Here is a 72,089-nt window from a genome sequence, read left to right on the forward strand (position 1 = left end):
GATCTGTGCCTCGACACAATCCTGTCTCTGAGCTCTGCAGGCAGTTCCTTCGACCTCATGGCTTGTTTTTCCTCTGATATGCATTGTCAGCTCTGAGACCTTATATAGACAGGTGTGTGCCTTTCCAAATCATGTCCAATCAATTGAATTTACCACAAGTGGACTCCATTCAAGGTGTAGAAACATCTCAAAGATGATCAAGAGAAATGGGAGGCACCTGAGCTAAATTTCAAGTGTCATAGCAAAGGGTCTGAATACATATGTCAATGTGATATTTCAGTTTTTTCTTTTTAATAAATTTGCAAAACTTTCTAAAATCCTGTTTTCCCTTTGTCATTATGGGGTATTGAGTGCAGATTGATGAGGGAAAAAATGAATTTAAACGATCTCAGCATAAGGTTGCAACATAACAAAATGTGAAAAAAGTGAAGGGGTCTGAATACTTTCTGAATGCACTGTATATATATATGTGTGTGTGTATATATATATATATATATATTGTTATGGAAGTTGCCTCTGGATAACTCCAGAGGATGGCGTGTCTTTGAGAGACCACAGATTCAGTCTGTAACACTCAACTCTGGGTGGATCTTCGCACCCAAGGTCGGTTTAATGTGCCGTCGAGTCGAACGAGGCAGAGGGAACCATGCCGGTGACTATGCGGCGGTTAATGGATTGGCTCAGCGAACGAACACCACAAGCTGCATTATGTGGGCTACCATTACAATTACAACCTCGGTCCAGTCTCCCTGAGAATGCTATTTCAGACAAACCACAAGCAGGATACATCGGGACACATGCAACAATTGAATGAATTTTTTTACAGAAGCGAGTGACAAATGACTGGAGGAATTATGAGGAGAAATAAAATCGAGAAAATGCTGGGAGAAATTCAAATGCCAAAACAGTGGAAAAATTCAGGTTCAAAAAGTGGCAGGAAAACTCAGGTACATAACAACAACAACAACATGCATTTTAAGGCCATTTTCCCTGCTAGAGCGGGGGTTAGCCTTGCGGTCCCCATGAAAATCTTCTCTATTTTGCCCTATTTTCTGCATCTCTCCTTGTTAACCCCCTTGCCCGCATTTCTTCTTCCACCATCTTTAGCCAAGTCTTTCTCAGTCTTCCCCATCTTCTACTTCCTTCTACATTCATTTCCATCACTCTTCTCAACCAGTCACTTTCATCCTTCCTCAACACATGACCAAACCATCTCAACCTGTTCCTCTTCACAGCATCAATTACAGGCTCTATTCCCATCATCTTTCGCAATTCATCATTTGTCTTCCTCTCTCTCAACGATACTCCACACATCCATCGAACCATTCGCATTTCCACCCTTTCCAACCTTCAGGTACATATTCAGGTACATAAATGGCAGGAAAAAATAATCAAATACAAAAATGGTGGGAAACAATTAAGGCATTAGCATTTCAGGCAATTTAAGCAACATATACATTTACATTTACATAAAAACACATATACATTTTCCATTACCACCACTACATGAACATACATACCTGCCTTGGAGCACTTAAACAATCACTTAACACAAAATGCGCTACTGGATCCAATACACCTGAAGAATGACACAGAGAGGTTGGGTTAGGGGTAGAGAATGTCAGTGATGAAATTAGGGTAAGAATGGGGACTTTTGCCGTGCCCGTGGCACACCTTCAGCAACTCCGGGTTGAGGCCACTGGCCCACTCGCTGCTCAGCAGTTTGAGTTCAGTCCGAAACCGCTAATGGGATTGTGACCAAACTTGGCACAAATGATACTTGGTATGTTGCAACTCAAGGTGGTTGGCAGCATTAAAAAAGATCGGGATCTAAGGGGGTCTCCCAGGGGTCAAAGTGGATCCAGGTTTGATTCCCCAAAATAGGAATTTGCTTTTTCCTCAGAAACTACACACGCAATTCCAATGAAACGTGATCACAACCTTCATCACCTGTGATGTACCCATGTTTGTTCATGGCATTAAAAATATCTGTCCCTATGGGGGTGGCATGAGGGGGTGGGTGTGTTGCCCCCCCCCCCAAAATATGTATTTTTGTTTAAAGTTTTGTGATTACGTTACTATTATATCATTCTACATGCTGCCCTGTCTTCTAGCAGCCATTGAAATTGGTTTAAAACACCATGATACTGTTTAAAATACCTTTAGTAGTTGTAGTATACTGCTTTATTCCACCAGGTGAGCACCCAGGGGTATTGCCCCTATTTTTTTTATAAAGTAGTTTCTTGAATACATTTAATTGCTTTCCTTAATTATTATAAATATCTCGGCTCTATGACAAATATCTCGTTTAGCAGGAGCTAAACGCAAAGGGCAGCAGGTTAGGGTTATGGCAGCAGGTTAGGGTTAGAGTTAGGGCTGCAGGTTAGGGTTAGAGTTAGGGCTGCAGGTTAGGGTTAGAGTTAGGGCTGCAGGTTAGGGTTATGGCAGCAGGTTAGGGTTATGGCAGCAGGTTAGGGTTAGAGTTCGGGCAGCAGCTACAAAAGGTTAGGGTTAGAGTTACAGTCAGGCCCTAACCGGGTGACACAGGATCAAAGGGGAACAAGGGAACATTGCACCTGATTGGATGAATGGCAGAAGTGAAGGTGGTGGGGGCGTGCCCGGCGTGGGCTCAACTGGGGGTACAGGAGGGATCAGAGAGGGTGGGTATGGGAGAAAGCATGAGGTGATAATGGGCAGCATTCTTGAAGGACTTTGGAGAGTGGCACGAGACAACAGATTTGATAAGCTTTCACATCAGTTCATGGTATTTTAAAGAGGGATTTTGGAAGGTGGGTTTGTATCGAGTACAAACGAGGTACATCTGTATCAAGGTTGGACCTATTTGTCAAAGGTTTTAGAACCTACTCCCCTATAAAATAAAAATGTCACTTCATGTACATCATTTTCAACAAGTTTGATAACCTTTGTGGACAAATTCCTGAATATTGCGCAAGCTAGATCTTTCCACCCCAGGAGGTGTTCACAGTGGATACCTGACATCCATTCCGACATCCATTGGAGGTTTGGTGCTGCCATTCTGCCAAAGTAGTATCATGGCAAGGATTGCAATCGGTGGTTTGCCTTTGCCTCAGCAGCGATTTGGCCAGAGCAGGAATTTGTAATTTGTTCACGATGCCGGCGATAACTCACCACCTCTTTCACGAAAGACACCGTGGAATCTTTTAACGTCCAACAACTAATGCTACAAGACAGGACACCTGGCTTAACGTCCATCTGGTGCATGGCGCACTATGTGATGCAACCACCCACCTGCCTGCAAAGCACCAATATCTGACTGTTTATCGGCTTTTTGGGAATGTTTGGAGCTCAAAGGTAATTGTGCACTTCGGATCTGTACCATCCTTTCGGAATTTAGTCAGAATACCCGCACACACTATCCTCCTCTTTGCAGCGGATGTAGTGGGATCAAAAAAATCCTCACCTATAAATGCTGGCAGGTCAGCCATATTAATCCATCCGCATCCGATAGATGATGTGTTCCGAGATGCAGCACCCCCCTCAAGCATTGCGCTCCAGTCCACTGTCTCAGCTTGATTTGACTCGAGGAACAAATCCAGAATGAGACAGCTCATAGGTGAGCATAGTACCAGGTGAGCTATCCACAGTCAACCCTCCTCGCAGCATCCTGCAGGGTCTACGTGACTCAGCTCTGCTTAACCTCAGACAACCAACTGGAATGGGCACAATATTCCAGGTCACAAAGCAAACATTCCCACATTCACTACATTTTCACTCCTAAAACGTTAAAATACACTTGGACACCAAATTTCAGATAAAATGGAATATTGTTTGTCTGAAAGACTTGAGTGATATTTATCGAGACAGCCATTGGCAGGTATATGTAAAGCAAACAGGGTTTAAGGATGCATTCGAAGAGGGATAAATTAAAAATAAAACAGGTGGTTTTAATAGGAAATAATTGAGGCTCCATCTAGATTTTTCTTTTTTCCTTTTTTGTATATAAATTGGTCTGGTGTTCATGTGGTGCATGTGTGTTGGACCAAAAGGCCTCCTGCGTTTAAATTCCTTGTGTGTCGGAAGATATGTCAAAGTACAGGTGAGGGGTAAAATGATCTGGTAGATGCAATCTACACACATTGTGATAGACAAGATATAAGTTATACATAGTAATAAAAACATAGGGGCAATTCACCTGGTTCTCACCTGGTAGAATAAACAGTATACTGCACTGACTAATGGTATTTTAAACCAATTTCAATGGTTGCTGGAAGACAGGGCAGCATGTAGAATCGTACATAATCATAAGACTTTAAACAAACAAACAAAAGAATACCTATTTTGGGGGCAACCCCCTAACCCCCCACCCCGTATACCTTCTCAGACCCCGATTTTTCCAATGCCTTGAATAAACATTGGTACATGAAGGATGATGAAGGATGTGGTTAAGTTTCATCAATATTGTGTATGTAGGTTCTGAGAAAAAAGCAAATATCTATTTTGTGGGGCAAGCCCCCCCCCCCCCCAAAGACCACCTTGGACCCCAATTTATTTAAATGCCAGGAACAAACTTTGGCACATCATGGGTGGTGAAGGTTGTGGTTGTTTCATCAGAATTGCATGTGTAGTTTCTGAGAAGAAAGTAAATACCTATTTTGGGGGGCAACCCCACCCCCCCCGTAGATCCCCAGAGGAGCAGATTTTTTTTTTTAGTGCCGTTAACAAACGTTGGTACATCACGGGTGGTGAAGGCTGTGGTGAAGTTTCATCGAAATAGCATGTGTAATTTCAGAGGAAAAAGCAAAATTCCTATTTTGGGGGGTCAAACCTGGATCCACTTTGACCCCTGGCAAACCCCCTTAGACCCCGATTTTTTTTTAATGCCGTGAAGAAACTTTAGTGACAACACAACAAATATCATTTGTGCCAAATTTGGTCGCAATCCCATCAGCGGTTTCGGAGAAGTTTCAAGTAGTCAGGTTCATTATGTTCAGATTTATAATTTCGTTCTTTTTTTGTGGAGATTAGCAAACCTATACATTTTTGGAAAGCTTATAGCACCAGGAATCCGAAAAACCATGTTTCCATTTGCGCAAATTTTTCTTTGGCGGCCATATTGGATTTTCAAAATGGCCACCATCGGAAACCTATTTTTCGCGATATCTCAACATCCGAACCACCTAGAGTGCTGATTCCAACACCTATACCCACATTTTTGGGGATGAGGAATCACATGAAGCCATCTAAAATAATCTACACCTACCCTGGGATACCAGGTGGCAGCCTACAGCGGATTTTCAAGATGGCCACTTTCAGGAAACATGTTTTTTTTCTGAATATGTATACCACATTGAGTGATGTTTCGCCTCAGTACAGTCATAGTCATAAATGGGATCATTTCAACATGTTCAGTTCATGTACATGGAAAGTCATTATATCAGACCTAATAGTTCATTTAAAATAAACCTCATGAAGCTCACAATTACTTACCTGTTGTCGTTTTATATATTTGCAGGTCTTGAGAGAAGATGAGTGAAGTTACGACTCAGCCCACACAGTGGCAGCACTGCATAATTTGTCAAACCGCTTCAGCAAAATATGGAACGCTTGTCCAGCAGCCCAAACCGGACTCGTTTGAACACTTGCTACAAACCCTTAATGATAGAGCAGCCTACCATGATGGAAAATATGTTAAAATTCACAGTCGCTTAAAGGATGAAACAAGTGAAAGTCTGCAATTCAATAATGCAGTTTGGCATCGTATCTGTTATTCAAATGCAACCAACAAAGAGAAGGTACAACGTGCCAAAGACCGCCATCAATATCACATTTCAGCCGGCTCCTACACAGAGAAAAAACGTGGACAAAAGCGAAAAAGCACAGAACTGGACGAACCATCAACTTCCACCACCAGTCCGTTTACACGTTCTGCAACAGCTCCATTCATTAAGGAACATTGCTTTTTCTGCCAGGAAGATAACGAGCAAAAATTGTACACATTGAGAACAGAAAACGGTGGGAAAGCATTACACGATGCTGTGGAGCTGTCTGGAAATCTCACCCTGCAAACTAGGTTAAACACATCCATCTCACCCACTGATGCACATGCAATCGATGTTCAATACCACAAGTCATGTTGGACAACAAATGTATTCCATGTGTTACGTACCAAGGATAACAAGGGAACAACAGAGAGAGGTCATCCGTTTCAAACATCATGTTTGATTGAGTTGATTAGCCTTGTCGACTGTCAAACTCAGAATAAACAATACTTATCCATGGCACATATTGAAACAACATACATCAACTTGCTTGGTGGCACAGATGCATTGGCGCACCACTTCCCTGCATATAGTAGACACTGGCTCAAGGAGAGAATTCTTCTAGAACTACCACACGTAACGTCTGTTAGGCAAAAGGACAGGAGAAAACCTTCTGTTCTTTACTCCCCAGATGCATGCGAATCCGATATGGTTCAGTCTGCCATGATAGAAAGTGAAGTAGACGATCTGAATATTATCTATAAAGCAGCAAAGGCATTGCGCAGAATTATCAAGAACTTCCACCAACAGGAAAACTCATCCGATGCTATACAGGTCACTAGCAGCACAGATGATGTTCCAGCAGCACTCCACGCAATGATCAGATGGGTTATGGTGGGGCCAACAGAAACACTAGAAACTGAAAAACGAACCACTCACGTTAACAGAGAAGTACTCACTGTTAGTCAGATGCTATTGGGTGGATTCAAATCTGACAAGCAAGTGAACTTTAGGCCCAAAACTGATTCTGCGACCTTCCGATCAACCAAATCACAAGAAACTCCACAGTCTCTAGGATTAGCCTTGGCAGTTCACCATGACACAAGAAACAAGAAACTCCTGGAAAGTCTCTGCTCTCAAGGTTACTGTGTCTCGTACAGTCGTGTTATGCACCTCGAAACAGCCCTAGCAAATGCCATTGTGGAAAACACCCTGAAGTTCCAAGGACTTTATGTTCCTCCATTTTTGAAGAAGGGAACTTTTGTGTTTTTTGCAGCTGATAACACAGACTTTGCTGAAGACAGCGTGGATGGCAAAGGGACAACCCATGGAACAATCATTGCTGTTTATCAAAAACGTGACACTCAAGGAGAAACATTGGCGCCACAACTGAGCATAGCTGACACTACCAGTTTGTCAGTGACCCCGTACCAGGTTCCTATGCTTCATTGTGACAAGCCGGTGCCGAAAACCATAAAGAGAACAGACACATTCCACATCAGCAAGGATGGTATATCACCAGCGTATCACCTTACACATCTAGGATGGTTGGTTGCTTCTATGATCACCAGAATGCAGAAATCAAACAGCACATATATACCTGGTTGGGCAGGATACCACTCATTGCTGTCGGGTAGTCACAGTTTGACACAAGTCGGAGTCTTACCCCTTCTACCTGAAGTAGCACACGAGTGGTCGACTCTTCTGACCGTCATCTCTCAGACAACTCAGCTAAAGAACTTAGTTGTTGGTACAAGCCACCCTACAGTCATTTCCTGGGATATGGCCCTCTATGAAAAGGTGATAAGGCTGCTGGATGCAAGGCCAGACCTGAAAGGTACCGTTGTACCTCGGCTTGGCGAGCTGCATGTGGTCATGGCTGCTTTGAGAGCCCTGGGTACTTCCATTGAGAACTCAGGTATTGATGACGCGTGGATAGAGGCCGACCTCTACGGACCTTCAACAACAAGGCAGATCCTGAGATGTTCGCATTACAAACGCACTCTCCGTGCTCATATTTATTCATATATAGCACTTTATGAAATGGCGCTGGACCTGTTCTTCAAAGATTATCCACAGTTGAAAGCCGTTTGCTCAGATATGTCAGAAGAAATAGACGAGGCATGTTCAGAAAAGGACAAGTTCACCAAAGCCACAAGTGTGAAAGAAGCCAACACAAAACTGTTGAATGTCATCACTACAGCTGATGTTGTGAACATATTCAAGACTTGGGAAACAGAACAATCCAAAAAAGCCATGTTCAAGTCCTTGATGAATTACCTGCATCGAGTGGAGACAATTCTGTTCTTTGTGGAAGCTTCTCGGGACGCAGATCTCAAACTCCACCTCGAATCTGGTGAGGCACTCAGCAAGCTATTTTTCTCCATGGATCGTATCAAATACAAACGTCTTTGGCCGCGATACATAGCAGATATGTATGACCTGAGGAAGACGCATCCGGCCACATACAGGGAACTCGAGAATGGAAATATCTCAGTAACGAAATCTAGCATCCCCTTTGTATCAATCGGTGCAGACCACGCTTGTGAACAGGAAAACAGAGCAATGAAGGTTCATTCTGGACTTCCAGGCATCTCCAATAATGCCAATGCAAGGCAGAGATTCTTTATGGCCTCTCCAGAATTGTCACGGCTGACCAGAGAATTCAAAGATCAGTTCGACACCAAAACAGACAAAGTGACAGAACACCACGAACTTAGTCCGAGGGCAGTGAATCTGAACAATACAGCGGTTGAAAAGATCAAGGCTGCTATCATGAGTCATGGCAATCCATTTACCACAGAAGGAAATAGCATATACAACTTGATCACACATGCCTATGTCCCAGAGGAGCACACGTCACAAATCCTGAATATCGACAACATTGGTCAACACTTGTACGAAGAGTATGTTGACGAAAGAATCAACGGAACAGTCAGCTTATTTGCACCCGTGAAAAAAGAAAACAACACGATGTACTTGTCTGGTGTGAAGAAGACCAAGATCATGCTCAGGGACAAGTCAGTCGACTTGAAGGAAACAAAAGACTTGTATGGAAGGCTGATGATATTGACAAAATCAAGCCGTGATGTTGACCAGAAAGACGCAATAGGCAACTACGAATTCACCCTTACACCTCGCGCCTTGTTCGCACCAAACGGTGACCTGCTTCCTTGCCTTGACAAGTCAAAGTTAATCCATCTCCTTGTGAAACATGGAGACTTAGCTCCGGGTGACTTAGCTCCGACCTCAAGTCCTCAAGCTCAAGTCCATAACTCTGCAGCTATGAAAATAGCAGTAGTCGACGCCATGGTTCTTGTACAGAAATTGTCGACAAAACCAGCTGCAACAGTAACCGTTGAAGATCTCAGTGTCAGCTTTAATACCAGATTGATGTCACTGACAAGACATTTTGACGAAGTTATCCTCGTGTTTGATACTTACAAGGCCGATTCGTTGAAGCAAAGCACAAGACAAAAAAGACGAGGGGGGCACAATCCAGTCCAGTACCAAGTGAAGGACAATACCAAGATCCAACACATCACCATGAAGCGGTTCTTGTCACACGCTCAGACAAAGTCAGATTTGGCAGAATATCTGGCTGAGAAAACGTTGGAGTACAACAGAGATGCCTCCAAGCTGATAATTATATGTGCAGCAGGAAAGGCCAAGAGTAACAAAGGCGTGCATTTTGAAGACAATAATCATGAGGAGGCAGACACTCTGATGATTCACCAAGCAGTGCTGGCAACTCGCCGCAATCCCAACGCAGAACAGCTTACCTTCTTCTCTCCTGATACGGATGTCCTGGTCTTGGTCATAGCTAACTATGATGTTCTGCTCAAAAACACTGCTGTCTCCCTTGTGTCGGGCCTTGTGCAAGTACAACCAATCTGGAACAATCTTGGCGTCGAAAAGGCCAAGGCATTGCCAGCATTCCACACATTCACAGGAGCAGACAATACTGGACGGTTTTCGCGAATAGGCAAAACAACATGGTTTGAAGCTTTCGTCAGAGCCGATAGTGACGTGATACAGGCCATGAGAATGCTCGGCGATGCTGCAGATGTGACCGCAGATCAGATGTCCAACTTGGCAAGATTTGTATGTGCAGTGTACGTACCAAAGGGAATATGTATCAACAGCATTCCGGAGTTGCGCTGGTACCTCTTCTGTAAACACATGACTGAAAGTCACAAGTTACCTCCAACGCTAGGGGCTCTAAATCAGCATGTTGATCGTGTACATCTTCAGGCAAGGGTATGGGCTCAGGCTACTATCGCACATCAAGTGTTCCTGGATCCACAGCAACATGGCTACTTCAAGGACAACGATGGGGAATTGAAACCACTAATGACAGATGTACCACCAGCACCGAAAGCAATACTTGAGATGGTCAGATGTCAGTGCAAAGGAGACTGCTCATCGAGACGGTGTTCGTGCCGTGCCAATGACTTGGCATGCACAGACTTGTGTTTGTGCAGCTCCGAATGTGAAAACGACGATGACTGTCAACCTGTTCTCTGCTCTGACGACAGTGATGAGGACATTTGAAAACCTATGAGGACAAAATGTTGATGAATGTTGACAAAGATAAAATTTCATCTATGGGAAATATTCTATGTTCAAATAAAAGTAATTATTACATGTATAATTATGGATTGTATAGCCTCATCTCTATATACTTACCTCTTGAATACATAAATCACCTGTTTAGGATATATGAGGGATGTGGTTTCATAATTATGATCCGTGTGCCACAATGTAGCGAAACATCACTCAATGTGGTATACATATTCAGAAAAAAACATGTTTCCTGAAAGTGGCCATCTTGAAAATCCGCTGTAGGCTGCCACCTGGTATCCCAGGGTAGGTGTAGATTATTTTAGATGGCTTCATGTGATTCCTCATCCCCAAAAATGTGGGTATAGGTGTTGGAATCAGCACTCTAGGTGGTTCGGATGTTGAGATATCGCGAAAAATAGGTTTCCGATGGTGGCCATTTTGAAAATCCAATATGGCCGCCAAAGAAAAATTTGCGCAAATGGAAACATGGTTTTTCGGATTCCTGGTGCTATCAGCTTTCCAAAAATGTATAGTTTTGCTAATCTCCACAAAAAAAGAACGAAATTACATAACAAACCTGACTAAAGTGTTGATGGACGGACTGATTGACTGACTGACGACGCACCATCGCATAAGCTCCCCTAAACTTCTTTCCAGGTAAGCTAATAATGAAATGAAAACTAATAATGAAAACTAGAAAACATCTGAAAATGCAAAGCCTGTCCGCCTCTGCTTCGAATTCAAACTTCTTCTTCTACCATATGTGAAACATGACAAAAGCAGCCCAAAAAAAAATACATATAATTGCTTGTTTTCTTGTGACGTCATCGGAGCACGCGCGCAGGGCACCCTGGGACACCTCGGCCATTTTGATACCCTCTCGAACAACGTCGTCAGCGGATTCACATTAAATAGTTTTTGTTCACGACCAGTCATGCCAATTTGCGGCGTATTTCGTTGTTCAAACAGGCCAGGCGTTAGGCCAGGAGTTAAGTTTTACAAAACGCCCAAACTTCTACTGAATCAGGGTGAGGAAACAAGAAATTTAAGTGAAGAGAGGCGGCGTTTGTGGAAGGCTGCCATCAATCGCAGTGACATCCAAACAGAATCACAGTGGGATCGCACACCTGTCTGCTCCGAGCATTTTGTTCACAGTAAGTAAGAACATGTTTCATGGAATGCGAAACCTGGAACATAAAAGTATTGAATTTGAAACTGTCCAATAAACTTTCTAAAGTTATGTACTCTTATCAGTTATCAACTCGGTCAAAATGAATCTCGATTTTATCATGTGAAGAACGTGCTATGTATTCATTGCTTACATGATAAATATAGGTGATGACTTATGGCCATACGCACAAAGCACACATGGCGGCACTCACTTCGCACTGTGCGTCACATGTCTACAAAGTATGCACACATGCATGCACAGCTTAAAACTGCAGTGGTTTTTGAACAAATGGAGGGCACTTAATCAATCAGGTCCATAACATTAACACAAGCAGCTTTAAAAAATACATGTTTGTTTAATATATTAATACCTTGGATCGAATCAAGTGGGCGTCATTCAGTTCTTTGTGTAGGATTTGTCGCACTCATCCATCTTGCTACAACCTGTATGCCTCGAGGGATTTATACTTCTTCAACTCATCTTTGGTATAGGCCGATTTGCTGAACAACAGGTAGTTGATCACGTCGATGTGGGTCACCTGAGGCCACTTGCTCACATTCTTCTCAAATTGATCATTTGATAGACCATAAGGGTCACACCCAATGACAGAAATCTTCTCTTTGTAACGAACAAGAACGTCCGGGGGGAGCGTCTCTCGGTAGCCAAGGTTGGCACTCGCACTGCTAGCCATACTCAAGCCTGGATCTACCGTATCCTTACGTACACTCCAAGTCTGTTCTACAGGTAGTTGGTTGCAGGTTGACCCACTGCCCAGGTGTTCACCAGTTCACTGGTCCACGGCAAACTTAAACCGAATGTTCTGTGTTTGTTGGGCAACGATACGTAATATAAACTAGATGGCACCACACTCCACATGAACGTGACAAAACAAACAAAATTACTTTATAAAACAGACTTTTTGCGATCCGCATTCACCATAAACCAACGCAACAAATCAATATCAGCGCACACGGACAGATTAGCTTGGGTATCAAAATGGCCGCCACGCAATGCGAGATGGGTAACTGTGACGTCAGTGAAAACAAAGGATTGACGATTTTAGGTGACTTTGACCAAATGACCGCCAAAGCAATCATTTTCAGTGACCCAATATGCAACCCCTGCTCAAATGTCAACTCAATCGGATGAAAATTGACAATATAATGCAACCTTGACCTTTGACCTTTTCACCTAGAAAAAACAATCAGCTTCCAGCTTTTGATTGGTGAACCAATTGATTGACCCAATATGCATTTTTTTTTAAAATTCAGGTCAATCGGATGAAAATTGACGATTTTATGCAATCTTGACCTTTGACCTTTTGATCTAAAAAAAACAATTAGCTTCTAGCTTTTGATTGGTGAACAAATTCAGTGACCCAATATGTAAATTCATTAAATTTCATGTTAATCGCATGAAAATTGACGATGTTATGCAAACTTGACCTTTGACCTTTTGATCTAAAAAAACAATTAGCTTCTAGCTTTTTATTGGTGAACAAATTCAGTGACCCAATATGCAAATTCATGAAATTTCATGTTAATCGCATGAAAATTGACGATGTTATGCAAACTTGACCTTTGACCTTTTGATCTAAAAAAAAAATCAGGTTATAGGTTTTGATTGGTGAACCAATTCATTGACCCAATATGAAAATTCTTAAAATGTGATGTGAAATCGGTGTACCTGGCTTAAATGAAGTCGGTGTAGCTGGCGTAAATGATGAGCGGTTTCGAAATCAAAATCCGTTCTGTACAGTACTGTATTGTAATTTATTGATTTTAATCACCAGGTGAAAATAATTTATCGGTCGCTCCAGACCAAAGCAAGATCACGTGAGCAAGATGGCAGATCATGGAAGGGACAAGATGGCGGATCATGGAAGGGACAAGATGGCGGATCATGGAAGGGACATTTCAAATGACAACATGAAATTTTGTTCCCAAGGGAATGGAGATTTTTTTTTTTTTTTTTGTGAAAGTTGAAATGAAAGTGAAATTTTGAATGGATTTACATGTACATGCAATTGGCATAGAGGTTCGCTTATGAAGCTCTCTATAATATCTCTCTGGTCGCACGCAGTCAGTCATGGCTGTCGTCTACCGCCCTCCCAAACCACACCCATTATTCCTGTCTGACTTCTCCTACTTTCTGACCCAGCTATGTTCCCTCTCCCCCTCAATCCTCCTCCTTTGTGATTTCAATATCCACATGGACTCCACTGACTCCACAATAACCACTGACTTCACTGATTTACTCACCTGCTTTAACCTCACTCAACATGTCAACTTTCCTACGCATATCCGTGGTCACATTTTGGACCTTGTCTGCTCCACTGGATTAATTTTGCACCATCTCTCTGGCTCTGACCTCACCCTCTCTGACCACTTAGCCATCACTATGACCATCAACATCCCCACCCCAACACCAAGACATTATCACACTATCAACTTCCGTAAGCTAAACGCTCTTTCACCTACCTCATTCTCATCCACCCTCTCTGAAAAAATGTCCACTTCTCCCTTCATTGACCTCCACACCCCTTCCGACCTCACTAACTACTACAACCACACTCTCTCCTCCTGCCTTGACCAGCTTGCGCCTTTAAAAACCAAAACAGTTTCTTTCACCCATTCTGCTCCCTGGTTTACCCCTGAACTCCGCCTGATGAAAACTCGTGCTCGCCAACTTGAAAGACTCCGCAATAAAACAGGTCTCACAGTTCACTCCCAAGCCTACAAGGACCACCTACAACACGACAAAGATGCCGTCTCCCACGCCCGCTCCGCCTACTACTCTCAAATTATCCACTCTGGCTCCGGAAACCCAAAAGCACTCTTCTCGACAATAAACAAACTCCTCCGCCCCCTGGACACCACCACCCAGTCATTCACAGTAGACAACTGCATCTCCTTCCTTTATTTCTTCCAACGCAAAATTGACAACATCTACAACAGCTTGACCACCGCCGCACCCGCTCCCCCTCCAACCACCTGCCCCCCCTTATCCTGCCTTCCCCTGTCTCAATTCTCCCCGGTCTCCCCTACTGACCTCTCTGAACTCCTCATAGGAATGAAAACTGCCACCTGCACTCTTGACCCCATCCCCTCCAGCTTTGTCAAGGCCTCCCTCCCTGCTCTCTCTCCACTTATCATTGCAACAATAAACTCCTCCCTGTCTACAGGCATCGTCCCACCATCCCTCAAAATTGCTGCTGTTACCCCCATTCTAAAAAAACCTGGTCTAAACCCTGACACCCTAAACAACTTCAGACCCATCTCCAACCTACCCTTTCTGTCGAAAGTTTTGGAATGCGCTGTAGCCACTCAACTCAAACATCACCTCTCTGCCAATAACCTGTATGAAACATTCCAATCCGGATTCCGCTCCAACCACAGTACTGAAACTGCTCTCCTCAAAATCACCAACGACCTTCTCCTCTCCTCTGACGCTGGCAACCTCAACATTCTCATCCTCCTCGACCTCAGCGCTGCCTTTGACACCATCGATCACACCATCCTCCTCACCCGACTTGAAACCACCTTTAACGTTACCGGCACTGCCCTCTCTTGGATTAAATCATACCTCTCTGACAGACGCCAGTTCATCTCCATCAATAACTGCAAATCCCCCACTGCTCCCCTCCCCCAAGGTTCAGTTCTTGGCCCCCTCCTCTTCATCCTTTACCTGTCCCCCCTCGGTCACTTAATCCGCCGTCATGGTCTCCAATTCCACTGCTTCGCCGATGACATCCAGCTTTTCATCTCCACCAAGTCCGTCTCCACCGACACCCACTCTATCCTGACAAACTGCATCTCTGAAATAAAATCCTGGCTTCAAATCAACTTCCTCAAACTAAACTGTGATAAATCTGAAATAATCATCATTGGCCCAAAAACGCTCACAAAATCCACCCATAACTTTGCCCTCAACATCGACGGTATCCCAGTATCCACCTCCCCTCTCATCCGGAATCTTGGCGTCATCTTTGACCAAACCCTCTCCTTCGACAAATACACTAAACAGATCACAAAGACAGCCTTCTTTCACCTGAAAAACATCGCCCGTCTCCGCTCATCCCTCTCCTCCACGGCTGCAGAAACCCTCATCCACGCCTTCATCACCTCCCGTCTGGACTACTGCAATAGCCTCCTCTATGGTTTCCCCCCTCACCAATCACCAATAAACTCCAATACATTCAGAACTCCGCTGCCCGTCTACTCACCCATTCCCGGACCCGTGACCACATCACCCCTGTCCTTTACAAGCTTCACTGGCTCCCCATCTCCCAGAGAATCCAGTACAAAATCCTCCTCTTGACCTACAAAGCCCTCCATAACCTGGCCCCATCCTACCTGGCTGACCTCCTCTCCAGACACACTCCCACCCGCAACCTCCGCTCTGCTGGTACCAACCTCCTGACCCCCCCCCCCATCCGGACCAAATTCAGATCCTGGGGGGACAGGGCCTTCTCCATCGCTGCTCCCACCCTCTGGAACTCACTACCTCACACCATCAGAGACTCCTCCTCACTCACCACATTCAAAACATCACTCAAGACCCACCTGTTCAGCACTGCATTCAACATTCAACCCACAGCATTTAACCCCTGACTATCTCTTCTCCTTCTCCCTCCTTTTGCTTTAAATATTTCCCTATTGATTCGTCTTTTTGCAATTGTTGTTTTCATGTTTTATTATGCATTATGTTTTGCACTCTGTCAAAGCGCCTTTGGGCTCCATGAAAAGCGCTATACAAAATAAATGAATTATTATTATTATTATTATAATATACTAGGGCATTGCCCGTACTATATCTATATCTAAAATTATATCCCCCCCCTCTATTTACATGAAATGGTTTGGTCCAAAGCGAACGGCTTGCGAGTACGGTGACAATCCCCCCCCTCTATTTACATGCAATGGTTTGGTCCAAAGCGAACGGCTTCCGGAGTTTGGTAAAGAAATCGCCATCGCGTGCACAAACGCGCAGGAAAGCGAATGAATCGCAAATTCGGTTTTATTAGTTTTAAAACATAGTTTAACGCCAACATAGTTTGCAAACGTGAAATAAATGAATACGCTCTCAAATGTACCATCTGAGGCAGAGTGTGTCCTCCACGTTCGGCACACGCGATCGTTCGCTGCTCTCTGATTGGTTGAATCGTTTTTTGGACATAGCTCGGTAAGTAATTGTCCGATTAATATGAAACCTTGAAAAGGCACATCCTCGGGTCCCCAGCAATATACCTGGCAAGTTAAAAGTATATCGGACCCGTGGTTGTCGAGAAACAGCGGTCACAGACAAACGTACAGACGTACAAACGTACAGACGTACAAACAGAGATTACTGGAATTATAGATAGATGTCAGGCTGTCGGTATTTCAGGCTTACAGAAGCAAAACCTCAAATGGCTGGTGCTATATAGATGAAGTAGATCAGTTTATCCTGACTGATGTATAAAAAATTCACACTTATCGGATCAGGCGTTGTACTAGTCGAATTATGACGTCATAATGAAGACACCGATGACATCATCATTAACTAAACTTGTTCCCCATCTGGAGTGCTTGACAATGAACCATGTTTTAATTTTTTCCATTGAGCGGTTTTGGAGATATGGAGGTGCAAAGTGTTTCCAAGATGGCGCCCATGCCACGTGACCTATGACATCATAATTAGCACTAAAATTCTACAGCAGGAGGCGCTGCTATGGTGCAAAATTTATTGTCAATCGGACCAACGGTTGCTGAGGAAAAAAAATTAAAATGCAGAGACTACGTACGTACTTATGCATGCCATTGCTTAACCCCACTTTTCGCTTCTCGAGTGCAGGGTAATTATAGTATCCAGATCCGGATCTTCACCAAAATAGAATCAATTCGTCCTAGTCACACACTCAACCAGTCCACCAAGTTTTGTCCAAATCCGTACACAACCTTTTGAGATATCCTGATCGCAGACAGACAGATATCGTGGTGAAAACACAATTCCTCTGAGTCCGTCCACCTTCGGTGGTGGAGGTAACATCATTGCTGGGAAGATGACTGTACTGGGTGATGTGGTGCCCTCAGTAGTTTAGAGCAGGAATTAGTCATTGTTTTCCAAATGCCGACGATAATTCACCTACTCTACGTGCAAGACACCGTGGGGACCAGACGGGACGCCCAGTATGACGTCACTCCGAGGGACAGCATACACATTGATGCGTCGCCCTGTCACTGCATGGTAAACACCAGGATGGCAGTTTATAGCTGGGTTATAGTAAGAGAGCTCAAGGTGAGTAATTAAAAACCATAACCACAGATTACTCAGTGACACTGGCTGGACGTTTATATACAGCGAACGCCAATGTCGTAAATACTCACCTGGTAGATAACTATGTTAATTGTCCATTTCAATGTTTGATTCACACGATTATTCCATAAAGGGTTAAATGTCCATCTTTACCGTGAAAATTCGTGGGGGGGGGGGGGGGGGGGGGGGGGGGAAAGAAGAGAGGGGGGGGGGGGAGGAAGAGAGGGTGGGGGGGGGGGGAGAGTTTACGTCTGTGGAATTGCAAATGAAGGTTGTTAGGGTTAGGGTTAGGTTGGTGAGTGGGACAATGTGTGAGGAAGAGTAAGGGGGAATCACATACTCCTCACAGAAACACAGAACCCATACATAATCACAGACCACTCACAGAATCACAGACACCTCACAGAATCACAGACTCCTCACAGAAACACAGACTCCTCACAGAATCCTTGCAAAATCATAAACCTCACAGAATCACAGACTCCTCACAGAAACACAGACTCCTGACAGAATCCTTGCAAAATCATAAACCTCACAGAATCACAGAACCCTCACAGAAACACAGACTCCTGATAGAATCCTTGCAAAATCATAAACCTCACAGAAACACAGACTCCTCACAGAAACACAGACTCCTGACAGAATCCTTGCAAAATCATAAACCTCACAGAATCACAGACTCCTCACAGAAACACAGACTCCTGACAGAATCCTTGCAAAATCATAAACCTCACAGAATCACAGAACCCTCACAAAATCACAGACCCCTCACAGAATCACAGACACCTCACAGAATCACAGACTCCTCACAGAAACACAGACTCCTGATAGAATCCTTACAAAATCACAGACCCCTTACAAAATCACAGACCCCTTACAGAACCACAGAAACCTCACAGAAACATACCCCTCACAGAAACACAGACCCCTCACAGAATCACAGAACCCTCACAAAATCACAGACCCCTCACAGAATCACAGACACCTCACAGAATCACAGACTCCTCACAGAAACACAGACTCCTGATAGAATCCTTACAAAATCACAGACCCCTTACAAAATCACAGACCCCTTACAGAACCACAGAAACCTCACAGAAACATACCCCTCACAGAAACACAGACCCCTCACAGAATCACAGACTCCTCACAGAAACACAGACACCTCACAGAAACACAGACACCTCACAGAATCACAGACCCCTTACAGAATCACAGACCCCTCACAGAATCACAGACTCTCACAGAATCACAGACACACGTTGGTTCCCCCTGGTGGAAATCTCGTTACAGGAGAATCTCGCGAGACCAGCAATCCGATCGGGCGGAGGGAGGTACCTTCGGTCGTGCTGCACTGGTGCACGCACTTTTCCTCTCGCTCTGAGCGCGATCTCACGCCCAGTGTCGCCGTGCCGGCGGTTTCTCTTGGTTCCTGCAATGACAGAGCTGCGACGGAGGCAACATGATCAGGAGCCGGCATGCGTCGCAGAGTCGGTAAGGTATCGCCATTGGCGTTTTACTGGATATTTCCTGAACTGACGAGAAAACGAAGCTGTGATGGGGATGAAGTGCAATGGGAATCACGGTGTTTGGGAAAGAGATGAGGGGTCGGGGAATGATCGGTGTGCGTCTCGAGTATCCGGGAGAGAGCCCGGGGGATGTATAAGTGTAGTAAAGGACATTGTCCATGTGATGCGTCTGGCGTTTACTAAAGAGTAAAGGATCTGTTTGTGTTTGTACGTCGAGCATGACCCTCATGAGCTACAAAAGGGTGGAACTTGTCTCTAGTGTAAAGGTCGTTTGGAAGCTCGTGCTGAGCGGCCCAGGTCAGGTCTCTAACGGGTCTTCGCCGATGTTGGAGGTGGCTCTTCACTTCAGCCTTGATCGTGTAGTCTACCTACATCGTTAAGACCTCCGACGTAGCAGGGTACACAACAGGTCAGGGTACACAAAATTGTGTACCCTGACCCAACCATTACCTGACCCAACCATTACCTGACCCAACCATTACTTGACCCAACCATTACCTGACCCAACCACACTCTCCCTGCCGATGATCTACATCAGGTGATATTGATACCATATTACCATAGTATCAGCTGGGTGCTGTGCTGGAGTCAACTAAGGTCGGTGTTCAATAGTTTACAGCACAACGTTGGTCGTTCCAGGCTCAATGCATTTGCATTGTGGTTACCAGTGGGTAAGGTGACCATAGTGGTTACTAGGGTGTAAGATGGACATTGTGGTTACTGGGGGGTAAGGTGGCCATTGTGGTTACCATGGGGGTAAGGTGGCCATTGTGGTTACCATGGGGGTAAGGTAGCCATTGTGGTTACCACGTGTAAGGTGACCATTGTGGTTAGCAGGGTGCAAGGTGACCATAGTGGTTAGTAGGGTGTAAGGTGGACATTGTGGTTACTAGGGGGTAACATGACCATTTTGGTTACCATGGGGATAAGGTGGCCATTGTGGTTACCATGGGGGTAAGGTAGCCTTTGTGGTTACCAGGTGTAAGGTGACCATTGTGGTTAGTAGTGTGTAAGGTGGACATTGTGGTTACTATGGGGTAAGGTGGACATTGTGGTTACCAGGGGGTAAGGTGGACATTGTGGTTATCAGGGTATAAGGTGGACATTGTGGTTACCAGGGGGTAAGGTGGCCATTGTGGTACTAACTGGGGTTAAGGTGGCGATTGTGGTTAGCAGGGTATATGGTGGACATTGTGGTTAGCAGGGTATAAGGTGGACATTGTGGTTAGCAGGGTATATGGTGGACATTGTGGTTAGCAGGGTATATGGTGGACATTGTGGTTAACAGGGTATAAGGTGGGCATTGTGGTTAGCAGGGTATAAGGTGGCCATTGTAGTTACCAGGATATAAGGTGGACATTATGGTTAGCAGGGTATAAGGTGGACATTGTGGTTAGCAGGGTATAAGGTGGACATTGTGGTTAGCAGGGTATAAGGTGGACATTGTGGTTATCAGGGTATAAGGTGGACATTGTGGTTAGCAGGGTATAAGGTGGACATTGTGGTTAGCAGGGTATAAGGTGGACATTGTGGTTAGCAGGGTATAAGGTGGACATTGTGGTTAGCAGGGTATAAGGTGGACATTGTGGTTAGCAGGGTATAAGGTGGACATTGTGGTTAGCAGGGTATAAGGTGGACATTGTGGTTATCAGGGTATAAGGTGGACATTGTGGTTAGCAGGTATAAGGTGGACATTGTGGTTAGCAGGGTATAAGGTGGGCATTGTGGTTAGCAGGGTATAAGGTGGACATTGTGGTTAGTAGGGTATAAGGTGGACATTGTGGTTAGCAGGGTATAAGGTGGACATTGTGGTTATCAGGGTATAAGGTGGACATTGTGGTTATCAGGGTATAAGGTGGACATTGTGGTTAGCAGGGTATAAGGTGGACATTGTGGTTATCAGGGTGTAAGGTGGACATTGTGGTTATCAGGGTATAAGGTGGACATTGTGGTTAGCAGGGTATAAGGTGGACATTGTGGTTATCAGGGTGTAAGGTGGACATTGTGGTTATCAGGGTATAAGGTGGACATTGTGGTTATCAGGGTATAAGGTGGACATTGTGGTTATCAGGGTATTAGGTGGGCATTGTGGTTATCAGGGTATTAGGTGGGCATTGTGGTTAGCAGGGTATAAGGTGGACATTGTGGTTATCAGGGTATTAGGTGGGCATTGTGGTCCACAGACAGATGACGCACCTTCTCCCTGTCGATGATCTACATCGGGTGATATTGATTTTGCTTCTTTGGATCCGAGTCTCAAGTTTTCTGAATCACAGTTCAGTTCATTAAATCCACTTTCATACCAGAATTTATGATTAGACCGACCATTAGCAAAGTCTGCAAACGTTCCTTAATGACCTTTGAAAGACCATTAGTGTCGAGAGCATCTTGTCTGTTTGCAACAGGATAGTTTGTGGCAGCCCTTGATGAATGTGACATTGGTAGATCGGGTCTTGCTCTGACGTAGCCTGGTACGTAGGTGGGTCGAGACCCTTTGACTCTTCTCTCAAGGCAGCATGACGAGCCGGTTTGCCGAGACACCATTGGAGAACCGATGGCCATGTACGGACGACATGATCTTCAAAAACAGAATACCTGTTCTGGAACCACGGGTGGACCGTTACTGCTCGCTCTGACCCTGCATGGTCTGACGAGGACTATCATCGTTAAAGTGTTATCGTTAAAGGACATCGTTTGTGTCCCAAACCCATCCCTCTCTGTACCCACCGTACCCAGTCGTACCCAGCTGCTCCTGGACTCTGTGTCCTTTCCTCCTGACAAGGTGGAAAAGTTTCTGTCAACCCTCGACTCGGATTCTGCAACTGGACCTGACGGCATCAGCCCACGGGTCCTAAAATCCTGTTCTTCCGCTCTTTCACTCCCTCTCTCTGTTCTCTTCACCCTCTCTTTTGCTCAAGGTCATCTTCCATCTGCTTGGAAATCTGCCAACATCACCGCTTTGCACAAAAAAGGTGCAAAAACAGATCCCAGCAACTACAGACTAATCAGCCTTCTCCCAATTATCAGCAAAGTCATGGAATCCATCATTGCTTCAGATATGAAATCTTTCCTCTTCTCCAATGGCTTGATCTCTGATCATCAATTTGGTTTCAGACCTGGACAGTGGACACTCTACTCTGGACATGCTGCTTCTGCTTTCTCAACAATGGATGGAGGTCCTCAATGCCAAACAGGAAATTAGAGCAGTCTCCCTTGACATATCACGTGCCTTCGATACGGTCTGGCACCCCGCTCTGCTCACCAAACTCTCCTCTTTTGGTATCCATGGAAATCTCCACGCATGGCTGGCGGACTTCCTCTCTAGTCGTAGTCAACGTGTGGCCCTGAATGGGTTTCTCTCATCTCCTCTTCCTGTTCAGGCTGGAGTTCCACAAGGCAGTGTTCTGGGCCCTGTGCCTTTTCTGGTCTTCATCAATGATCTCTCTGACTCTCTTGAAAATCCTCTGTATCTCTTTGCTGATGACTCTACTCTCTGTCGCTCCATTCTTCATCCCTCAGATCGGCAGTCTGCTGCCTCCTCACTCTCTGCAGACCTGGACAAAATCACAGACTGGGTAAACAAGTGGAACATGTCTTTCAATCCTGACAAATCTCACACTCTTACGATGTCTCTCCGAAAAGACCGACTGGACAACCCTCCCATCCACTTTCTGAATAATCCTCTCCAAGAAGTTCTGTCACTCAAGCTTTTGGGTCTCACTATCTGCCATGATCTTTCCTGGGAAAACCACATTTCAAATCTGGCCTCCAAAGCCAGTCGCCGACTGGGCATCCTCCGTCGTGCGAAGTCCTTCCTTGGCACACCTGAGCTCCTCACCACATACAAGGCTTTCATCCGCAGCTCAATGGAATACTGCTCTCCCCTCTGGGCTGGTGCTCCTGCCTCACACCTAGCTCGTCTTCACGCTGTTGAAACCAAAGCATTCAGAATCATTGGAATCTCCCGCGATGAAGCTAACTCCAAGGGCCTCTCACTCACTCACTCACCGCAGGCAGGTTGGTGGTCTTTCCATCTTCTGCCGACTCCTCTCTGGCCTTGCCCCCCCCCCAGCTCTCTCTGGGCTCTGTCCCGCAAATATTCCTACAGGTCGCACAAGATCTGCCTGCAACCCTCTTATGGTCAAACTGCCAAAATCAAGACTCTCTGCTCACCTTAACTCCTTCATTCCTCTTTTCTCCTGCCTCTGGAACAAACTCCCTCACTCTCTTCAATCCCACTCCACCCTCCAGGTCTTTAAAACAGCTGTTCACCACCATCTCTTATCTTCCCCCATCCAAAACCTTGATCTTTTCTACCCCCGCTAATTTCACCCCAAATCCACTTTTTTGAAATACCAACTTCTGTCCTGGAAGTCCTTGGTGTCCTTGTGTTTTATACTTCTCCCTCCACCCTCCCCCCCCCCCCTTCCCACGCCTCCTCCCCCCAAGCCCTCTCCCTTCCACACATCTCCCTGCTCTCAAATGTTGTGTTTGTGTGCTTCCCCTTCTCTCCCCATCTTGTTTTCCGCTCCCTCTTTTTATATATTTTGTTTGTCTGGTTGATTTGTTTGTGAAGTAAATGTTAGCTCTTTCACGAGCCTCGATTCAGTATACAAAAAAAAAGAAAAAAAAAAAGATCCCACTGTGTCTTTTGACGAAGAGTAGGCCATTGTGTACCAGCGCTTCAACCAAATTCCAAATTCCTGTGCTGACCTTCAGTGGGGGCACTGCATCAATGACTCAGAAATGATGCAACCAGCAATTGTGTGCAGACCCGCAAAGGAAAATGTGGCCGGTGGGCCAAAAAGTCTGTATTCTCTAGGCATGGGTTGCAGGGTGTTTTGCTTATCTGGAATAAATGGTGACATGTGACATGTGACATGACATAGTGACACATGATGATGATAGTGACATGTTATAGTGACGTACGACTCCCATAGTGGCATCTGACTCTCATAGTGACATCTGACTAGGACTATTATGGTGACACAATGATGACACAAGCACAGTATGATAAACAGCCTCCACAAATGGTTGCTTATGACATGTGACATGTGATGTCACTTGGCTTGCGGGGAGGTTACTGTTACTACCCCCTCCTGTTTCCCCCCAGAGCACTTTGATTAGATCGATGTGGTGAATGTATTGATGTTTTAATGCTCCACTGTGGACACGAGGAGACTCTTGAGCAAACAGGGATGAATTGGACGCGACTGTGCTCTTGATAGAACAAGGGGACGATTTCACTGAGGATTTCGGTTTGGCCAATGTCACGTGGAGCCAATTATGGCTGACTGGTGGTTGCATGGAAACGACAGACTCATAATGACTGGGAATCGTATATGCTGCAGGAATTTAGTGTTGTACCTGCAGCAGATATTGTTCCGAAAATAGCATTGCCATTTCCGAGACGGCGAGGCCCCCTAATTTATTTAATATTTCCTTGACCTGCTGCTCCGAAACCATTTACGGTGACATGGCTTCGCCTCCGAGGAGCTTCCTCTGGTTCTCGTGCACTCGTGTTCAATTATCATTTTATTACTTCGAAAATGGAAGATTTTTCAAGTATGTTGGTCGGTTTGTTATTACTTGGCAAAAAATTTTTTTGGTGTTGGTCACTCCGGTTTGTGTGTGTGTTTGTGTGTTTGTCTGGCCGCTCACTTATACTTGCCTTCAGGTTACAGTTTTTAACCGATCTTCACGAAACTTCACCAAACGGTAGAGTTTGTGGTCCGACAAATTCCTATGTATTTTTGAGTTCAAAAGGTCACAAGGTCAACATAGGCCAAAGGTCAACCACGTTTTTCCAATTTCTAAAATCCTCAATTTTCATCCAATTGACCTGAAATTTGACGAGGATTTACATATCGGCTAACTGAATTCAACCACTAACTATTTTTGAGACCAGCATAGGCCAAAAGGTCAACATAGGCCAAAGGTCAACCACTTTTTTTGGAATTTCTAACATCCTCAATTTTCATCCGATTGACTTGACATTTGAAGAGGATTTACATATCAGTTAACTGAATTCAACCACCAACTATTTTTGAGATCGACGTAGGCCAAAAGGTCAACGTAGGCCAAAGGTCAACAACAATTTCAAATTTCTAAAATCCTCAATTTTCATCCGATTGATTTGAAATTTTAATAGGCTTTTCATATCGGCAAACTGATTTCAACCACCATTTTTTTTTCAGATCAACATTGGTCATAACGTCAACATAGGCCAAAGGTCAACTACTTTTTTTGAAATTTCTAAAATTCTCAATTTTCTTCCGATTGACTTGAAATTTGAATAGGATTTCCATATCAGCGAACTGAATTCAACCACCAACTATTTTTGAGATCAGTGGAGGCCAAAAGGTCAACATAGTCCAAAGGTCAACCACTTTCTCCAAATTTCTAAAATCCTCAAATTTCTAAAATTGTCAATTTTCATCAGATTTTTTTTTTTTTTTTTTTTTTTGTATACAAGATCGAGGCTCGTGAAAGAGCGAACATTAATCACACAGAAAGACAAACCGACACATAAAACATATAACATCGGGAGCGGTAGACAAGATGGGGAGAGAGGGGGAAGGACACAAACACATTTGAGAGCAGGGACCGAGAGACATGGAGACATCGAGAGATCTGAGAGAGGGCGAGGGCTTTGGGGGGGGGGGGGAGGGATGGGAAGGGGGGGAGTGGGAGAGGTATAAAACATATGGACACTGCCAGGACTTCCAGGAAAGAAGTTGGAATTTCAAACAAGGTGGATCTGGGGTGAATTAGCGGGCGTAGAAAAGATCAAGGTTTTGGATGGGGGAAGATAAGAGATGGTGGTCAACAGCTGTTTTAAAGACCTGGAGGGAGGAGTGGGATTGAAGGGAGTGAGGGAGTTTGTTCCAGAGGCGGGAGAAAAGAGGAATGAAAGAGTGAAGGTGAGCAGAGAGCCGAGATTTCGGCAGTTTAACCATCAGAGGGTTGCTGGCAGATCTTGTGCGACCTGTAGGAATATTTGGGGGACAGAGCACAGAGAGAGCTGGGGGTGCAAGGCCGGAGAGGAGTCGGTAGAAGACAGAAAGACCAACTACCTGCCTGCGGTGAGTGAGTGAAAGGCCCTCAGAGATAGCTTCATCGCGGGAGATTCCAATAATTCTGAAAGCTTTGGTTTCAACAGCGTGAAGCCGAGCTAGGTGTGAGGCAGGAGCACCGGCCCATAGGGGAGAACAGTATTCCATTGAGCTGTGGATGAAAGCCTTGTATGTGGTGAGGAGCTCAGGTGTGCCGAGGAAGGACTTCGCACGACGGAGGATGCCCAGTCGGCGACTGGCTTTGGAGGCCAGCTTGGAAATGTGGTTTTCCCAAGAAAGATCATGGCAGATAGTGAGACCCAAAAGCTTGAGCGACAGAACTTCTTGGAGAGGATTGTTGAGAAAGTAGATGGGAGGGTTGTCCAGTCGATCTTTTCGGAGAGACATCGTAAGAGTGTGAGATTTGTCAGGATTGAAAGACATGTTCCACTTGTTTGACCAGTCTGTGATTTTGTCCAAGTCTTCAGAGAGTGAGGAGGCTGCAGACTGCCGATCTGAGGGAAGAGGAATGGAGCGGCAGAGAGTGGAGTCATCAGCAAAGAGATAGAGAGGATTTTCAAGAGAGTCAGAGAGATCATTGATGAAGACCAGAAAAAGCACAGGACCCAGAACACTGACTTGGGGAACTCCAGCCTGAACAGGAAGAGGAGATGAGAGAAACCCATTCAGGGCCACACGTTGACGACGACTAGAGAGGAAGTCCGCCAGCCATGCGTGGAGATTTCCATGGATACCAAAGGAGGAGAGTTTGGTGAGCAGAGCGGGGTGCCAGACCGTATCGAAGGCACGTGATATGTCGAGGGAGACAGCTCTAATTTCCTGTTTGGCATTGAGGACCTCCATCCATTGTTGAGACAGCAGAAGCAGCATGTCCAGAGTAGAGTGACCTGGTCTGAAACCAAATTGATGATCAGAGATCAAGCCATTGGAGAAGAGGAAAGATTTCATATCCGAAGCAATGATGGATTCCATGACTTTGCTGATAATTGGGAGAAGGCTGATTGGTCTGTAGTTGCTAGGATCTGTTTTTGCACCTTTTTTGTGCAAAGCGGTGATGTTGGCTGATTTCCAAGCAGATGGCAGTTGACCTTGAGCAAAAGAGAGGGTGAAGAGAACAGAGAGAGGGTGAGATAGAGCGGCAGAGCAGGATTTTAGGACCCATGGGCTGATGCCGTCGGGTCCAGTTGCAGAATCAGAGTCGAGGGTTGACAGAAACTTTTCCACCTTGTCAGGAGGAAAGGACACGGAGTCCAGGAGCAGCTGGGTACGACTGGGTATGGTGGGTACAGAGAGGGATGGGTTTGGGACACAAGATTTAGAGGCAAACACAGAGTTGAGGCATTCAGCTTTTTCATGTGCGGAGTCAGCTCGAGAGTTTGAGCCGTTTGAGGTAAGGGAGGGGATGGAGGGGGAACAAACACCAGAAACGGATTTGACCAGACGCCACCAGGATTTGGAAGAGGGAGACAGATAAGAGAGTTCGGTTTTGAGAACGGAGAGATATTGTTTCCTGGCTCTCCTGAGGGTGGACACACACTTGTTTCGGGCTTTGTGAAAGGAAATGAGATTTCCATCCGTTGGATTTGCTTTCCAGGAGACGAAGGCAAGTTGTTTCTGGGCAACAGCCTCACCACAAGATTCCGTGTACCATGGACGGGAGGAAGGGTATGACAACTGAAGACGAGATGGGATAAATCTGTGCATGAGAGAGAGCAATTTACTTTGGAAGAATTCCCAGGATGAGTTGATGTCAGAGGTGGTAGAGATGGGAGACCAGTCCAGATGATTGATGGCTGCTTGAAGACCGTGCCAGTTGGCCTGAGTGAAATGTCAAACTCGTCGACGCTGAGCAGGCTCCCTGAGGATGGTCAGAGAGATGTCCACTTTAACAAGGACATGATCAGATGATCCGATTGGAGCAGAAGAAGAGCAGCAGACATTTTCAGGGAAGTTAGTCATAACCACGTCCAGAAGAGAAGATGCTCCGTTGACTGAGATCCGGGTCGGGAAATTGACAGATTGTGTCAGTCCCAGTGAGTCGCAGAAGTCCTTTGCTGAGGAGTCATGGCTGGTGAGAGAGGTACCCACACCCAGCCAACTGGCATGATGACAGTTGAAATCACCACATATGAGGAAGAGAGAGTTGGGATGAGTAGATAGAAGTTGGTCCATATTATCAGACAGCGAGATGTAGATGGAGTCATCACTGTTTGGTGGACAGTACAACACACATATGAACAAGAGGTGGGAGCGAAGGGAAAGCCGTAGCCAGAGGTATTCCAGGGGGTGAGGTGGAGAGAGTGCAGTGCAGGGCGAGTGAGGAAGAGAGTTTTTGATAAAGATAGCAACCCCACCTCCAGGACGAGGCTCAGGTCTATCATACCGGAGGAGGGAGTAGCCCGGGAGAGATACTAAGGAATCAGAGACATCATGAGGGAGGAAAGTTTCTGTTAAGCAGATCACGGCTGGTTTGACAGAAGCAACCTGTTTGGAGAGATCAGTTAAGTTTGAACGAAGGCCCCGGATGTTTGAGGTCCATACCGTTAATGAAGAGGAAGGGGGAGCATCGGATACAGAACAGGGGGGAGGAGGGGTAGGGTAAGATGTGGAAGAGGTGGAAGAGGTAGGGAGAGCTGTTGAAGGTGTGTCAGAGATTTCAGAATAGCTCGAAGAAAGGGAAGGATGGGGCGGACAAAAGGTTTGATGGTGATTGGGTGAGGCACAATGAGGTGTTATTTGAGGAGGGGGAAGAGCGAGGCAGAAGGTTGGGGGAGATGGAGGTGAGAGTTGGAAGGGGGAAGAAGCAGGGAGGATGCTTTGAGGAGGGGGAGTGAGAGGACGGAAATTGAGAAGAAATGAGGGTGGGGAGATTTGAAGGGGAGGGGCGAGGGGGGAGTTTGGGAGGGAAGGGACAAGGGGAGGGATTTGAAAGGGATGGGATATGGGGGAGATTTGGAGGGGAGGGGTGAGGGAGGAGTCTAGGAGGGGTGGGGCGAGGGGGAGTCTTGGAGGGGAGGGGTGAGGGGGTAGTTTAGGAGGGAGGGGGCAAGGGGGGAGATTTGAAAGGGATGGGTGATGGGGAGGATTAGGAGGGGAGGGGAAAGGGGGAAGATTTGAAAGGGATGGGTGATGGGGAAGATTTGGAGGGGAGGGGTGATGGGGAAGATTTGGAGTGGAAGGGTTATGGGGAAGATTTGGAGGGGAGGGGTGAGATTTGATTTTAGAAAGTGTACGATTGATGGGAAACGAACATTTATTGCAAAATGAGTTTCTTGTGACATTCGAGTTAAAATACGTTTAAGGATGGAGGATGGAGTGCAGGAGAGTTTAGGGAATGTAGAAAAAAGGCACTATAGGAGATGGAATTTTGTTTTGGGATGAATAGATTTGGTGAGCAAGTCGAAAGCAGCCTTTTAAAGAAGAAGAAGAAAAAGGTGTTATAATATATGATGGAATACATAACTTGAGGGGAAAGTGTAAACATTGAAGGTTAATAACAGTGAAAACTATCTGGGGAAATGGGGGAGAAACACGTGGTCGAAGAACGAATGAACGAACGAATAAGAATGAATAAACGAAAGAGAACAGAGAAGGAAATGTTTTTTTTTTTTGGGGGGGAGTTGAGATTTACACAAGGAAGTAGGCTATGGGGTGAAAAGACTGGGAAAACAGAGAACGAAAGTTATTGGATCACAAACGACGGACCGCTGAGAGAAAAACAAAGCCTCAAGGTTGTACAGTGTATACTGTACAAGGCCTCAAGACACGACATGAATTAACACGATTTTCAATACAGGTATGAAAGATTTGCACCGAAAATCTTCGTCGGGACACAATATACTTACACACACCATAAAATAAATACAGTTATAACGAAAATACAAATGGGAACAATTACTTAACTTCGATTTCAAATCGCTCGCGACGCGGCAAAGGCCTTGCTCGCGACGCAGCAAACAGACGATTAATTTATGAAAGATAAACACCGAGAAACTTCCAAGGTGCACACTATAACTTCACACACCGAAAGATAAATACAGTTTCGACAAAATACAATTGTGAACAGACTTAAGTTTGAAAACGTGGAGACCGTGTGGAGCTTCGAGAATCCCTGCCACCGTCTCCAAGATCTCCGAGTGATGGAAATTAATGTAGAAGGAAGTAGAGGACGGGGAAGACCGAGAAAGACTTGGCTAAAGATGGTGGAAGAAGAAATGCGGGCAAGGGGGTTAACAAGGAGAGATGCAGAAAATAGGGCAAAATGGAGAAGATTGTCATGGGGACCGCAAGGCTAACCCCCGCTCTAGCAGGGAAAATGGCCTTAAAATGGTCATGAGCCTCGATTAACTTAAACTTTGAAGACGATTTGCATGTCAGGTCACTGAATTCAACCACTAATTGTTTTTGAGGTCAAAAGGATGCTATATATATATACTGAGTGCCATTCAACTTTTTTTTTTTCTTTTTTTTTTTTTCTATACTGAATCGAGGCTCGTGAAAGAGCTGACAACCGCGAGGGAAAGACAAAGACAGTACATGGGGACCGCGAGGGAAAGACAAAGACAGCACATAGGGACCGCGAGGGAAAGACAAAGACAGTACATGGGGACCGCGAGGGAAAGTTTGTTGTTGTTGTTTGTTCTGTTTTGCCAAGTGTTGCTCTACTCGTGATTTTTCATTCTGTCTGTTTGTTTGTTTGTCACTCGCCTACAGGTCACAATTCTAACCCGATCGTCATGAAACTTCACCAAGCTGTAGAGATCGTCACAATTGAGAAGCCTATTTATTTTGAGTTCAAAGGTCAACTCTAGGTCAAACTTCCAAAATCATCAATTTTCATCCGATTGACTTAAAAATTTAACAGCATTTGCATAGCGCCTCACTGAATTGGGAAACCAACTATTTTTGAGGTCAAAGGTCAACTCTAGGTCAAATTTCCAAAATCATCAATTTTCATATGAAAAAACATCAATTTTCATCAGATTGACTTGACATTTTAAAGCATTTGCATAGTGCCTCACTGAATTGGGAAACTAACTTTTTTTGAGGGCAAAAGGTCAAAGGTCAACTCAAGGTCAAACTTCCAATATCGTCAATTTTCATCTGAAAACCCGTCAATTTTCATCCGATTGACTGAAAATCTAACAGCATCAGCATCACTCACTATCACATCATCAGCATCACATCATCACATCATCATCATCAGCATCACAGCATCATCAATTCAGAATTTGAAAATCATAGTGCCTCACTGAATTGGGAAAATAACTATATTTGAGGTCAAAAGGTGCTCTGCATGACGTCTTCTTGTTCTGTTTGTCTGTTTGTTTGTTTGTTGGTCTGTATGTCAGTCGCCAACAGGTCACAATTTTCAACCGATCTTCAAGAAACTTCACCAAATGGTAGAGTTGGTCATAAGCAAGAAGCCTTTTGTTTTTGGGGTCAAAAGGTCAATATGTCAACATAGGCTAAAGATCACCAACTGTCAAATTTATAAAATCCTCAATTTTCATCTGATTGACTTGAAATTTAAGAGGATTTGCATATCTCGTCACTGAATTCATCCACCAAGTATTTTTGAGGTCAACATAGGCCAAAAGGTTAACATCGGCCAAATTTCTGAAATCCTCAATTTTTATCCGATTAGCTTGAAATTTGAAGATGACTTGCATGTCTGGTCGCTGAATTCAACTAGCAAGTATTTTTGAGGTCCACAAAAGGACATGATGATGATAGTGACATATTATAGTGATGTATGACTCCCATAGTTGCATGTGACTCTCATAGTGACATCTGACTGGGACTATCATTTCATATCGGCTATCAGTGAGTGAGGTACACTGTTACCAAAAGGTCAACAAAAGCCAAATTTCTAAAATCCTCAATTTTCATCTGGTTGACTTGAAATTTGAAGAGGATTTGCATACCAGGTCACCTAATTAAACCACCAATTATTTTGAGGTCGTCATAGGCCAACAACTTATTTTTGGTATTTGGCAAGTATGCTATGCACGCCATATTTCTTGTTTATTTATTTGCTCTCATAATCTCCTTAAAAGGAGTCTGCTATTCTTGGATGTGAGAAGGGATTTTTTTAAACATTAATTATTTTATCCACCAGGGAAAATGCACAATGTTTGGCAGCTCCTTCGACTCGTCCGTCTCGCCATCTGTCTATGCTTCAAGTAAAAATGCTAGTCGTCCTTTGTTTATACCACAGGTGGACCCTGGAAATCAACACCATGCGGGGACCGCCATGAAAGATGGCGATGAGGAGTTTGATGGTGACGAAATGGACAAGAAGGACGGGGGGAGAGAGGATCCCAAAGGCGATTCGGACATCCAGGAGGTGCCAACGTCGGTGGACAACACACCCGAAGTCCTGAGCAAGGCATTATCCGGGCTTTCGTCGAGGTCGGTGACTGCCTGTGTGTATTTTGAACTCAGAACGGTGTCCTTTTACATTGTATGACTGCGGGGTGAGGGCAGCACGGACAATCCGATTGGCTTTTTAACACTTGTGCTCTTTTGGAGGAAAGGAATAAATAAGCTTAATGTATCCATGGGATTTTTCAGATCGTGGAACTAGCTCGCTGTCAGCACAGATTAAGAGCATCTGGCGGAGGCTTGGGCCGGGCAGCAGTGTTGAATTCCACAACACGTGTTGCTTGTTGCTGCAACTTGAGTGCTTGTTATGACATAACGGGTGTTTATAAACCTTGCGGATTTACACGGCCTCGGTGCAATGCATGACAGGTTAAGATCATCGTTTTAAATAATTAAACCTTCAGTGTGTTTGAATTGATCTGTTGGAGGTACTTTTAACCATTTCCTCGTGGCAGGAAGCTGGTCGTTTCTGTTGTTTCCCGAAAGAGGGTTTATTTCGAATCGGATCTTCAAAATTAGCAAATGAATACTGATATTTCCCTATAAATAGCATTTTCATTCCCCAGCGACATTCAATCGCTTTGTGCCCCCTTATCACATCCATATTCATGTTGAGTATTATATTCTCATTTCCATGGCTATGGTCTCCCATAATTCAATCTTGTTCGCTGCTGCCCGAGGTATTCGCTTTTAAAAAATCATGTATGACTTGCGGATGTTGCTGCAGCTTAATATGTTAATAGGATTTATTTTTACCTCATAGTTGTACCAAATATATTTTTTGTATTAAATTTTCACCAGGACTTTTTTTTTTGCATATGCAGTGTAATTACCTCCGCCACTGAAGGTGGATGAGGTTATGTTTTCACCCCTGTCTGTTTTTGAACAAGATATCTCAAAAAGGTTGTGGACGGATTTGGACGAAATTTGACAGAGAGGTAGTGTATGTGACAAGGACGAAATGATTCGATTTTGGTGACGATCCGTAATCGGATCCGGCTACTAGTCAGGTTCACTATGTTTTTTCGTTCAAAATCATGGTAGATTAGCAAACCTATACATTTTTGGAAACGTTATTACATGGAAAATCTGAAAATCAATGTTTACATTTGCCAATTCCGACCAATTCGATTCGACCAATTCGATTCGACCAATTCGACCAATTCCATTCGACCAATTCGACCATTCGACCAATCGCTTCGATCGACCATTCGACCATTCGACCAATTCGATCGATTCGATTCGATTCATCGAATTCGATTCGATCGACCATTCGACCAATTCGATTTGCCAATCAATTTGACCGACCTTTGCTTGTGTGGAACGGACTGTGAAAACGATGCGGACTATATTGTCGGATACGACACACAGGACAGTGATGACGAACTCTAAATGGCATATTCTGTAATCGTGTATGTTTGATGCCATTGACTGCCTGTGTATATTTTGTCATTGACTGCCTGTGTAGATGTGAAGTTATACTGACTGCATGTGTATATATGATTTTGCTGACTGCCTGTGTATGTTTGGTGATATGAATTATTGTGACACATTTTGATGTTATTAACTGCCTGTACAAAATGATAACATGTATTTGATTATGCAACTTATCGCGAATATAAAGACAGTATTTTGCAATTCAAAACCTTTGATTCGTGTCTTACCATTCCCCATAGCACTAATTTGATACTTTCATTGGATTCCTTGTCCCTGAAAATATAGGTTTAGTATATTTTAAAAAGTTTTTAGGGTAATTAGAGGCAGAAATAGAACAAAATATGTATTTTACAGTGGCCATTTTGAAAATCCAAAATGGCCGCCATGCAGGTATCTCTCCAAATGTAAACATTGATTTTTAGTTTCCTTATGCTATAACCTTTCCAAAAATGTATAGGTTTGCTAATCTACCATGATTTTGAACGAAATATAATTTATTGACAAAGTGAACCTGACTATACTAGAATTTAAAAAAGCGATTCTTCACCATTGGGAGATCGGGCCAAAAACGGTAAATAGCAGGATATCTCAAAAAGTTATGGGCTGATTCAGACGAAACTTGATGGAGAGGTTTGGTGTGTGACAAGGAAGAATTGGTTCAATTTCGGTGAAGATCCAGATCTGGATCCGCGAGTGGAATCTTTGAAGTGATTCTTCACCATTGAGCGACAGGGCTAAAACCAACATATAGCAGGATATCTCAAAAAGTTATGGACGGATCTGGACGAAATTTGGTGGAGGGGTTTGGTGTGTGTGACGAGGACTAATCGATTCAATTTTGGTGAAGATCTGAATATGGATTCGGATACGAGAATTGTTTAATTTCTAGGTGATGCTTCACTATTGAGAGATGGGCGAAAAATGATATATAACGTGCTATTTATAAAAGTTGTGGACGGGTTATGACTAAACTAGGTAGACGAGTTGGCTAGGTGACAAGAACAAGCCGATTAGATTTTGGTTCAGGTTCGAATCCAGATCCGGCCTATCAGTGGGGTACAAAACAAACTTCAGCATGGCGGAGGTATGCGCTCTAGCGAGTGCCGTTCTGGTTTTAATTTGGATTTCATTTTTTGACATCCATATCCATATCGGACACATATATAGGCTGACAGGTGGTCTAGAAGTAGGCACAGTGACCTCTAAGCTGTCCAGCCTGGGTTCGAATGCTGACCCAGCTATAAACTGTCATCCCGTTGTTTCACAGGCAGTCCTTCCTCAATGTGTGTGCCATCCCTCGGATGGACGTTGCACTCGGTGTTCCGTCTGCCGGAATTAGTTGGTGGACGTTATAGATCCCACCGTGTCCTTCGTAAAAAGTAGGCGTGCTATCGCCGGCACCCTGAACAAATCGCAAATTCCTGCCTTAACTACTACTCGGAGAGGGGTGACAAATCACTCAGCATGACCACAGGCCTGGAAACTGCTTCGGAAGAACCAATGCTTTGTATCTCAGAATATGGTACCATCGGATGTATGTATAACTATTATATGGGTCAATCATGTCTCACCTGTAATTGGAGGGAACAACCAATCGCCTCTCACCTAATTATTTGGCTGGAAGGGCAGATGGTTTAATTATAAAGTCCTATGCGTAGCTGGGGATAATTGATTATGTGAGTGGCGATTGGTTGTTCCCTCCTATTATTATAGGCGAGAGACGTGATTTGACCTTGAGGTGTTTATAATATACTAGGGCATGCCCGTACTATATATATTGTATATCGAAAATTATATCCCCCCCCCTCTATTTACATGAAATGGTTTGGTCCAAAGCGAACGGCTTGCGAGTACGGTGACAATCCCCCCCCCTCTATTTACATGAAATGGTTTGGTCCAAAGCGAACGGCTTGCGGAGTTTGGTAAAGAAATCGCCATAGCTCGGTAACTACTTCTCCGATTAATATGAAACCTTGAAAAGGCACATCCTCGGGTCCCCAGCAATATACCTGGCAAGTTTAAAGTATATCGGACCCGTGGTTGTCGAGAAACAGCGGTCACAGACACACAGACACACAGACATACACACAGAGATTACTGGAATTATAGATAGATAATATGAAACCTTGAAAAGGCACATCCTCGGGTCCCCAGCAATATACCTGGCAAGTTTAAAGTATATCGGACCCGTGGTTGTCGAGAAACAGCGGTCACAGACACACAGACACACAGACATACACACAGAGATTACTGGAATTATAGATAGATGATAACTGCTAAATTGGCATTGTACATGGCATGGGGGCCTCAATGGTGTGTTTCCGTCTTCACTGTTACTGATGACCAAGAGATGAATTGGCGATGAAACCTCGTCCGGTGGCTGAAGAATGGGATTTGGCGAGTGGGGGGGGGGGGGGGGGGGGGGGGGGGAAACGCATGTATCATTGGACTTTCCATGTATGTACTCGTGTCAATCTCTGTAGCTGTGGAGAATCCCAGGGTAGGAATTTAAACAGCAAAGGGCTAACCTTGTGTAGCTTTTCTTGGTTCCTTTATGCAAATTTATTTGGCCGCAACGGCATGGGGATATACAGTCACATGAAAAAGTAAGTACACCCCATGTAAAGTTTTGACTTTTTCAACATATTTCAACATACAGCTATTTGATCTTCATTTCAACAATATTGATAGATAAAGGTGATATAATATAACAAATATCATGAAACATTTACATTTTGTAGTCCATTGTATAATTTAAATAAACATAAATGGAAATTTCGCATGTGAAAAAAGTAAGTACACCCCTACATTTATCACTACTTCAAATACCTAAAATTAGAATCAGGTGCACCAGCTCAGGTGCAAATGATTAGAACATCGTTAGAGAGGATCTTGGAGGAACCTGTCTTATTTAAACCTCAGACATTTAGTTTGGTTTGCTCTTTGTTGTTGAAATGTGCGGCGTCACCATGCCTAGATTAAAAGAGCTCTCTGAGGCCTTCAGAAAGAAGGTTATAGATGCCTACGAGTCTGGGAAGGGATTTAAAAAGATCTCCAAACAACTTGAAATCAATCATTCGACTGTCCGGAAGATCATCTACAAGTGGAGAAGATTCCAAACAACTGCCAACTTGTTCAGGCCAGGCCGCCCCAGCATGTTCAGCCCGAGAGCAGACCGCAAGATGCTGAAAGAAGTCTCTAAGAACCCCAGAATGTCATCACGGGACCTACAGGTAGCTCTTGCCACTGTTGATGTCAAAGTGAACAAGTCTACCAGGAGAAAGAGGCTGCACAAATTTGATCTACATGGGAGGTGTGCCAGGAGGAAAACTTTGCTGTCCAGAAAGAACATCAGGGCAAGACTAAATTTTGCCAATGAACACCTCGGCAAAGACCAGCACTTCTGGAACAATGTGCTCTGGACAGATGAGTCAAAGGTAGAGCTATTTGGCCACAGTACCAGAAGACATGTTTGGCAAAAACCAAAGACAGCATTTGACCACAAAAACCCGATACCAACTGTAAAGCATGGTGGTGGAAATATTATGGTTTGGGGCAGCTTTGCTGCATCAGGGCCTGGGCAGCTCACCATCATATAATCCACTATGAATTCTTCATTGTACCAGAGGGTGCTTGAGGATAATGTGAGGCCATCTGTCGGAAATTTGAAGCTCAACCGAAGGTGGACCTTGCAACATGCCAATGACCCTAAACATACCAGTAAATCCACCAAGGAATGGATGAAAAGAAAGAAATGGAGGGTTCTGGAATGGCCAATTCAAAGCCCGGATCTAAATCCCATCGAGATGTTGTGGATGTTGTGGGGGGATTTGAAACGAGCTGTGCATGCAAGAAACACCTCAAACATCGCACAGCTGAAAGAATTCAGCATGGAGTAGTGGGCAAAAATTTCTCCCAGTCGATGTCAGAGACTGGTAGACAGTTATAAGAAACGCCTACTTGAGGTTGTTTCTGCCAAAGGGGGCAATACCACCTATTAGAGCCAAGGGTGTACTTACTTTTTCCACATGCGAAATTTGCATTTATGTTCATTTAAATTATACAATGGACTACAAAATGTAAATGTTTCATGATATTTGTTATACTAGGGCATGCTCACCTTTATCTATCAATATTGCTTAAATGAAGATCAAATAGCTGTATGTTGAAATATGTTGAAAAAGTCAAAACTTTACATGGGGTGTACTTACTTTTTCACGTGACTGTACACACACACACACACACACACACACACACACACACACACACACACACACACACACACACACACACACACACACACACACACACACACACACACACACACACACACACACACACACACACACACACACACACACACACACACACACACACACACACACACACACACACACACACACACACACACACACACACACTATAGACATACATTCAATTTTGCAATAAAGAGGATATAGCAGCCTTAAGCTTGAGGAAGTCCATAGTTTGTATTTTGTTTTTTTATGTGTGCGTCATGAAACTATTTTCGTCATTTGTCTATATGTGTTCTGAAAAAAAATATTTTTAATTACTAAACATCTATTTTAGCTCTTTATAGTTATTTTGAAGAATTTTGTATACAAAGCCTCTCCTCATGGAAAAGCGAGGCAACGGAGGATAGAAAACAACACACTGGCACTGTGGGCAGTAGGACAACACACGGACACATCAAGGTGATAAAGAAACAGAAAGAGGCGAGACAAGAGCAAAGGGAGCATCGATATCTTCCTGCAAATAGATGTGGAAGAGTTAACGAGGAAAGCGAAAATCACGCGTAGGGATTGGAGGGTGACCTGAGGGTGTTCTGCCATTGCTATTTTGAAGCCCTGGTCAGATTGAATCACACCCAGAAGGGAGAAAAGAGGAATAAAGGAGTGACGATTTGCAGTACACTTGGGTTTTGGGATTTTTCATGGACGGGTTTGCTGCAAGAACACATGCGACTTGGAGGGACTCGATAGAGGGACTGAGGGATGATATAATGTTGAGGGAGCAAGCCTCGAGGATAGGTGGTGGAGTGTTAAACTGCACTCTTTCTTCCCCTTCCTGTTTTCCCTCCTGTTGTATTTATTTTATGTTTTTTTCTGTTCTTTTATTTGACAGCCTGTGGATGCGGTGCAGCATTATTTTTAGATTGTTGGCCTGAGCCGCACAACCCTTGTATCTACTTTTTTCTTTTTTTTAACTTTTTTTTTTACTGGTTTACTTGTTTGGTATTTCTGTTCTTCTTGTCAGTGAGTGTGTGTGTCCACATGGGAAACCTCTTATTTGTAGCCACTTGATAATTTCCACTGTCTGGTTGTTTCTTCTTTGCGAGTGCATTCCTCCCCTTGATTTTTAACCCGACCCATACTCCTCTGCTTCGGCCTCCTCACCCCTGCACTTTGCATCCAAATATCATGCATTCTTATTTTATGATCTTATTTATGACCATGTACAAAGAACACAAGAAGCGCGTTCCAATCACAACATATTTGCCGAGAAGAAGAAGCATCTGTCTTCTGGGGAGAAAACATTTGATGACTGTGATAATGAAGTTCTGTCGCTAGCCTAGCCGACCTCAATCCTTCTGGCTATTTGATTATTTTTTCCTCCCATGTCCATCAATGAGTTTCTTTTATTTAATAAGTACACCCCATGTACTTGGAGAAGTACTTGTACTTGGAGTACTTGGAGAAGCGGAATGATAAAGAACAGCGGGTTTGTAAATTTCCGAAGGGAATGGGAAATTGGGCATGCACAAGTAGGAAAGGAGGAATGCCACAAAAATGAGTAACAGTGGCCCAGAGAGGAACAGGATAGAATATGTGAGTGGAGAAGGGATCATGAGGTAGTGATGGGCAGCACATTTGAAAGGCTGAACTGAGGAGGATGAAACTTTAAACATGAGGAGTGATTCCACAATCGGGAGAATGAGGGAATGAATGTATGCACGTGGGCAACCAGTGCGGACTTTGGGAGGATGAGCAGGCGAGTGTTTGTGGATAAACCCGTGCAACCTGGGGTAGCTCTGAGAGGGCGGGAGGAGTAAGGCCAAAGGTAAACTTGGTATGAAATAGAGAACCAACCAACTTGCCACCGGTCGGAGAGTGACAGTAGGAGAAGGCGGGGCAAGTTGAGCCAGTTTTTGTTCTTGGAATGTTAGGACTGAACTTACTGATGATCTTGCACAAATGAGTATCTTGCCTTCTAATTTAATCCTTGGGAAACATTTTGTAGCTAGTTCTTACTTTCTATCCCCACACTGAAAGTCACTGTGACCTTTGAAAAAACGGAGGCCAAATGGCTCAACTTGCCCCGCCTGAGGGGTAAGTTGATCCAACCTCTGGGGTAAGTTGTACCACATAGGGGTAAGTTGATCATTGCCCCAAGTAAAGATAACTAAAGTAGAAAACCATTGTTTTGCCAGAAAAATATTTAATGTTGTAAAGTTATACAACACTGAACGAAATGATTACCTTGTGTTCATGGTTATAGTAATCAGTTACGAACAAATTGAGTCACTCTCATAGAAAAACAAGATTGTCAACTGTGGTAAGAAAAGTCAACTCAATCCACCTGTCACAGTTTCAAGTCACAATTAAACAAAAAGTATCCCAAATAGTTGATCATTGCCCCAAATAAAGATAACTGAAGTACAAAAATTTGTCTGCCTGAAAAATATTTAATGTACTTGTTACAACACTGAACGAAATATTTACATGTACCTTGTGTTCATGGTTATAATTCAATGTGGCAGCTGGATTGAGTTGAAAACAGCTACCACAGTTTTAAGTCACAATAAAACAAAAGTGTCCCAAATACACCCAGAAAGGCCAACAGTCAGACCGTGGCAATTAAGGCACAATATCTTGCTCATCAATGCCAGCTTCATCATTTGGATCTGGAACTAAAACTAAACATGTCAGAAATCAAGTCAATTAAGCTGCCAAACTGACAAGTCACAATTGAACACAAGCTGTCCAGAACAACGGGCAGAACTGCCAACGCACTTAGGCTGTGGCAGCTTACGCACGATGCCTTCCAGTTCAAATCCTGCTTCATCCTTTGGGTTTGGAACAAACACTGGGTTGTCAGATCCAACTTTTCCAGCAACCTTCTGCAGGAAGACACCTTCAAACTGAAATTCCTCTCCATTCAGTACATCAACCCGAGCAATGTAATGCACAAATCTTGATTTGCCAGCACATTTGCCCGAGCTTTGCTCGGAGCGCTTGAAATGGCAGCACGGCAGGGAATGCTCCCCGGGGAGTGGAGATGGTACACCCAGTGTGGTGCAGGCTCGCAATGTATCCAATGACCGGGGTAATAATATGGTATTCTGTAAGCGCTTTGAGCCTTTGGGGAAAAGCGCATTATAAATGCTAATTATTATTATCTCAACCAACATGAGTTGGCAAGTTGAGCCACAGCTCGATTTGCCCCGTAGGGTCTGGCTCAACTTACCCCAGTCTGAACTTTCTGAGATGTCTCCACATACACACATATTCTATGCATCCATCGTATTAAAGTCTATGACAAGAATGGAGACACATACCTGGACTAACAATTGTCATCTGATATCCATATTATATCTATGCTGCATATGGAAGAAACGTGAACTTACCTGTTTTACACCTTTTTACTTTTATGGCTGAAAATTGGATTTTTCCCTCTGCAACACTGGTTTCTGTTTCAATTTAGAAAACAATATGGCAGAATTTGGAGTTATGCAATGGGGCATCTATAGATGGCGCCACCACAAAGTCTGACTCATTCATCACTGGCTGGGAGGTGGTGGCTCAACTTACCCCTATGCTCAACTTGCCCCGCCTTCCCCTACTTGGGAATCGACCTCTTGTCTACTAATGGAAATGTGTTAGTGTCCACTTAGGTCTACTTATGTGTTTTTAATTTGCATAAAAAAATTACCCATGTCTCCCATTGTCTTCCTTGTTATATACAAGTAACTTGAACACAGGGGGAGGCCACTTGGTCCATCAAGCCTGTGCTCCATCCACACTCCATGAATTCAATCCACCGGTCTATTTAATTATTCATCATCTCGATGATACTAATGCAATCTTTACCATCTAGTACTCCACCCTGGGCCTTAAGGAAACCAGAACAACGTGATAAAAGTAGAGCCAAAGCTACTTACTTGTTCTGTCTTTTCATCACTGTACTGGACTGTACTTCATTTTGTCTCATTATCTCGTGATGTAACTGATCTAATACGTGTCCTCAATGTCTGCCACTCGTGCTGCAGATGGAAGAACTGGTGGATTCGTGGAATCCTCAGCCTTGCTATGATCGGCTTCTTCTTTGTCATTATCTACTTGGGGGCATTCGTCCTCGTGTTGATCGTAGGTTGTTTGCCTTTGTGATTTCTATTTCTAGTTTCGTTGCAATACCATTTGAGTTTGAGTATTTGCCTTGAGTCAACCATTCGGACATCCTCCATTGTATATGGCTTCGCATTTGGAAATGTGGTGCTTTAGTCTTGTAATCATTTGCATTGAGATCCAGTCTCTCTCTCTCTCTCTCTCTCTCTCTCTCTCTCTCTCTCTCTCTCTCTCTCTCTCTCTCTCTCTCTCTCTCTCTCTCTCTCTCTCTCTCTATCTCTATCTCTATCTCTATCTCTATCTCTATGTCCTCTTCCTTCCTCTTCCTTCCTCTTCCTTCCTCTTCCTTCCTCTTCCTTCCTCTTCCTTCCTCTCCCTTCCTCTCCCTTCCTCTCCCTTCCTCTCCCTTCCTCTCCCTTCCTCTCCCTTCCTCTCCCTTCCTCTCCCTTCCTCTCTCCTAGATGTTCACCTCTTCATACTGTCCTGTCCCTTACAATTGTACACATGTGTTCTCAAATTTAGGGTGCCTTTCAACTGGGTTGCACACTTAAATGATTAGAAGTTGTATTCTGCAAATCGACAGATGCATTCGTTTTTGATGCGCCTACTCTTCAATCACAAAGTTTGTCCGAAGCTGGCCGCGTACCGGACGTATTAGACTGCACACATGCTGGGAGATTTGCCTCAACGTAGCCTGGACTTTGCCCAAGAACGTCCTCGGGTTAGCCTCGCGATAACAACCTGCGAATACCTTCTTTTGCCCGAACATTGTCCCGTAGTCAGCGATGCAAAAGATGTGCTCTCCACTTGGAATTGCCGGTTATTAAAAGTCATGTCGGCATTTCTCATGACATCCATACGTGATTTGCCTACATTTTTAACCCTGTCGGGTCTCATTGAGTTGGATGATTTGGTCGTGTTGTCTGCTCAAAAAGACATAGAGTAGTAAGTAGAATGCACTCATTATTTGTAAATGGATTTTGATGGTTTTTATTTTCAAATCGCCAACTTGTCCCATGGCATTTGAAATCCGCTCTTGAATAATTACCCGGCATTTACATGGAGGAGCCAAGCACGTGCGTGGCTGCAATACTTGTACTCTTTGAGTCATACATTTTCTGTTTTGAGTCATACATTTAACCCTGTCAAAGTTTTCTTGCCTGTGTTGGGTTTGTCTTGTTTTGCAGGTGTTCATTGTCCAGATAAAGTGTTTTCAGGAAATCATTATGATTGGGTACAACGTTTACCACTCATATGACCTGCCCTGGTTCCGGACACTCAGTTGGTATGTGCAAAAGTTGAGAAGTTGTCACATGTTCCGCATATCTTAAAGTTGATCTAATATTGACAAACAACATGTTTTACTCTTAATTTCGCATCCCAAGTCTTGCAGCGCTGATGGTTTTGTGCTGTTTTATCATTTAACAAGGTGAGGCAAACTAATGTGTGAATGAATGAATGATCGTTTTAAGGCCATTTTCCCCACTCGAGCAGGGGTTAGCCTTGCAGGCCCCATGACAATCATGGTTCCCTGTTTGAGGCAATGTTTTTATGGCCGGATGCCCTTTCTGACGCCAACCCTTGGTCACGCTCTTATGATGCGCAGGGATATGGTGTACCTATTCTTAATCGGGGTACACACCGGGATCATTCATCCCAGCAAGCTGGTACTCAATTTGCCGACCTCGGAAGGATGACAGGCTGAGTCATTGAGTCAACCCCCCTGGCGTTAATTTAGCGATCGACTGGGATTCGAACCCAGGATCCTAGGATCCCAAACCGGCACCCTAACCGCTAAGCCAACACCAGGTGTGACTGCAGAATAAGTTTAATTTGTGCAACTTTTTACATACAAGCTTTTTATCCTCCATTTGTCCCCTATACCTATACTATACCTATACTATATTTATCCCCTATACCTTTCCTATACCTATACCTTTCCCCTATACCCCCAGCAACCGTTGTATGATATTTTACAAAGTATTTTCTCTATGAATCTTCAACAACTTCTATTAATGCTGTCCTGGAATAACCTGAAATTTTGTAATTTCCTGCAGGACCAGAAAACCTTTTTTTTCTTTGCTTCGTAAACATTCAGGGCCTAATCCAGCTTGCCACATGTCTGTGAAACAAGTCGTTTCTCACATGTTTATAAATGGTGAGGTTCGTGTCGGAACGATTGGGAGATTTATAGTCAGGGATCCCAATCCAGATTTAATTCCTTTTTTAGTAATAATACTCCCACCCACCATGAGCAAAGATCCACCTTAGGAATAATCATAGACGAATAAACTTATTTATAACTCGGTTTTCTGACCGGCATTCAAACTAAATGCCATTGATGGTGAAGCAGATGTACTTGATTAAAGCTTGACATGTCACGTGACAGAAGCACAAGCTAGTCATTGGTTGAAAGTTAACTATTGAGAAATCCTCAACTTTGTTACTGCTTCTGCTTTTTCAAAGTAAGGGTTCAGCAGGATTATTGTTTTGGGAACATGGCGCATCACCTTGTGTAAGCTTGAATCATCTTCAAGTTGTCATCTCTCTGACCAGTACCCCGCTTCAACTGTTCCTTAAACCACCCCTTCTCGATCAGTTGAAGTGCTCCCTTTCATTTCCATTATGGAGATGTTCCAACTACGTTTATGCATCAGCTGTAGCTCTTTTACACCTGTAAATATCCTGAAATGCTCTTTTCTGTGCCATGTGAAGGAAATGTTTCAGCTTGTCTTAAAATGTAATTAGGTTGTAGATTGCAGAAACATCCTTTCAATTATTTGGCTCGTACTATAATGTGTGTCTGCTCTTGCAGGTACTTCCTGCTTTGTGTGAACTACTTCTTTTATGGAGAGACTGTAGCAGACTACTTCTTCACACTGGTGCAGAGGGAGGAGCTTTTGCGGTTACTCATGCGATACCATCGTTTCATCTCATTCACGATGTACTTGGCTGGTGAGGATGCCCTCAATATAGGCTCGTAGGCTGAATGGCATGCATTGACGGGCCCTATCGCAGGCCGGGTAGTCTTTTATATACGTGCTCTCAGGAAAAGTCTATGAAATAGCCCTGATGGCTTGTGATATATTTTGAACGAGCACGGGCTTTCTTTATTTGCATTTTGTAAAGGCTTTATGGAGATAAGTGTGATGTGATGCAGCCTCATCATTGACATCTTTGTTGTCAAAATGTTTACTGCCATTTGCACAAGTTGCCACCGACTTCAGAGTATGGTTTGTTTGTGTGATAGCCTGATTATTGGCCAAGCCCTTCTCTTTCCCACTTTTCTTTCTTTGTCCAATGGAGCGTCGATATGTTCCAACAACGTGTATGTTTTTTCCACACCTTGTATGCTTCCCACATTCTCCCAGTGCGAAATGTCATGCCCCCCCCCCCCCACCCTCTCCCAAATCTTAAACACTTGTTGTGATGATGAAGCCCCACTTTCTTAATTGCTGCATCAATGTGCCACAGGGTTTTGCATGTTTGTGCTGAGCCTGGTGAAGAAGCATTACCGGCTGCAGTTTTACATGGTAAGTGTTAAACTGTGTGACGACATCGAGTTTGAATCTTATTAAACTGGCCAATCTTTAGCCAATTGTGAGACTCGAATGTGAGATTCAATGTGCAGTGCTCTGTGTTTGGGATGGGCTTTGGACTGAGCACCGATGCTTCTTCACTTTTATTCTTCATTTACTTCCTTGTCGTCTTGGCAGCCTGGCTGTTCAACACAATGTTTCATGACGTTCGCTTTAATGTTTATATTGAACAAAACGATAGCTTCGATTCCAACATTTGCATTGTGGAGAATTGTGGCAGCTTAATATCCCTGCGACACGATCGCTGCCTCCACATCCAAACGTCAAACGGGGTCAAAATGCTTGTATTGCGTTAGCTTGCCCGATGTGCCTTTATGTCCATGTACGCTTGGATGTTTTACTTCCGAAAAAAAGAGTCTGTCCAACGGCGGTTGGACGACTCTTTTTCGGGAAGCTGCTCCACGAGTCCTGCTGAAAATGAAGACTTGTTGTCTGCACGATTTGTCGCTTTTGTCCAAATGTGTCGTTTGTGCTGTTTTCCTTCTAGTTTGGCTGGACACATGTCACGTTGCTCATCGTCGTCACGCAGTCGCACCTCGTCATCCATAATCTTATTGAGGGAATGATTTGGTGAGTAAGCAACCTCGGCGTCACGTAACTCCATCAAATACCTTGAAATGTCATAAAGTATTCTTTATTCAAGGTATTACTTTGATTACATTGTTAGAAACTATTTCTATTTTCAAGTCATATTTGTGTAAAATGTATCTAGAATCTCGGTTCCTCGTGAGGCTGCAATTCCTGTTTGTTTGTTTGTTTTTTCCCAGGTTTATCGTGCCCATCTCGATGGTCATCTGTAACGATATAATGGCATACATGTTTGGCTTCTTTTTTGGCCGAACACCTCTGATTAAGGTGCGCTGTTATTCTCCTGCAGTCATATTAGCCTTATCGACGTGTTCTGGAGGCTCTTTCTTGTTTTCATTGTTACGTGAACCAAGATGACACTTTGACAGCTGTTTCCTCCCACACTGAGCATCTGTGACAAGCATTAACCACGCACCGAGACCTCACATAATTAATGGCATGTCGCATCGTTACAACGTGCAATTTTCCCAAAGCCTTCTTGTAACGGCGTGCTTTGTGATTGTTACATCATGCGTGCTACCGTTGAAGACCCCAAACCCTCTCATTGCCTGATGTCATTATTAATTAGCCATGTGTCTTACTCGACAGCTGTCCCCGAAGAAAACCTGGGAGGGGTTCATTGGTGGATTCTTCTCAACAGTAATTTTCGGAATTCTGGTAAGACTTGCATTGCACCATTTAATGTTCCATCAGGAAAGTTTAATCAATTTGTTTCTTGTTTATAAATTAATTATTTTCCTATGACGTGGGCAATGTGGGGCTATCAGGATAACTCACAGGTATTGCACTCAACATTCAGCTGTCTGTGCTCGACTCCTGTGCCAGCTACAGTGCCTTCAGACAGTATTCACACCCCTTGACTCTTTTCACATTTTGTTATGTTACAGCCTGAATTTAAAATGGAAAGATTTTTTTTTGTCACTGATCTACAGGTAATAAATACCCCATAATGTCAGTGGAATTTTTTTTTATAGTAATTTTTACAAATTGAATAAAAATGAAATAGAGTGATATCTTAAAAAATACACAAGTATTCAACCCCAAGTGAATACTTCATAGAAGAGCCTTTGGCAGCGATTACAGCTTTGAGTCTTCTTGAGGATGTCTGTATCAGGTTTGCACACCTGAATTTGTGGAGTTTCTCCCATTATTCCTTGCATATTTGCTCAAGCTTTGTCAAATTAGATGGGATCGTCGGTGAACAGCAATCTTCAAGTCATTCCACAGATTCTCAATGGTACCAAGTCTGGGCTTTGGGTGGGCCACTCAAGGACTTTGACGTTCTTGTCTGGAGCCATTCCAATGTTGCTTTGGTTGTATGCTTGGGTCATTGTCTTGTGGGAACGTAAATCTTCACCGCAGTCTAATGTCTTTTGCACTCTGAAGCAGGTTCTCCTCAAGGATTTGCCTGTATTTGGCTCCATTCATTGTTCCCTCTATCCGTACAAGTCTCCCAGTCCCTGCCACTGAAAAGCATACCCATAGCATGATGCTGCACCACCATGCTCACAGTAGGCATGGTATTAGATGGGTCATGAGCTGTTCTCGGTTTCCACCAGATGTACACTACCGGTCAAAAGTTTAAGTACACCCAACATAATGTGTTTAATGTGCAAAATGAACATAAGATGTGAACAAAACTCTTACCAAAGATATATCTGCTTATCTACTGATAATACATTGTGCTTCAATGCATCTTTCTTGTGTGAAACGTAGGTTTAAGGCAATTTTGGGAAATAGGTTGAAAAGTGCAATACTTAATCCAAACTGAAACGCAAAGATAATGCTATTCACGTTTCATCTCGGGAGAAAAACCTTTTTACAATACTCTGCTCTGTGTGGAATTCATGTTTGTGCTTAGTTTCTTCATCACGTGCAATGGCTATTATTGCCAGGTGTTGCAAAAAAATGTTTACAGAAAGGCCAGCCATACAATCTAATGAGTGTTTTTGTGTTACAGATTGCATGAACATGGGTGCCAAAGCTAAGCTAACACCAGAAAAAAGAAAGGCAATTGCAACTTTGAGAAAAGAAGGCCTTAAAATATTTGCAATGCTGGAGCTGTTTAGCTGGGCTCTAATATCCAGTGCTGTAAGACGTCTGTTGCGCAGACTGGTGATTCAGATTACTTGTCCTGCAATTCTGTTGTGATTCTTGGTCGACCAGAACGTTTTCTATCTGCATTTCTACCATTTTCGTTATGTCGTTTAATGGCACAAGCAACTGCATTTACTGACACTTGTAATTTTTTACAATTTCTCTCAAGGATTGGCCTTCTTTTTTCAAAGTTACAATTGCCTGTCTTTTTTCTGGTATTAGCTGAGCTTTGGCACCCATGTTCATACAATCTCAAACACAAAAACACTCATTAGATTGTATGGCTGGCCTTTCTGTAAACATTTTTTTTGCAACGCCTGGCAATAATACACAATGCACGTGATGAAGAAACTAAGCACAAACATTCATGCTACACAGAGCAGAGTATTTGTAAACAGTTGTTGCTCCTGAGATGAAACATTAATAAAATTAACTTCGTGTTTCAGTTTGGATTTAGTATTGCACTTTTCGACCTATTTCCAAAAATTGCCTTAAACCTACGTTTCACACAAGAAAGATGCATTGAAGCACAATATATTGTCAGTAGATAAGCAGCTATATCTTTGGTAAGAGTTTTGTTCACATTTTACATTCATTTTTCACATTAAACAGTAAAATAACAAAAAAAGTTGGGTGTACCTAAACTTTTGACCTGTAGTGTAGCACTTTGCATTTGTTGTAAATCAATACTCAGACCTCTTTCAAGTAATGAGGTTTTATTGAACTATATCTCCACTCATCCTACAACACAAAATAATGCACAATCATTAGCACTACAAAGGAAGCAATCAAAAACAAACAACTCCAAGCTCCTCCAAGCCCCCCGCAAGTAAGCAATTACGTACCTGTTAATCCCGATAGTCTCTTGGTACTAGGGTAACAGAATGCCATGAGACTGAGCGCCGAACAGTCTGGACTTGTATAAGCTCCCTCAAGGTCGGCCCTCCAACTGAATCTTCTCTTCAAGCTCGAGACGTTACATCATATTTCACCACAGCATTCAGGCCAGATTTCAATTTTCATCTCATCAGACCACAGAATCTTTTGACTCATGCTCTTAGAGTCTTTCATGTACCTTTTTGCAAATTCCAGGCGTGCTGTCATGTGCCTTTTTCTCAGGAGTGGCTTCTGTCTGGTCACTGTCCCATAAAGCCAAGATTTGTGAAGTGCTGCAGAGACCGTTATCCTTCCGGCAGGTTCTGTCAGTGCGGTTATTGGGTCCTTGGTCACCTCCCTGACCAAGGTCCTTCTTTCCGGGTTGCTCAGTTTGGTCGGACAGCCAGCTTTATGAAGAGCCTGGGTAGTTCCATATTATTTCCATTTCCTAATGATTGAGCTCACTGTGCTCTTAGGAACTTTCAACACTCTATAAATTGTTTTATACCCTTTGCCAGATCTAAGCCTCCTCACAATTCTATCTCGGAGTTCAACAGACAGTTCCTTGGACTTCATGATTGAGTTTCTGCTCTGGAATGCAATGTCAACTGTAGGACCTTATATAGAAAGGTGTGTTTCTTTCTAAATCATATCCAATAAATTGAATTGGCCACAGGTGAACTCCAATCAAGTTGTAGAGACATTTCAAGAATGATCAAAGGAAATTGGATGCACCTGAGCTCAATTTGGAGTGTCATAGCAAAGGGGTTGAATAGTTATTGACTCGAGACATTTCGGCTTTTTTTTATTTTTTATATTACAATAAAAAATTCCATTTTGACATTATGGGGTATTATGTGTAGATCAGTAACAAAAAATCTCAATGCAATCCATTTCAAATTCAGGCTGTAACACAACAAAATGTGAAAAAGTCAAGTGATGTGAATACTTTCTGAAGGCACTGTATGCACTGTCTTCCTGGCACTTCCCAGGCAGAGTATTGCTTCGATGCATGCATCATCCTTCAGAGCGGTTAAGCTGGGTGTCCAGTGTGCCAGCATTCAAGGGTGGATGATCAAAATCTCACAATAACTTTCCAAAAAATTAGGTCATTTTGTATTGGTACGTGGGTCATATTCCAAATCCGCCCTAATTTGGCCTGCAGAGAATGGGGCTTACCAGGTCAATTTGCTATTCGACATGTAACATGGTGCCCTGATAATCTTCAAGTTTTTGGGACTGATCATATCAGATTGGATTTAACTCTTTATGTGATTCATTGGTTCAAAATATTGGGATTCTAGATTCATGTTGTGTTTTCACGAATGATAAAGAAATTACCTTGAAATTGAATTGGAAGCTAATTTTGGAGGATGTCTTCTCTGACCTTCTGCAAATGCTGTGTTGCTCTAGCTTGCTTACGTGTTGGCTGGGTACCCCTGCTTCGTGTGCCCTTTCGAGTACAACAGCGTGACCAACAGTTTCGGAGTGGACTGTGAGCCTTCGGAGTTGTTCCAATTACAGAACTACACTGTGCCTGCAACGTTGCGCTCCATTTCAGGCTGGGTAGTACTAATGTTATTCATCACCATGGCTTCACCACGTCTATTCGCTCCCTTTGCATGATGTCTGCTCAAACCCATATCGGTCTCGTCTATTACAAACGACCCGGTCAAATAATTTATCTATCTCACCCACCACTTTTCCTTGTTTCCCTCTTTTCCTGTCTGCAGGAGACAGTGAAGTTGTACCCATTCCAGATCCACAGCATCGCCCTGTCTACATTTGCTTCACTCATCAGCCCTTTTGGAGGGTTCTTTGCCAGTGGCTTCAAGCGCGCTTTCAAAATAAAGGTAATTGTAAACACGGACTTTCTGCCGCACTGGTGACATTGTCGGTGGCACTAATAGTATATATTTGTAACCACCTGCCGAGCTCATGATGTTAGTTTGGCCTATTCTACTTTTTGACCGTTTTTAATTTGTTAAGAATGCTGCTGCCCTCTGTTTAGCCCTTTCATGAGTGAAGAATTCTGTGTAAAAACCCAAAAATAAATACTTAATCACATCTTTGGTCCCTATGGCTTGCACCTAATGGATCAATGTAACTTGAAAAATAGAGGTGCAGTTCTGGAGTACAAATTTCAAAGCTACGTCTTCTGTCCTTGCCACCATTGGTTCCTCTGCAGGACTTTGCCAACACTATTCCTGGACATGGGGGCATCATGGATCGCTTTGACTGCCAGTACCTCATGGCGACATTTGTGCACGTGTACGTGGCAAGCTTCATCAGGTGGGTTCAACTCGAGTGAGTCATCATGGTAGGGGTAGGACGGTATTAGTTTTGAGCAGAGGAGAAGGGAACTGTAGAGCGTATGGACTGGGATGTTCTTCAATCAAGATTATGGCTGTTACAGCCATATGATTATTTGAGTCGGCCTAATATTTTCTTGCACTGTTAACTGCAATGTACATTGAATTTTGTTTGCATTTATGATAGAGGTTGCGGATTTAAATAAAGGGTTTTTCTTTATTTATCCCACAGTGTCTAAGTCTTATGGAGGACTGTGTACATGTTTTGGATGTAATCCATAGAACATGGATCAAGGTATACTAACCCCTGTGAGGACTGATGGAGAAGCTGACATTTCTGGTGTTAACCTTCTTTTACACCGACGAAGAGTTGATGCCCAAAACATGAGCTTTTCCTTGTTTCCAACGGTGATTAGCGTACCTCAATCAACGTTCCATTGATTCCATCCATTGTTGTACTTGTCCGCTGATGCAGATAGACACTAACCTTCAACAGCAACAAAAGGTCATTCGAGTTCCTGTGCATGCTTTACTTGAAACACAAGGATGTTAGAAATTAATCAAACAGTTGACACAATATCCGTCGATGTATCAGTCCATCTAGCCTGGTGTTGGCTTAGCGGTTAGGGTGCCGGCTTGGGATTTGAGGATCATGGGTTCGAATCCTGGTCGATAGCTAAATTAACACCAGGGGGGTTGACTCAGCCTGTCATCCTTCCGAGGTCGGCAAATTGAGTACCAGCTTGCTGGGATGAATGATCCCGGTGTGTACCCTGGTTTAGAATAGGTACACCGTATCCCTGCGCATCGTAAGAGGCGACTAAGGGTTGGCGCCAGGAAGGGCATCCGGCCATAAAAACATTGCCTCAAACAGGGAACCATGATTGGCATGGGGCCTGCAAGGCTGACCCCTGCTCTAGCGGGGAAAATGGCCTTAAAACGATCATTCATTCATTCATTCATATCAGTCCATCTTGCACCACCCTGCATAGTGCTTGAACTTGTGGTTGCCTCATAACGTGACTGGATCTTGAACTGCAGTACAAAACAGGCTGCTCCTGATTTTCTTGAATTTTGGTTTATAGAACCGCCTGACTGCTCCCTTTGTGAGCGGCTGGGTGGGAGTGGAGTGGAGTGGAGTGGAGTGGAGTGGAGTGGAGGGGCGGGAAGGGGGCAATCGGGAGGGAGGTGGAGCAAATATATTTTGTGCCATGGCTAGTAATCCCCCCTCTCTCCAGCAGGAGGTCAGTAAACCACCTGCACTATTCCACGTGTGCAGGCAAAACTCGTAAGGCGTTTACCCACCCTCCTGGGAGACGGGGGCATTTTTTGTGCTTACGGCCTGACCCTGGGTACCCCAAGCACATATGCAAGTTTTGATAGAGATTGACCGAGCCGTTTCCCATTCTATAAATATCAGATGTACATACACACAGAGAATTGCCTTATTTTATATACAACAACAACAACAGGCATTTTAAGGCCATTTTCCCTGCTAGAGCGGGGGTTAGCCTTGCGGGTCCCATGACAATCTTCTCCATTTGCCCTATTTTCTGCATCTCCCCTTGTTAACCCCCTTGCCCGCATTTCTTCTTCCACCACCTTTAGCCAAGTGTTTCTTAGTCTTCCCCGTCCTCTACTTACTTTCACATTCATTTCCATCATTTTTCTCAACCAGTCACTTTCATCCTTCCTCAACACATGATCAAACCATCTCGACCTGTTTCTCTTCACAGCATCCATCACAGGCTCTTTTCCCATCATCTTTCGCAATTCATCATTTGTCTTCCTCTCTCTCAACGATACTCCACACATCCACCGAACCATTCGCATTTCCACCCTTTCCAGCCTTCGTTGCTGCTCTACGTTCATTACCCATGTCTCGTTCCCATAAATCATAACACTTCTCACACATGCAGCATACACCTTTCCCTTCAGCTTCAACGACACGCCCCTCCTCATCAGCACGCCACTCAGTTCCCGAAATTTCTTCCATGCACATCTCACTCCAGCAACCGTTGCAGAGTCTGATCCACCTTCTCCATTCAGCATGTCTCCGAGGTAGCAAAATGTTTTCACACCTTCCAGCTTCACGCCGTCTCCAAGATCCAACTCAACATTTCCTCCATCTGCAGCTCCCTCTGTGCACACCTTACACTTGAATGTAGCTGCCACACTGGTTAATGACCCTCTCAGGCCACTACATTTTTGATGAACCCACTCGGCGCACATTGTACATTGAATGGAGTTTATATATAGTGGGAGTTCATATATATAGTTCATATATACATTGTACATATATAGTGGGATTTAATTTAGATTTCAATTAAATTTTTCGACCAACATTTAATTGACGTATCTGCTCTGTCCCTAGGGGCCCAAACCCCACCAAGCTGCTTCAGCAGGTTCTGTTTCTTCGGCCTGAACAGCAACTCCAATTCTTCACCTTGCTGCAGGATATCTTGTTGAAAAGGGGTGTATTGCCAGCGGAGGAGCAACAGGGGTAAGTTCTTTGATACGATGGTTGCAATTATCAGTTCTTACAAAAAATGTGGAATTGGTCTCGAGCTAAAGGTTTTATATGGAACTTATAGCACCATAGGAGATTAGGCTGCAGCTGATGAAGTATGGTTTCACACAATAAAGAGGAAGCGGTTAAGGTTATCAGAGATGCAGGCACTTTATTAGTCCGCCCGCATAGGTGTGTGTGTGTGTGTGTGTGTGTGTGTGTGTGTGTGTGTGTGTGTGTGTGTGTGTGTGTGTGTGTGTGTGTGTGTGTGTGTGTGTGTGTGTGTGTGTGTGTCAACTTTTTATTTTAAACAAACTGTTGACATGTATTATGAATGGTTGGCACTAATTTAATTTTTTTTTACATTTCTAGATGTTATCATCGTCGTTTAGTTTGAGTACAAAGCAGATGTGGACGGGCTTTGCTTTTTGAGATACTTTCTAGTTGTTTCATAATTTCTTCTTCCTACCAGGGCTGTGCACCAGTAATGACTGCCTACGGTGTTGTGGGTTTGATTGTTGGCGAAGAACTGAAGACTCCTTAGGAGAAGGCTCCTTTTTCTGCAGAGGGGATCCAGAAACACCGCATCAAAAGCCATTCGGTGCAAGATATTCATAGAAGACAGTACTTCTGGATTACAACATAGTAATAATAATAATAAATTAATTAAAGATAATATCTACTGGATGGGCTGTCACATGCTACTGAACCGACACTCCTGGCAAGGCACATGTAATCAGAATGTAATCATTTTAATCTCCATGTTTCAGTATTGCCAAACTTAACGGCTTCTTTGTTATTTGTTAGTCACTGGAAACAAACTGTGCTTTTTGTGTCACTGTAAGGGTTTTGCTCAAGTTATAACAAGCCTCCATTGGTAGTTGTGTGGCTAATGATGCCTCTTCTGCCAAAGCTGGGCAACTCAAGAGTTTTATTTATTTTGCTTCTTTTATAAGCTGAGGTATGCCATAATTCCAGTTCTGAAGTATCTTGAAGTTGTTTACCAATCCCCCTTGTCATCCCTTCTCACCTTCAAAAATGCCTAAATTAAGTTATGCTAATTTATTTTTTCCTTCAATGATGATATTTTGGACAATACAAAGTCGTTCACAAGACTTTGACTGGATATCACATTTGAGAGGGTGAATGGCGTTGGCTTCGTTGATACTGATTGATATCCACCATTTCACGTATCGCACGATGCAATCAGTAACGGTGAATGAAGGTAGATTAGGATTTCCATTGGGATGGTTAATAAGGCTGGTTCGCCGCTTGAATCTACTGGCTTGGTATTTGCACGTGAAGCCCAACAGGATGAACAGGGCATCGAGTTCAAATGGAGAAGTTCAGCAAGCTTGCTCATCAGGTGGAGCTATCTTTTTCTCTCTCTCACTCATCTGACAAGCAAATCCGCAGCAGGTTAATCAGGTCGCCATCGTCGTCAGGTTTTAAGTATGTTAAGCTCAATGGTTTGGCACTGTAATGTTCAGTGAGATCGTTTTAAGCAATCCCAAGCGTGCTGTTTGATGTGGTTTAGAAATTTTAGCGTTAATGGGTGAAATGCAGTATTCTATGAGTGGGTATTGGGAGCGGGGAGGTGGGAGAGTGAGTGGAGTTATTGGCTTAACATTTATTGCACGTATGTTTGGCTGAGGACTCTTTGAACTATCCCTCCCCTCCGTTTTCGCATATTATTTTGAAAGTCTGTCTGAAATGTTTTGTCCAAGCTTTGTTGATCTCAGTTTTGGCAATTCAACGGGCCTGCCATGACGAGCGACCCGATTCGCTACACTCGGGATAATGATTTTTAACTGGGTCCTTGGGCTAAACAGGTACGGAAACACCTCTGTGGAACGCTAGCTGGGTTCTTACTCCAGTTTGATAAGAGCGGGACTTTCCCGGCATTGAAGAACGAAGCAATCTGTTTCAAAGAGCGTACCGCAATGTACGTGGTCCACGGCAGGTGCTTGACCTCAGCGATAGCTTTCCAAAATGATTACTCGATGAAGATCTCTTCGAGCGAGCATGTGTGACAATTGGAGTTCGTGAGGATGATGAGTTTTAATTTTGTTTGAGGGTGTGGCAGAAAGGTTAGCTTTTTAGCTTGTTCAATCGATCGGTGGGATTTGTTTTCTAGAAGCACTCTTTTCGTTATATGGCTTTGTCTCTGTGTTGTGAAGATATCTATCAATATATATATATATATATATATATATATATATATATATATATATATATATATATATATATATACGCACACACACACACAGAATGCCCACACCCCCTTTCAAAATTTTCCCCTTTTGTTCCCTTATAGCCTGGAATTAAATTGCATTAAATCAGACTTTTTCCACCTTTATTTACACATCGTAACCCACAACTTCCAAATGAAAAGCAAATTCTACAAATTTCAGAACATTAATTAAAAATACAAACGAGAATATTTTGGTTGGATAAGTGTTTCCCTCCCCCCCCCCGCCCCCCCCCCCCCCAAGTTCATACTTGGTGGAGGCACCTTTGAGAGCAATTACAGCTGTGCGTCTGTTGGGATTGGTCTCTCCCAAGTTTGAAACACCTTGATTGGGCAATATTTGCCCATTCTTCTGCACAAAACTGTTCAAGCTCAGTCAAGTTGTGTGGGGAGTGTTGATGAACGGCAATATTCAAGTCATGCCACAGATTTTCGATTGGATTCAGATCGGGGCTCTGATTGGGCCACTCAAGGGCATTTCTCTTTTTGTTCCTTAGCCACTCCAATGTAGCTTTGGCTGTGTGCTTCGGATCGTTGTCATGTTGAAAGGTGAACTTCCGTCCCAATTTCAGCTTCCTTGCACAGGGCAGCAGGTTTACCTGTAAGAATTTTCTGTGTTTTGCTCCTTCCATTTTCCATTCTGTCCTGCCATGTGCCAAGTCCATGCTGATGAGAAACATCCCCATAACATGATGCTGCCACCACCATGCTTCACAGTAGGGATTGTGTTCTTTGGGCGATGTGCTGTGTTGGGTCATGTCACGTAACGTTTTGCATTTAGGCCAAAAAAGTTCCATCTTGGTTTCTTCAGATAACAAATTTTTTTGCCACATTGCTTCAGAATCTCTGGAGTAGTTTTTTTGCATACCTCAAACGGAACGCAAAGTGGGCTTTTTTGAGTAATTACTTCTTTCTTGCCACCCTACTGTGCAGGCCAGACTTGTGGAGTGCTTGGGATATTGTTGTCAAATGCACACAGTGACCAGTGTTTGCCATGATAAAGGCCTGTAACTCTTTCAAAGTTGCCATTGGCCTCTTGGTGGCCTCTCTGATCAGTCTCCTCCTTGCTTGGTCATCCAGTTTGGAGGGACGGCCTGATCTAGGCAGGGTCTTGGTGGTACCATTCACCTTCCACTTCTTAATGATTGTCTTGACTGTGCTCCAAGGGATATTCAAGGTGTTTGAAATATTTTTTATACCCATGCCCTGATCTGTGCCTTTCAACAACTTTATCCCGGAGGTCTTTTGAAAGCTCTTTTGTGCTCATGGTTGATTCTTTGCTGTGAAATGCACTACCCAGCAGAGGAAACCTACAGGAAGAGCTGATTTTTATTCTGACATAATCAGAATTACTATAATTTAACACAGGTGGAGGCCAATTAACTTGGTGTGTGATTTTTGAAGGTGATTGGTTACACCTGAGCTAATTTACAATTATTATGCTAGTTTTGTATTTTTCATTCATTTTCTGAATTTGTAGAATTTGCTTTATTTACACTTGGAAGTTGTGGGTTACGATGTGTAAATAAAGGTGGAAAAAGTCAGATTTAATGCATTTTCATTTCAGGCTATAAGGACACAAAAGGTGGGTGTAGACTTTCTGTATATAGTCATATATGTAGACTATATATACATACAGTCACGTGAAAAAGTAAGTACACCCCATGTAAAGTTTAGACTTTTTCAACACATTTCAACATACAGCTATTTGATCTTCATTTCAACAATATTGATAGATAAAGGTGATATAATATAACAAATATCATGAAACATTTACATTTTGTAGTCCATTGTATAATTTAAATAAACATAAATGCAAATTTCGCATGTGGAAAAAGTAAGAACACCCCTACATTTATCACTACTTCAAATACCTAAAATTAGAATCAGGTGCACCAGCTCAGGTGCAAATGATTAGAACATCATTAGAGAGGATTTTGGAGGAACCCGTCTTATTTAAACCTCAGACATTTAGTTTGGTTTGCTCTTTGTTGTTGAAGTGTGCGGCGTCACCATGCCTAGATCAAAAGAGCGCTCTGAGGCCTTCAGAAAGAAGGTTAGAGATGCCTATGAGTCTGGGAAGGGATTTTAAAAGACCTCCAAACAATTTAAAATCAATAATTCGACTGTCTGGAAGATTATCTACAAGTGGAGAAGATTCCAAACAACTGCCAACTTGTTCAGGCCAGGCCGCTGTTACGTGTTCCTCCCCAACCTCCTGGTCTTGGTATACCTCCGAACCCCGAGAGGAGCCACGGCAGAAAAATATATTATTCCGTGTCGAAATCAATATTGAAACCACACCAATGATTATCCACAAACCATATAATGTATTAAAAAGCACACAGGAAGAACCATACAACAATGATAGCAATCAACCATATAATCAATCTGAAGATGGTACCATCTTATCTCGTAACTTAACTCCAACTCACGGCACTCCCAGGGAATGGAACCGAGCACTCGTCAATGTTTCTATAACTCTCCAAGGCGAAGTTTATTCGCTCCAGCGATCGTTGGAACAATGTCCGATCAAGATCAATCGAGGCATAGGCGGTCGAAGCGACACAGAAGTCACGTGGTCCAACACCCAGCAAACTCGCGGTAGAATGGAAAATCCTCAAAGACGCGCGCCGACGTACATGTTCGCCGCTCAATCAGCGAACCGCCGTGTAATCTCCAAACGCCGCTGTCGTGCACACCCCTCCCCGGCAGACCACCGGAGGGTAAGACCAGCCGACGTGACGAAAACCTTTTCCGATGAACGCAGCGCGCGGGTCAAAATGGCGGACGGCTCTCACTCGAGCCGGAGCCTCTAGGCAAGGATTCTCCGGAACCTCAATGCCGATACCTGACTACGCAGGTTCCTCAATACTCCGGCGATAACACCTATCGCACGAACTTCCTTTCAAGGTCTCAAAGTTTACTCGCGACGTTCGCTCGACCACGCCCGTAACGGAGCTTCGACACGCGTCTTCCCCGACCTTTGCCTCACGACCTCTTCTTCCTCTCTCCATCATCGTCTTCCAGCTTCCTGTCTCTTTTTCATGAGCGCTTTTAACCTTTTAACCACAATAACCATTTCCCTTAAACAACAATAACCATAATACTTAGAACCAACAATAATAATAATAACAACAATAATAAATTATTGCCGAATCCGTAACACCGCCCCAGCATGTTCAGCCCGAGAGTAGACCGCAAGATGCTGAAAGAAGTCTCTAAGAACCCCAGAATGTCATCACGGGACCTACAGGTAGCTCTTGCCACTGTTGATGCCAAAGTGAACAAGTCTACCAGGAGAAAGAGGCTGCACAAATTTGATCTACATGGGAGGTGTGCCAGGAGGAAACCTTTGCTGTCCAGCAAGAACATCAGGGCAAGATTAAAGTTTGGAAATGAACACCTCGGCAAAGACCAGCACTTCTGGAACAATGTGCTCTGGACAGATGAGTCAAAGGTAGAGCTATTTGGCCACAGCACCAGAAGACATGTTTGGCGAAAACCAAAGACAGCATTTGACCACAAGAACCTGATACCAACTGTAAAGCATGGTGGTGGAAACATTATGGTTTGGGGCTGCTTTGCTGCATCAGGGCCTGGGCAGCTCACCATCATATAATCCACTATGAATTCTTCATTGTACCAGAGGGTGCTTGAGGATAATGTGAGGCCATCTGTCGGCAAGTTGAAGCTCAACCGAAGGTGGACCTTGCAACATGACAATGACCCTAAACATACCAGTAAATCCACCAAGGAATGGCTGAAAAGAAAGAAATGGAGGGTTCTGGAATGGCCAAGTCAAAGCCCGGATCTAAATCCCATCGAGATGTTGTGGGGGGATTTGAAACGAGCTGTGCATGCAAGAAACCCCTCAAACATCGCAAAGCTGAAAGAATTCTGCATGGAGGAGTGGGCAAAAATTTCTCCCAGTCGATGTCAGAGACTCGTAGACAGTTATAAGAAACGCCTACTTGAGGTTGTTTCTGCCAAAGGGGGCAATACCACCTATTAGAGCCAAGGGTGTACTTACTTTTTCCACATGCGAAATTTGCATTTATGTTTATTTAAATTATACAATGGACTACAAAATGTAAATGTTTCATGATATTTGTTATGTTATATCACCTTTATCTGTCAATATTGTTGAAATGAAGATCAAATAGCTGTATGTTGAAATGTGTTGAAAAAGTCTAAACTTTACAAGGGGTGTACCTACTTTTTCACGTGACTGTATTTGTGTATAATGACTTGGTGTACAGATTCTTTACAGTATATTTTTTATGATTTAAAATGTTTTGTTGTCCCTCACTACCCATCCCCCCCTCTTCCATGCATTTGAAAGTGGTCATGTGCTGCTGATGTTGTAGTTAACCGTAAGGTAGACATTATCTGTATGTACACCTCAAAATGCTCTGCTTCTATACAATCGCTGAACTTGTTGCACAGTGTTCCCTTCGAGGCAAGTGAGCTGTGGAGAGATTTGTACACGTTTGTTCTACTCGATGTTGCCCTACGTCACTGCAGCTGGCCGGAGCGTTGGGTGTTTTTTTTCCTTTCCTTTGCTCGAGGCACGTCAAACCTACATGGATAAGCCCAATGATGGATCCCTTGCGATTAGCCACGGGCCAAGTTGGTCCACCAACTTCCTGACCGCTGCACCCACTGGTTGGTGGTATGGTCACCGCACTGCGTCACCAAACGGAAATGCTGGGGCCGGTCGAAGTCTGCTAAAAGGCCAACTTGCCCCCTGGCGCACATGTTTGGGATCTGCTTGGCTTTTATCAGCAACTTTTCCATTGATTTGTGCTCGCGTGGTTTGTTTGTTTTTATTTTCTCCTTTTGTAGTTTTTTTTGGTTTCCCTCTTGACCTCTTTCCTTGTCACAGAAACTTGTCTATCTCAGACGTGCTCATTATTTGGTTTGTGTGCGTGGGGTAAATCTCTCGTGTATGTTCACTGGCATTGCTTTTGTGAATGTCGCAAAGTAAATTTAATATTCTCATGTGTGGCGAGCGTGTTTTATTACCTCCGCCACCAAAGGTGGATGGAGCTTATAATGCTTTCACCCCTGTCTGTCCGTTTGTTTGTGAACAAAATATCTGAAAATGTTGTGGACTGTTTCGGACGAAATTCTGCAGAGATGTAGCATATGTCACAAGGACGAAATGATTAGATTTTGGTGAAGATCCTGATTCGGATCCGGCTACAAGAATTTTTTCAGTGATTCTTCACCATTGGGGGACAGGGCCAAAAACTATACATAGCAGGATATCTCAAAAAGTTGTGGACGGATTTGGAGGAAACTTGGTGGACCGGTTGTGTGTGTGTGTGTGTGTGTGTGTGTGTGTGTGTGTGTGTGTGTGTGTGTACCGGTTGTGTGTGTGTGTGTGTGTGTGTGGACCGGTTGTGTGTGTGTGTGTGGACCGGTTGTGTGTGTGTGTGTGTGTGGACCGGTTGTGTGTGTGTGTGTGTGTGGACCGGTTGTGTGTGTGTGTGTGTGTGGACCGGTTGTGTGTGTGTGTGTGTGTGTGTGTGTGGACCGGTTGTGTGTGTGTGTGTGGACCGGTTGTGTATGTGTGTGTGGACCGGTGTGTGGGTGTGGACCGGTTGTGTGTGAGACAAGGACAAATAGATTCGATTTTGGTGAAGATCTGAATATGGATTCGGATATGCGAATTATTTAATTTTTTAAGTGATTCTTCACCATTGAGTGATATGGCCAACCAGGTGGAGGTATGCTCTCTACTGAGTGCCTTTCTCGTATTGCATTTGTATTGTTTGGACAAACTTTTCTCGTGAACAATGAACATGCCAAACGAGACACTCAACAGCTCTCCCAGTCCCTTCCTCCAACGTGCGCCGTCCCTTGAATGGATGCCCATTCTGCTTGCATTAGCTGTTGCATGTTAAAGATCCGATAGTGTCTGCCATTAAGGGGAGGTGAGTTATCGCCGACACCTTGAATAAAACAAGCATTCTGAGTATTGCGCTGCAATACATGTCCCCTACCGGCAGTCTGTCGTCCGGCAAACTGTTGGGGAAATTACCAAAGTTCAAAGTGCCATAACTTTGTCAAAAATGATCGAAACGTTGTGAAGTTCGAACTTGATCTGTAACTTATCATGAGGAAACCATGTACCAAGTTTGAAATCATTAGCATTAAGAGTTTAGAAAAAAAAGTCCGGAAAACTGTTCTTTGCGTGACGGACTGACGGACGGAGTACAAACCTATAGTCCCCTCCGGTGTACACCGGCCGGGGACTAATAAATTCCTACTCAAATGTTAAGGCTGACAAGCCACTTTGTGAATGGCTTGGGCTTAGAGCGTTTCCCGGCCAATACCACAAGAAGGGTATACAAAATCGGGGCCGTTAAACAGGTTGTGGCAGTGTAGTCGTTCAGAGAACATTTTGAACACATCAACAGACACACGCTATCAGCACACACGCGTTTTTCTCTATATGAAGCAAACCGTTGGATTTCTTTTAACATTCCCAAGCGAACATTAACAGGTGCCAATGCACGATAAATGGAGCACTTCCACGATGCCAAGAGTTCACCTTATTTGGACAAAGTTAGTAGGACTCACCACCACATTGAGCCCGAATCCTGGTGTTGTTTGTTATTCCCAGAGTGGAATCCAAGAAAGAATGAGCCTCAATACGAGGCACGTGTTTTAATGTTCATTACCCTTGCCAAAGCAGAGGGTATTGCATTTGATTCCGTTTGTTACCTGCGCTAATCGAAGTATATTGGTTGGTCTTGTGCATTATTACTTGCAAAATCGAAGATTTTTCAACTATATTGGTCGGTTGTGTTTGTGGTTCGTTCTGTCTGTTTGTCTGTCTGTCTGTCTGTTTGTCTGTTTGTCACCGGCCTACAGGTCACAATTTTCAACCGATCTTCACGAAACTTCACCAAATGGTAGAGTTGGTCAAAAGCAAGAAGCCTATTGTTTTGGGGTCAAAAGGTCAACATAGGCCAAAGGTCACCAACTTTGGCCAAATTTCTAAAATCCTCAATTTTCATCCAATTGACTTAAAATTTGAAGAGGACTTGCATATCTGGTCACTGAATTCAACCACCAAGTATTCTTGAGGTTAGCATAGGCCAAATGGTCAACATAGGCCAAATTTCTAAAATCCTCAATTTTCATCCAATTGACTTGAAATTTGAAGAGGACTTGCATATTTGGTCACTGAATTCAACCACCAAGTATTCTTGAGGTCAACATAGGCTAAAAGGTCACCATAGGCCAAAAGGTCAACATAGGCCAAAATTTCTAAAATCCTCAATTTTCATCCAATTGACTTGAAATTTGAAGAGGACTTGCATATCTGGTCACTGAATTCAACCACCAAGTATTCTTGAGGTCAACATAGGCTAAAAGGTCACCATAGGCCAAAAGGTCAACATAGGCCAAATTTCTAAAATCCTCAATTTTCATCCAATTGACTTGAAATTTGAAGAGGACTTGCATATCTGGTCACTGAATTCAACCACCAAGTATTTTTGAGGTCAACATAGGCCAAAAGGTCAACGTAAGCCAAATTTCTAAAATCCTCAATTTTCATCCAATTGACTTGAAATTTGAAGAGGACTTGCATATCTGCTCACTGAATTCACCCACAAATTATTTTTGAGGTCAACATCGGCCAAAAGGTCAACATAGGCCAAATTTTTAAAATCCTCATTTTTCATCCAATTGACTTGAAATTTGAAGAGGACTTGCATATCCGGTCACTGAATTCAACCACCAAGTATATTTGAGGTCAACATAGGCCAAAAGGTCAACATGGGCCACATTTCTAAAATCCTCAATTTTCATCCAATTGACTTGAAATTTGAAGAGGACTTGCATATCTGGTCACTGGATTCAACCACGTATTATATTTTAGGTAAACACAGGCCAAAAGGTCAACAAAGGCCAAATTTCTAAAATCACCAATTTTCATTTGATTGACTTGAACTTCTAAGAGGATTTATATATATGGTCACTGAATTCAACCACCATCTATTTTTGAGGTCAACATAGGCCAAATTTTTAATATCCTCAATTTTCATCCGATTGACTTGAAAATTGAGCAGCATTTGCACATTGTCACTAATTAGGGAAACTAACTATCTTCGAGGTCAAAGGTCAACTCGAGGTCAACCTTCCGAAATCATCATTTTTCATCTGAAATATCGTCACTTTTCATCCTGTTGACCCGAGCTTTGATCAAGATTGTAAATTTTAATCTTCATGAAATGGACAATTTGCTGTATCAATGGAAAACTTTTTTGGGGGTGGGGGGGGGGGGGGCGGATTTTGCAAGTATCGTGCTCTGCATGACGTCTTCTTGTTTGTCTGTTTGTTTGTCACTGGCCTGCAGGTCACAATTCTAAACCGATCGTCACGAAACTTCTCCAAGTTGTATCGGTCATCCCAATTGAGAAGCCTATTGTTTTTGGGGTCAAAAGGTCAACATAGGCCAAAGGTCACCAACTTTGTCAAATTTTTAAAATCCTCAATTTTCATCCGATTGACTTGAAATTTGAAGAGGACTTGCATATCTGGTCACTGAATTCAAACACCAAGTATATTTGAGGCCAACATAGGCCAAAAGGTAAAAATAGGCCAAGTTTTTAAAATCTTCAATTTTCATCGAATTGACTTGAAATTTGAATATGACTTGCATATCTGGTCACTGAATTCAACCACAAATTATATTTTCGGCGACTATAGGCCAAAAGGTCAACAAAGGCCGAATTTCTAAAATCACCAATTTTCATTTGATTGACTTGAAATTCTAAGAGGATTTACATATATGGTCACGGAATTCAACGACCAACTATTTTTGAGGTCAACATCGGCCAAAAGGTCAACATAGGCCAAGTTTTTAAAATCCTCAATTTTCATCCGATTGACTTGAAAATTGAACAGTATTTGCATATTGAGTCACTATATAGGGAAACTAACAATTTTTGAGGTCAAAGGTCAACCTTACAAAATCATTATTTTTCATCTGAAAAATCACTTTTCTTCCTGTTGACCCGAGCTTTGATCAAGATTGTCAATTTTAATCATGATGAAATGGACAATTTGCTGTATCAATGGAATTTTTTTCCTTGGGGGTGGGGGGGGGGGGGGGCGGATTTTGCAAGTATCGTGCTCCGTCTTCCGGAGCACGATACTTGCAATGCAATTGACGGCCTTGCAATTTGACTTGCAATTTCATCCGCATGACGTCTTCTTGTTTGTCTGTTTGTCATCGGCCTACAGGTCACAATTCTAAACCGATCGTCACGAAACTTCACCAAGTTGTCTAGGTCGTTCCAATTGAGAAGCCCATTGATTTTGAGGTCAAACGTCAAAGGACATCTGGAGGTCAAATTTCTACAATCGCCATTTTTAATCCGATTGACTTGAAAATTGAATAACATTTGTACATTGAGTCAATAAATTGGGAAACATACTATTTTTGAGGTCAATCGGTCAAAGGTCAACTCGAGGTCAAACTTCCAAAATCATCACTTTTCATCTGAAAAATCGTCACTTTTCATACTGTTGAGCCGAGCTTTAATCAAGATCGTAAAATTTAATCTTCATGAAATGGACAATTTGCTGTATCAATGGAAAACGTTTTTTTGGGGGGGGGGGGGGGGTGGGTGGGGTGGGGTGGGGGGTGGAGGGGGGTGGATTTTGCAAGTATCGTGCTACGCATGACGTCTACTTGTTCTGTCTGTTTGCCTGTATGTCAGTCGCCTACAGGTCACAATTTTCAACCTATCTTCATGAAACCTCACCAAATGGTAGAGTTGGTCATAAGCAAGAAGCCTATTGTTTTTGGGGTCAAAAGGTCAATAGGTCAACATAGGCCAAAAGGTGACCAACTTTGTCACATTTCTAAAATCCTCAATTTTCATCTGATTGACTTGAAATTTTAAGATGTTTTTCATACCAGGTCACTGAATTCAACCACCAAGTATTTTTGAGGTGAACATAGGTGAAAAAGTCAACATAGGCCAAATTTCAAAAATCCTCAATTTTCATCTGATTGACTTGAAATGAGGATTTGCATATCTGGTCAGTGAATTCAACCACCAAGTGTTTTTGAGGTCAACATAGGCCAAAAGGTCAACAGGCCATATTTCTAAAATCCTCAGTTTTCATCTGATTGACTTGGAATTTTAAGAGCATTTGCATACCAGGTCACTGAATTGAACCACCAATTACTTTTGAGGTCATCATAGGCCAACAACTTATTTTAGGGATTTCGCAAGTCTCGTGCTATGCACGACATATTTCTTGTTTGTTTGTCTGTCTGTCCGCACAGAATAAATATGCTTTCCTCTGCAACCGTTGCTCCGATTGACAGGAAATTATCACCGTAGGTGCACCTCCTCCTGCAGAATGTTTTTAATGATAATTATGACGTCATCGGTCACGTGGTTCGGCCGCCATGTTTGTTTTAACACAAAAGCCTTAAAAAGTCACTGAAAACACGTCCGGGCGAGGGTCTGCAATCTCTGATTGCTCTTTCTTATTACCCTGCACTCGCGAAGCAAACGACAGTTTTAGGCATTCGGTTGCGTGCGTACGTGTGGCGTAAGTGCGTACGTGTCTGCATTTTTAAAATTCATTTTTGGTCCGATTGACACGAAATGTTACCATTGGAGTGCCTCTGCCTGTCCATTTTTTATTCATAATTATGACGTCATAGGTCACGTGGTACTGACCCCATCTTGGAAAAACGTTACACCTCGATCTCCCAAACCGCTCAATTGAAAAAAACTAAACATGGCTCGTTGTCAAGTACTCCCCATGGGGAATAAGATATGTTGATGTCTTTGGTGCCTTCATTATGACGTCATAATTCGACAAGTACAACGCTTGATCTGATCTCAATGAAACGAGAAAATCCTCTGCAACTGTTAATCTGTTGGACACAAAATTTTCAGAATATGAGCGGCTCCTCTTGTGGAATTTTTAAAATGATAATTATGATGTTATAGGTCACGTGGTGCAGGCGCCATCTTGTAAAAATCTAAAAACGTTGCACCTCTATATCTCCGAAACCGCTCCATGGAAGAAATTGAAACATGGCTCATTGTCGAGTCCTCCCCTTGGGGAATAAGATCTCAATTCACGTGGGACACTCAACTGAGAGCGATTGAATGAATGAAATCAAGAGGACCTTGACTGAGGCTCGTTGATCGCCATGGGAAGCAAGGAGATGCTGATAGTGATAATGTTTATGACATTAACCCTTCATCAGAGCAAAAGAGTTTTTTGGACGTCAGCTTCTCTTTCCGTCCCACGACGGTTATCATACCTGACCCAGACCTCATCACCAGCAGACTAGTTTTTCATTCTGAAGATGAATCAATCAGGATGTCTGTGATAATTCCCCGGCTGGGTTGGACTGTGCACCATCAGCACGTGATAAGAAACAATTCTCTCTTCCGAGAAAGTTTCAGATGGTTGTTGTTGTTGTTTTTATGTTGGATGTAACCTCTGGCTGATTGGCTGCATCATTTTCTGGGGGCATGGCTGTGCCGCTCATGCCATGCGGTACCCCTTTTACCAATCAGCTGGTCGGCCGCGAAAGGATGCTCGGCTAAGTCAACCTTCCTGGTGTTGATTCAACGGCTGATTATTAGTGATAGGAACTCATACTTAGGACCCTAATATATATATCCAAGCCGTTCGCTTTGGCTTTGCGAATGGACCAAACCATTTCATGTAAATAGAGGGGGGGGGATTGTCACCGTACTCGCAAGCCGTTCGCTTTGGCTTTGCGAATGGACCAAACCATTTCATGTAAATAGAGGGGGGGGGGGGGGGATATAATTTTAGATATATATATAGTACGGGCATGCCCTAGTAGTATATATAAAGCCAGACACTTTAACCATGAAGCCAACACCAGGCTTTCAGATGGTCCAAGTAGCCTTGTGTCCCCAATCAAAATGTGTGGTCAAACACAACTTGTGTTCGGAATTGAGTCGCTTGTGGTCAAGGCCGTGGCGTGCTTAAATCCATGGGGTGAGTCCTGCTCCTTGTCATTGTTGTCAATCATGGTGAGGTAGGAGGGCCGAGGAGGAAAGGGTATATTCTTCAATCACGAAAATCGTACAATAAGGTGTTTATTTTGATCAACCTGGTAAATGTTGACCTTATGCAACTGTTTGTGATTTTATCTAAAACGATGTTTTCAGTTATTATACACTTCATGATAGTCATGTAAGTATAGTTCGCAACTGTACTCCCATTTTACATGGGCCATTAAATGATCTCATCCGTATGTTCCTAGCATACTTTTCACTTTCAAATCATATTAATGAATATTTCTCATATAAATGGCAATTCAGGTGTAAATGCTTGGGCGGAAGGACTGAGTGTAAATACCAAACAAGACAAGTGACGGAGAGAGTGGGCGGGGCTGAAGCTGTCAGTGTCATGGCGTCTTTATTGCAGACTGAAAAGGTCCTGTATTTGGTTCAAGGCGAGCGCAAAATTCGTGCTCCGCTTTCACAACTTTATTTCTGTCGCCATTGCTATGAGCTGCGATCTCTCGAGTGCGTGTCCCATGAGGTAAGTGACAGTTGTATCGTGACACCGTGCGGTCTTCAAACCAAACAGGCGTTTCCTTCGTGGCACTGTACCTATAAATATAATTATAAACTCAATACTGTATACTATTTTGTTTAAAGCAGACGTGGAATGTGATGATAAACGTCTTTTTCAAATTGATGAACCCCAAATATTCGTTCATTTACAATAGATGCACATGACGATTCTGAACGGTGTTTGGTGTCATTTATCAATATTGCCTACGACAGTACGACTAAACGGTGGAGTCCTCCCCCCGCCCACCACCGACTTCTTTCTCTTCTTCCCTTTCTTCCTCTTCTTCCTTCTCCTCTTCCTCTTCTTCCTCCTCTTCCTCCTCTTCTTCTTGTTCCTCCTCAGCTCACCCACCGACCCGACCCTTCACTTATTATTTACTAGCTGAATGCACCCGGTGTTACCCGGGTTCTTTTTGAATGAATTTAATTCAAAATGTCCATCATTCGAACGGGCCCCAAAAAAAGAAAAATTGTGGAATGTCATTGGACACGTAATCTATATACATATATATAAAACACAGTTTGTGTGTGTGTGTGTGTGTGTGTGTGTGTGTGTGTGTGTGTGTGTGTGTGTGTGTGTGTGTGTGTGTGTGTGTATAAAATGTAACCGATAGACTCCTAAACGGAGGCTCACGTACTTGATATTTGGCACAGACATGGCCATTGAGCCTGGTGAGAACATGCCCGACCTAAAAATTTATTTCATAATATTTTTTAACCATATTTTTATTTCAGCGAGGAATATTATGCACGGAATCTGACCGGTCGCAGAGCAGCGCGCTGATTCGCTCAGAGCGATCACGTGATGTTCCCTGCCGCCATTAACTCAGTTACGCGTTCGCATGTATTTCAGAGCGAAAAGCAATTGCCCTTTTTTCACATTTCAGCGACGAACATTGCCATTCACACCACATAGGTTTTTTCCCTTTCATCTTTAGATCCATATTTTTTGCCATAACGTAGCGCATTATGGCTCTCTCGAGCTCGAGTTAGCCAATCACCTGGGAGCATGAGGCCACGTTGGCCACGCCCACGACACGACGCAGAGTTGCAATCGTGCGTTTGCGTCGTTTCTTACCACGTGTAAACGTGGTATTTTGTCTACGAGTATTTTGAATTTGTCTACGAGTGAGTGACTGGAAGACTGACTGTGATAAAGGCAATGGCACCGAAGAAAAGAAATTTGTCACGTTCAACCTCCCGAGCAAGGAAAATCGCTGATCGGAGACTCCATGAAGCCGATGAAGATACTTTTCACCATCGACAAGCCAATCAAGAACGTGTCTCTAGATTCAGACAGCGAGAGACAGAAGATGAGACAGAGGCACGTCTAAACGCCAATCAACAACGTCTGGCGAGGGCCAGACAGCGAGAGACAGAAGATGAGACAGAGGCACGTCTAAACGCCAATCAACAAAGTATAGCGAGGGCCAGACAGCGAGAGACAGAAGATGAGACAGAGGCACGTCTAAACGCCAATCAACAAAGTGTAGCGAGGGCCAGACAGCAGGAGACAGAAGATGAGACAGAGGCACGTCTAAACGCCAATCAACAAAGTGTAGCAAGGGCCAGACAGCGAGAGACAGAAGATGAGACAGAGGCACGTCTAAACGCCAATCAACAAAGTGTAGCAAGGGCCAGACAGCGAGAGACAGAAGATGAGACAGAGGCACGTCTAAACGCCAATCAACAAAGTGTAGCGAGGGCCAGACAGCGAGAGACAGAAGATGAGACAGAGGCACGTCTAAACGCCAATCAACAAAGTGTAGCGAGGGCCAGACAGCAGGAGACAGAAGATGAGACAGAGGCACGTCTAAACGCCAATCAACAAAGTGTAGCGAGGGCCAGACAGCGAGAGACAGAAGATGAGACAGAGGCACGTCTAAACGCCAATCAACAAAGTATAGCGAGGGCCAGACAGCGAGAGACAGAAGATGAGACAGAGGCACGTCTAAACGCCAATCAACAAAGTGTAGCGAGGGCCAGACAGCAGGAGACAGAAGATGAGACAGAGGCACGTCTAAACGCCAATCAACAAAGTGTAGCAAGGGCCAGACAGCGAGAGACAGAAGATGAGACAGAGGCACGTCTAAACGCCAATCAACAAAGTGTAGCAAGGGCCAGACAGCGAGAGACAGAAGATGAGACAGAGGCACGTCTAAACGCCAATCAACAAAGTGTAGCGAGGGCCAGACAGCGAGAGACAGAAGATGAGACAGAGGCACGTCTAAACGCCAATCAACAAAGTGTAGCGAGGGCCAGACAGCAGGAGACAGAAGAACAGCACCAAAAACGACTCAAACGGCACAGAAAACGCTGAAGCAACCGCGTAATGTTGCAGTGCTGTTTAACTCTTGAGTGAGAATAGTTCTAAATTTTAAAAACTTTCATCTGATATTTGTGATTTATTTCAAACAAACTGTATTTCCCATCTACACGGCCATGTATTCCTATTAAACATGGCCCCTCCCCCCTCCCCCCACCCCTCCCCCTCCCCCCTCCCCCACCCCTCCCCCTCCCCCCCTCCCCCCACCCCACCCCTCCCCCTCCCCCATCCCACCCCCCTCACCCCTCCCACCTCCTCACCCTCCCATCCCTCACCCTCACCCTCCCCCCTACCCCTCCCCCCCATCCCCACTCCCATCCCTACCCCTTCCCCTTGCCCCTCCC

At 43.7% G+C, this 72,089-nt stretch overlaps 1 protein-coding gene across 1 annotated transcript; it reads left to right on the plus strand.

Annotated features, from left to right (window-relative positions):
• Positions 1-19,061: 19,061 nt before the first annotated feature.
• Positions 19,062-55,666, plus strand: LOC137432838 (phosphatidate cytidylyltransferase 2). The gene is made up of 14 exons (XM_068125086.2): positions 19,062-19,269; positions 32,601-32,794; positions 42,495-42,591; positions 43,758-43,855; positions 45,386-45,525; positions 46,045-46,103; positions 46,657-46,739; positions 46,937-47,024; positions 47,346-47,414; positions 51,144-51,296; positions 51,464-51,583; positions 51,919-52,022; positions 54,417-54,545; positions 55,024-55,666. Exons 1-14 carry the CDS (start codon positions 19,213-19,215, stop codon positions 55,037-55,039), a joined length of 1,407 nt encoding a protein of 468 aa, XP_067981187.2. The 5' UTR covers positions 19,062-19,212; the 3' UTR covers positions 55,040-55,666.
• Positions 55,667-72,089: the final 16,423 nt, after the last annotated feature.

Source organism: Myxine glutinosa, chromosome 8, assembly GCF_964187855.1.
Source record: "Myxine glutinosa chromosome 8, kmMyxGlut1.1, whole genome shotgun sequence".
Classification (NCBI taxonomy): domain Eukaryota; kingdom Metazoa; phylum Chordata; class Myxini; order Myxiniformes; family Myxinidae; genus Myxine; species Myxine glutinosa.

Coding starts and splice junctions, on each gene's coding strand:
- LOC137432838 (XM_068125086.2), top strand. CDS start 19,213: ATGACAGAGCTGCGACGGAGGCAACATGATCAGGAGCCGGCATGCGTC. Junction 32,795..42,494: donor TTATCCGGGCTTTCGTCGAG/GTCGGTGACTGC, acceptor CTCGTGCTGCAG/ATGGAAGAACTGGTGGATTC. Junction 46,740..46,936: donor CTTATTGAGGGAATGATTTG/GTGAGTAAGCAA, acceptor GTTTTTTCCCAG/GTTTATCGTGCCCATCTCGA.